Source organism: Misgurnus anguillicaudatus, chromosome 16, assembly GCF_027580225.2.
Source record: "Misgurnus anguillicaudatus chromosome 16, ASM2758022v2, whole genome shotgun sequence".
NCBI lineage: Eukaryota > Metazoa > Chordata > Actinopteri > Cypriniformes > Cobitidae > Misgurnus > Misgurnus anguillicaudatus.
In genome coordinates, this window is record NC_073352.2 from 15,086,204 (window position 1) to 15,147,151 (window position 60,948).

Genomic DNA, 60,948 nt, shown 5'->3' on the forward strand with positions numbered 1-60,948 from the left:
GTCATTTATTTGTCATTGGTGTTACCTGTAATTTAAACAACATTAATGTTGATACTAAATATTTTTTCTCATTACAGCTTGTGTATTTAGATAAAGGTTGAGTAGAGGAATGATAACAGCAAAAAAATTGATTATTAATATTTGTTTAATTAAATTCTTCATCTTTACCCAGCATTGTATGAAATTATTTTATTCTCAGTTTGACTTTTTTCTTTAAAACCAACAAAAACAAAAATATTCAACCAAATAGGCTTTGATGCAAAGACTGAAATATCAACAATGTCTTACATCCCATATCAACAACAAAATATTACTAGAAAGTACAAGAAAATACATTCATAACATCAAAACTTGGTTTAACACCAATGACACAATGTAACACCAATGACAAAATTAGAATATAATAATAGATAATGAATATGATAAATCTTATAAACTTTCATAAAATTTTCCATCTTGTTTTGTTTTTATGCTTTTATGTTGATTAATTAAATGAATAGTGCTTAGGAAGTACTCATTAGAGAAGTAACACTAATGACGGTAACACCAATGATGGTAACACCAATGACAATTTACTGAAAAAATCTAATATTTTAACAAAATGGCTGCCATTAGCCATGTGCTATTTCATCAGAGATGTAACAATAACATACTTATTCAGTATAATGTATTTTTATGTAAAGATCTTAACACTCCCAGCTATAAAAAAAGAGTAACACTAATGACATCTAAAAAATCTTATCTCAAAATTCTTAGATATATCATGATATTTTAGACAAATTAGGTAAGACATCTCACATACCTTTTGCCTTCCTCCACTGCACTTCTTTCACTGACCTCTTGACCCATGAAAAACTGATGCATTGTTTCAAAATAAAAGTGCTTTGGGTAGGGTAATACCAATGACATAAATTTGGGGAACAAATATTTATTTGATATTATTCATAGTAATAGTGTATTTTTACCATTTCAGTGTTTTAGTAAATTCATACAGGGTTAAAGGTAAATGAACATTTGATTTGTTTTACAAAAAACATGGTTTTAAATAATAAGTACACAGTTCAACTTCCATGTATGGTCAAAGGGACAGGGCAATTTTCAGGACCAGACATTTTAAAAAAGTTAAAAAATAAATAAATAAACTCTCTTATAATTTTAAGATCAGTCTATATTTATTATATATATATATTATTATGGGATTATTGGGTCAAATTAAATGATTAAGGGGTCTGCAAAAGCAAGGGACAAGCATTTCCACCTTTTTTGTAGAATGACCCATTTACTTGCATTGTATGAAATAAATGACAAGTGTCAACATTCCTCAAAATTTCTGCTTTTATGTTATACAATGAACAAAAGTCATACGGGTTTCAAACAAAATGACCATGAAAATGATGACAAACTTTTGCTCATATAGGATTTGGGTTTTTGTGTCACATGTTGAACTAAGAATGCCCTATGTCACAATAGGGAATTAATGATTATTGGAGAAGTCATGGACCCTACGCCTGACAAAGGGAACACTGTAAAATCCCTACCATGAGTCTGTGACAGGCATTTCTTCCCTTAAAGGGGTAAACAGGAAGGCAAACTGATTATTTGGTGCAGTCCAGAGAGAAGTACTGGACCAGATGAGGTCTGTAAAATCCAGGCTAAAGTCTAAACTAATTTTGAGATTATGAGCATCAACATTGATTTTAATCATTGATTTCACATTGATTTTAGACCTTACTCAGTCAGTGTCAAGGTTGTTTTTAAAGGTGCAGTGTGTAATGTTTAGAAGGATCTCTTAACAGAAATGCAAAATAATATTCAAAACTATTTGATCAGGGGTGTATAAAGACTTTTTATAATGAACCGTTATGTTTTTATTATCTGAGAATGAGACGTTATTATCTACATACACCGAGGGTCCCCTTACGTGGAAGTCGCCATTTTGTGCCGGCATGTTTCTACGGAAGCCCTTAACGGACAAACGTTTTTTACTCAGTTGTCTCCGACAATGACATGTTTTTTCCGGTTGCAGCTACCGTAGCTGCGTTTCAAAAGCGAGGGGTGAGCAGTGGACTGAGCCGTTGGTTGCAAAAGTGGTAAATGATTATTTAATGTCTGTAATTTTTAATTATGCATTACTTACAAATCTTTTGAAGACGTGTGGATGTGTGAGCTATATCTTTGAGCAATATATTAAATGCGTGAGCTACAAATCTGCAACATGATATGTTTAGTGTGTGTGTGTGTGTTACTGCATATCTGTCCAAGGTAAGTTCAATTGTCTTCTTTACACTATGCCTTCTATTTTGCTGTAGACATGGGCCAAAAATCCTGGGAATTACAAAAATAACTGGTTGACTTGTTTACACCTGCTCCAAATTTCTTAGCCAAAGGATTTGTAATGAACAGGACATGACTAGTGTATAATCCTCTCTTTTAAAGTGTAAATGGTTAATCCACTGTTGGCAGTGTATTTAAGAAATTTAGGAACACAGATATAATACATTATTAATACATGTATTGGCAGATTTGTTTGTTCAGGCGTATCCCTGTTATGTAAACTTCTTGGTTATAAATGAAGTTGATTGTCTTCGGATATAATACATAACACATTACATGACCTTGTCATTGCGTCAATGGCACAGACCTCTACCTCAGGTTATGTTGACTTTTTTCCACTTCGCCCTAAAGCAGAGCCACAATGCCCTTAAATAGTATCAAATCTGGACACCCATGACTGCTGAGGTTCCTAAAACAGGAAGAGGAAATGATTTGTGTGGCCAAAAATAGTTTGGACTTTTTCATTATTTAGTGGATGTCTGCTATACACTTGGAGAAAATGATAAGAGACACTACATCCAGGCAACCAGATAGAAATGTTAAATATAATCTTTTAAAAACAGATATTTATTATAAAAACATTAACCTAGAGTAAAGCTCTGACATGACCTCCCTGTTAATGCCCATGTTGAAAGACTAATGAAAACAACTGACCCATGTACTCCTTTCATATTTTGAAAGCATTTATACAGACAATAGCACGGTTCACCTGAGCAGAGAGATAACTCCACGCTAAGGTCGCTGTTGTTGGGCAGAACGAACGTCATGAGGGGGAAAACATCCGGGTTGTGTTTTGGAAACACTCACTTTTAACAATACCCACCCTTGAGGTAATGTTGAGGAGTTTCCTTAGACTGCAGGCAGGCTAGAAATCTCAGCAGACCTAAAGTGTAAAGCACTTTGTTTTGAAGAAGCTTTGCAGATTTCAGTGCAAAAGTTTAGTAGTCTTTATTGACCAGTTCAATGTCCAGTGAGCAAACTAAAGGCAACTGTGGCATGGAATGAAAAACTAGGTGTTAGCAAAAAGCAATCTTGGGGAAAACCAAGCTTAACCGGTGACCCCGTTCGGGAACATTAATTTGATTAATAGAATAACACTAATAGATATTAATTTTACATTACAAACTGTTCACATGAGTAAGTGTCTAAAGTGTGCTCACTAAACCGTTACAATAATGTTATGAAAATGTATGTGTCTAAAGGTCCCCAGCAAGCCAAAGGTGATTGTGGCAAGGAATCAAAGCTGAGTAATGTCGAAACTAGCTAACCAAATTCATGACAAATTACATATTTGTTTAGTATGATATATTTCAGAATTATGCAACACTGAGGCATTATAATAAGTGAGGTAAGTTCAGCTCTAAGCCACTGTTTTACTGTTGTGGTGCATGAATGCGATTGTTACAGAAATTTATCTTGAAGCCTTTGCATATTCCAAGAAAAATTTGCTTGTGTGATTTGAATCGATTAATTGTTCCTGGATTCTCTTACTTCAGGCATCAGAATTCTCTGAAAATAGGGTTCAGATGATTCATGCGAAAGAGCTAACATGCAATATTATGAAATGTTGAATCTTTAGGCGTGGTTTATGGCCAACAACCACACCAGAACATTTGCTCCAGTAGAACCATAGAGATCTTCAGCTGTCAAAACAATATAGCTATTAAAACTTATACACATTTTTTTTTGTATGACAGTGGTCAATTCCTGTAGTTTCTGTAGCTCAGCTTGGTAGAATACAAGATCCATAGGAAACGATAAAATGTAATGCACGGTTAAAGGGGTTGCACCGGACGAGAAGCATTGCACTGTGTGTAGGACAACTTGCAGGTATTGCACACCAGACGCGCACATTCTATAGCGCAAGTTCAGTCAGACAGAGTCACTACAGATAGCTTACCGAGCAGCTCGTTCTCGCTGTATTCTGATGTCATAAACCGATTGGTCTGCACAGCAACGCATGTGGCATACACTTTAAAAATGACTGGGTTATTTTTATCCCATAATGGGTACATAATTTGTAGACATGCTGGGTTAAAAATTACCCAATGTTGGATTTTGATATGCAACCATGGGGTATAATAACCCAGCAATTGGGTTAAAACAACCCAGCATTGGGTCAATTTTAACCCAGCAGTGTGTTCTGTGCAATATTTACCCATTATGGGTAAAAAATAACCCAGCCATTTTAGAGCGTAGACTTTTTTGAAAATCCTTTCATCATTTACTCACTTTCATGTTGTTACAAACCTGTATATATATTTCTTATATATATTTCTTTGTTCTCATGAACACAAAAGATAATTTGGGAAATGTTTGTAACCAAACCAATCAGAGGGCCAATTGACTTCCATAGTAGAAAAAAAATAATACTATAAAAGTGAATTGGGTCGGTTTGTATACAAACATTTCCCAAAATATCTTCTCTTGTGTTCATTAGAACAAAGAAATGTATACAGGTTAGTAACAAAATGAGAGAATTACGAGAAAATTTTCACTTTTGGGTGAGTTATCCCTCTAAGGTTAACAAATGAATAAAGCTACATCGTGGTTGTGTATACATTCATTGAAAATAATGTGTTCAATTTTTAGATACATGGCCCGACGCGACGATTCTTGCCCGATGTGCGACTTTCTTGAGTCGCTTTAGATAAATGTGTCTATGCATATAAAAGAAAATATACAGCATTATTCGTTGTTATCCTTATTCGTCATTATCCTTATTAAACCTGGATTTACCTTCAGCAGTAGATGCCTAGTGGGCTGGGTGTGAATGGCATATTTATAGCAAGTGACGTAGTGAGATCACTCCCTGGGGATCAGAGTGCTGATTGGCTGACAGTCACACTTGGCTCAGACAGACATTCTGGTATTTACCCATGCTGCTGCATGTGAGTGTGTGCAAAACACTGTTCTGTAAAAACAATATGCATGATTTCTTTTATGGTGGCTGAAAGAACATATACTGTGACCTTCAGGAATTCTATTTTTAAAATAAGATGCTTTTCATTATTATTAAAGAGCAATTACCGTCCGATTCATGATTTTACATTTCCTTTATATGTAACTGTATGCTCGTAGATGTTAACGATATGCAAAAGGTACAAACCTCAAGGTAAACAATGACACGAGTGACGTGGACAAGACCGACATTATCATAATTTCTCCTGCTTTGACTCTTAGCCTGTAAGTTAACTCCTGTTAGCGTTGCATTGTGAGCGAATCTTTCAAACATGGTAAGGAGCATCACATTTCCAGTTGACGTCAGAGATATTCAGGCCAAACAGAACATTACGGTTAGCTGCCGAATCAGTGACACGGCACTTTTCAGATCAATGAGTTTTGTAGAAAATCAATGCGTTTGAGTACTGTATGTAAGGAATAATTGACGACGGGCCATTGAATTATAAGAAAATAATGCACACCAAGGTGGTAATGCGCACACACACACCTCAGGTGTGCATTATTTTCAAATAATTCAAAGGACCGGAGTCAATTATTCCTCTTATACCACAGTTACCACAAACATTGCTCTGGTGCCTATTTTTAAGACATTTGACAAGTTAGGTGTGTGGTTTACAGAAAAATAATCAACACCCATAGAACATTTCTCAGCCAATCAGAATGCAGCATTCAACAGACCTGTGGTATAAGTGGAAAATAATGTGTTTTTAACCATAAACCACGCAAACACATTGTATTATACAAAATACACAAAATAACGTTGTTTTTACAAATGAAATTGGTGCACTTCAAAGGGATAGTTCACCCAAAAATGTCATAAAAATAATGTCATAAATGACTCACCCTCATGTCATTCCAAACTCAGGTTCTCAGTTCATCTTCAGAACACAGTTTAAGATGTTTTATATTTAGTATGAGAGCTACTTTCCATGTTCAGAAAAGTAATAAAAACATCATCAAAATAGTCCATGTGACATCAGTGGGTCAGTTAGAATGTGTTGAAGCATCGAAAATACATTTTTGTCCAAAAATAACAAAAATTATGACTTTATTCAGCATTGTCTTCACTTCCTCGTGTTGTGTCTTCGCATGCGCGAGACTAAAGTCACATGACTACAGTGACGTGGATGATGTACGACGTGGCTGACGTGTTATGTGGTGCGCCCCAGCTGTTTTTTTTGTGCGCTTTGGTTACAGTCTGAAGGAGATGCACGCTGTAAGTTTGAAAAAAAAACTTTGCAAACATGTCTGAGGATAACACGTCATCTGCGTCACTGCAGTCACGTGACTTTAGTCTTGCGCATGCGCTTCACAACAGACGCGGAAGAGAAGACAATGCTGAATAAAATCTTAATGTTTGTTATTTTATACTACGATAAAGAGGATTGCTTCACTGGTGTTATGTTTTGTTGTATACTTTAGCTACTTTAGACTAGTTCACTCTGTCAAACAAATGGAAAAGAACAAGAGAAAATAGAAAACAATCTCATGGAAATTTGTACGTATTTGTACAATCTGTTTCGCCCCTGTAACGTTGAAGTTAGGGGTGGGGTTTCATTATTGGTATTTTTTCTAATATCATACATTTTTGTACATTTCACTTTGTACAAATTCATATGAATTAGCCAACTCGTTAAATATTTACAAATTACATCATTTGCTTGTTAACACTAAATAATTGTACTAGGGAATTTCGTACATGTTTGAGTAGTCATTGAGCAATGCAGTAGTTACGAAACATCTAATTTATATGGAAGACAAATTAAAAACAGTTTCTTAATAAGCTGCCACTTTGGTATTCCATCTTTTGTCTCACCTGCGCTATTTGCATGCATAACAAGAATAATTGCACACATTACACAACCACACAATAACTTTGTGGCTTCTGAGTTAGTATGGCCTGTTTTTCTACTCTTTGCATGCCTACTTGAACTGTTCCACCCATGCGAAGTTGTTTGTAATTAATACCAAATTCTTTTGATAGAGCTCCAGAGGTTAAAGGATTCGCTTCAATTGTTTTTTTAACACCACAGCGGGTGAGACATTTGACCATCAGCTGACCAACGTTCTTGCACGTATTCGGCATGATCTGAGGATAAAGTTGAAGACTACAGAGGTTCAGATTACTATCTGCACTGCATTGAATTCTGACACTGTATCATTGTTCGCAAGGTCATTATGCTGGATGCAATGATGTTGACATGTTTGTCAGGTACGTGCATTTCATATATGAGCACGCTACATTTATACAGTAGCATAAAGCCAAAGTACTGAGGTAAGGGATATAAGTTATGTAATTCAGACACCTCAGAGCTACCAGGACATATGTTATGCCCAGACTACAAGCCAGGCTATTCAATGGTAGGACTGTGAATATAGGTGTTCCCCTTAAATCCTCTACCTTATGTTGATGGTTTTGTTCTGCCCTGCTTGAGATGTCTGGACGTGTCACATTCATAACGTGGATGGCACCACAAGGCATACAAATCTCACACAGACAGCACTTCATACTCTTCCGGACTCCTGAGGAATGATGAACAGAGTCCCTGTTAAATTCCCTAAAATGTGGCTAGAAGGAATTCCAATGGTAAAAAATAAAAGCACCTTTGCATTTACTCCCAGACTTTCTTGGAAGACTTTGAAGAGGGCTTCATAAAAACACTCTGATTAAATTAGAGGATCTTTATTGCTGCTTTTATACCCGTCATCATTTATAACTCATCAAGCTGGGAGGCTTATAAACATTATTGCTTTGTATGTTTTTGCAATTCACCCATGTAAGGGGAATTGCCTAACGTTTGGTGGCACAACTGACCTGTTGCAGCAGCTTTAGTTCAGGGTGGAGGCGGCACCCAGATTTGTTTGTGAAGTAACATCCTTTTATGGTGGTGTGAAACTAATGTTACTTTCTAAATCCTCTTTCTATAGGTGGAGTGTGGTAAACATTTCAGATTCCCACACCCCTTGAAGTCTTGTGTAAAAACAAGTAGAGAGTTTTTTCAATTATGAATCTTTCGTAATAAAGTTGTTTCCAAAACTATTTGGACTTTTGAGCCACACTGTGTCAGTGTCTTAACGTTATCACACTAAATATCATTTGTTTTAAGGAAAGATAACACAAAACACATCAAGCAAAAGTTGTTTTCAGGATATTATGAATATATTAAGACAAAACATATTCAGACAGTTTTGGATTTTAATAATTTAATACATTTGAAATGGTAATGAGCTGAACTTGACATGTGGTTGCGACACCTGTTTGAGTTTATACACAAACCCAGTTAGTAAAACTAAAAGCAAAACTGAATATGAATCTGAAATAAAGCTTTATGTTCTGTTATCTAATGCTAATGGTGTGATACCAGTGATCAAATAGTATTTAAAGGGACAGTTCACCCAAAAATTAAAATGCCGCCATCATTTGCTCACCCTCGTGTTGTTCCTGTATAAGTTTCTTTATTCTGTTAAACACAAAAGAAGATATTTTGATAAATGATTGTGAGCACACACTTGACGGCACCCATTGACTTTAATAGTATTGTTTTCCTACTATGGAAGTCAATAGGTACCATCAACTGTGTGTTTACCATCATTTATCAAAATATCTTATTTTTTGTTCAGCAAAATGATTTTTAATTTTAGGGTAAATTGTTAATTTAAGGTGTTTAAAAATGTCCATGAATGGACTGAATGACCAAAATAGATACATAGAAACCAAACAAAATCTGAGTGGCCATGAAAAGATTTAAAATATAGGTAAATAAAATACAGTAAAGTATCACTTTCAGATTTAACACATAAGGTTGTTTCAGGGATTACACAAACATACAAAATATGAGATCTTTAAGAAGGAACTGAAATTATGATTTGTACCCGGGAATATTTTATGTGATATGACTTATTGTTCTGTGTTCAATCCTAAAGTCTGGTTTAAAATACAAGACCTTAAATACTGGATATTTTCAATTCTTATACGTAGTCTCTTGCATTTCTATTTGGTTAAAAAAATTGATATTTTTTAAAGCAGCTTTTATCGACTTCATCCATACCTTGATATGGCATTTGACATGAGTCACTGTGAATTTAATTTGTTTTTCTTAATTTAAAAATATTTATTTTGGAGCTGATCACCAGACTGCCACTACATTCCAATAAATGTGAAAAACACTGGGCTTATTATGACTTAGGCCAGAAGCTCTAGGTCTATTTATACTGTCAACTTTCTTCCCAAGAATCAAAGAATAAAGTCTTTCCCGAAGTGACAAGTAAACATCTTTCTCATTCGATTCTGTCACTACAGGAAGCACCTGGAAGAAAAAGTGCCGGCTGTTTGTTTGTATAAAGTGCAAATGAGTTATAAATGTCTATGCTGTGAACGCTGTAATAATTTTCCACAACATGGCATTAGATCTGAAGTTTTGGAGATAATGACACTCCATTAAAAAATGGCACGGTATACCGTAAGCCTATATTTACACGAGAGGACAAACGTCTAGTGTAAACAACAGTTCTCGGTGCACTTTAACTATGTGCTTGCATGCAAAGCCTGTCCTCACCACCAGGCCTTGACACAGAAAGCCACCCACCACACCAAACTGAAACAGATGTTTAAGTTGCATAATAGCAACAGCTGTTTTGGTAAGAATAAGTAAAGAATTGTGAATTCAATATGAGCGTTTTACTCAGTCTGTGGTTATTTACTCCAATATAAAAATCACTAAGAAACTTCGTGAATGATTATTGTTGTTATAGAAGTAGTATTATAGTATTAACAGTTGTCTTGGCTTGATGGTCTGTTGCAGCAGTAAATCAGATTTTTTTATCCATGGCAAAACATTAGGAAGATTTTAAGAATTTCTGCGACATTAGAGTAAGGTTTATAACGTTTGAACCTCAATCTGAATTGTAATTGAAACCTCAGATCAGAGCATTTGGACTGTAATATTACCCATTTGCAACAGTCCAGTGGACATAATCCACAAGAAAACTAAACCTTTGAATCTATTTACGATATCAATCAACAAAACACCTGGAGAAAGCATAGGTGCGCAATATAATGTCCAACAACACTGTTGAATCCAAAATAGTATAAAAATGTAATTGCACACACTATCAATCCTTGCTAAATATTTATTGACACATGCAATGATTCGGTTCACTGATGAATGCCTGAAGGTCAGTGGACCGAAACATTGCATGTGTCAATAAATATTTAGCAAGAATTGATAGAGTGTAGGATTTTTTATACGAACAACTGAGGAATAGTGAGATCCTATGGTCTCACATTTGAGTATCGTATTATATCGAGCGTGACAGTGTTTCGAGATTTCTAAGATGACAGAGGTGAAAGAGTTTCACACGCCAACTTTGTTTTCTTACTATGGTTGGCCCCAAAGCCATTATGAACTGCATATATGCTTATCTACGATACATAACCCACACGGTTTGTTAACACCTCTTTTCTCAAATGTAGAGTTTAAAAGCATTTTGACAGTTCAATGGAAAGTTTAAGCTTTGCATAATTAATAGTCACCAATGAACAGCGCATAATAGATAATCATCTTTATGTGAATAAATGCAATTATACCATTATTCATATAGACATTTTGTTAAATTGCATGTTGGGGAGGATTACTAGGTGACAATATCCATGCTCAGACATTAGCAGTAAGTGCAAAGGACAATTTTAAATGTTTAAACTGCAATGGCCTTATCTTATACATGCCTAAATCTGGTATTAAAGATTTCACTCAGTCTTGTATACAGTATGAGGCCAAAAAAAAGATCTGCTCTGATCACTAACCATTTATAATGCACTGAAATTATCTAAAAACTGATAGACTAAAGAAATGGCTAAAACAATATAGATAAAATTCAGGGGTCTTACACGTTGTCACACTTGTCTTAACAGTTGAAATAAAGTGATCTGAAGGCAGTTGTTAGTGTAAACATAAGGTTTATTGCAATGTGCATTTTGCATCCACAAATTGTTAAAAAAAATACCATGGATACAATCAAGCAACAATACCCATGTTTCAAAAAGACTGTTGTCAAAAAAACTTCTCCCTGTGAAGTTACACATGGTCCTGTTGGCTTGTGAATATTAGGCAAGTCTTTGGTAGTTAGAAAACACAAAGTTCATTTGAAAACACGTGGACCTCTACTTTCTCGGTTGGCATAGAGGTCAACAAAACTAGATGTCTGACATATTTTCTCGGCAGCATTATCCACTCCATTTCAGAACATCTAACATTACATCAGATGCGAATTTACATAACTATGCAAATGTATACAGATTCTCATTCCCACAAAAAATCATTTTACACACAGCCCATATAAACAAGTTGATTTTGTTCCGTTTCAAAACACAAACACAAACAATAATCCCTGTAAGCAGCAGGCCCCAACTGCAGAGATACAAGCAATGCTTCATAATGCATCATATGGCAGGAGTCACCACTGTGGAAGAGAGGACCAGACCGGGGTCCATCTCAATGAACGTCCACAGCTAAGGATCATTGACATGGAGGGAATTACCGTAGCACACTCCGACAAACCAGGGATATCGCTCGAAACCCTTGTAGCTTGCGTCGGAATTGAGATCACCAGGCAGGGCTCTTGTGAGACTGTGGGGGCATCTCTCAAAGATCTACAGTACAGTTCCTTGGCTTGAGGATGCATTTCTGTGGAGGTCCATAGCTTAGATCTCAGGGCCAGCTCCATCAGGCACATCCCTCTCCTTCTCTTCATGAGAAGAGACCAAGGGAAAGCAAGGCTGCAGCCCCAAACGGAGGGCATGTCAGTCCCGTTGTACAGTAACCTCGGACGTCTACATCACTCTCTCTTGTCCGCATCAGTCCGAAGAGATTGTCGGATATTACAAAACAGACTAGGCCACCGGTACGTCTCAATGCTTTCATTTATCAGGTTTCATCTGTACAGACAGCTTCTTCTGGAAGTTGCACATCTGGAGGTCCGTTTCAGGTGAGAGCTGTGGCTCTGCCCGCCCCTTGGCAGAGCCACTTACACAGCAGAGCCTGTGCAGGTGTACTGGTGGCCCACATCCTCCGGGGACCCGAGCTCCTGAGGCTCCATTGGGAGGCTGGAGTCCGACGGCAGGCGCGATTGAAACTTCTGCAGCTGCTCGGGGCTCGCCAAGTTCTTCAGCAGGCTGTTTTCGCGCTCGAGCTGGTTGTTTTTCTCCGCCAGCTCCTTGATCTGCTCTTTTAGGATCTCCACTTCCTCCCTGACTGCATACATTAAGTGATTCTTTACAAGATCCTGTAAGGGAAGAGGGAATTTAGTTTCTTTGCACATATTCACTGGGACTGGTAAATAATCAACAGATCTGTTTGAAAACGATTGGTTTATAACAGCAATGTGATTTTTAAGAACATAGAACGAAAACATGCTGTTTATCAAACAAATAAAAGGTCACACGATTTTGCGGTTGACCTTTGAGTTTTACTGCAAGTGGGCAAACAAAGCATATGCAATGAAGGTAGGAGCAGCTTTACAGTGAGCTCTGGTTACAACCTACACAGAAACTAGATACTTTCCATTGCATTGCTACAAACATCAGCTTAATCTTCTAAGTATACGGTGTAGTAAACCATATTTTGTGTTGAGATAATGGCTGAAACAGTGTTGTTATCGGTCTTACCATTGCTTGCTCGATCTTGTTGTCAATGGCCACAACGCTTGCGCCAGAGGCACTGAAAGAGACAAAGAGAAATACACTTAAACAACTGTTTAAGACTTTCCAGTAGCAATATAAACGATTATGCTTTACTGCGTGATAGCTGAATATAAAAATATTACATGCGTTCGTACAACATTTATTTAGCCAATAGTGCATTGTGTATGATGCAATGACTGTGCGATTTACATTCCTTTGTTTACAAAATCGCATTTTCAATTTCCCCTTTAAAACCAACGGTATGTGTGCCTACCTGTTGTCTAGTTTGACCGATACTACATCCCCTCCTAAAAAGGACGAGAAGAACGAGATGGAGAAATTGTGCAGCTGGTAAACAGCGAGCTCCATTGGCGTTTTAAACATCTCCGTGCTCATGTTAAGGACAAGACCCGTCTGAATAATACTTCTCGCCACGGTTGCGACTTGTTTTAACACGATATTAAAATCCTGGTTGGTGTGTTTTCGTTTCTTTGCGTCGCTCTGTTGCGGTGTGCACAGAGAGGCCGGGCGTTATGAGTGAACTTGAAGCGGTTTCAGAGAAACACTGTCGGCTAGTGATGCTATTTCTGCCGCAGAGGGCTTTTTATACCGCCTTGATGGCGTCACATGACGCGTGAATATATTATGCAAATGAGGCTCGTGGCACGGATCGTAGCTCTGCCCTCTCTCTGAACTCGCTGAAAGGAACACTCAGCGTGCAGAAACAGCGAGCCGCAGGACAAACCCCTCAAACACAACAACACAAACAAGATGTGATGGGAACGAGCGACACCGTATGTTGTTGTATCATTACTTTTTGATAATGTATACTTTTGCTATGCCCCTACTTATGACATGCCATGCAACGGATAACTCGCCAACTTAAATGACAGGTAGATAAAGAAAAAGTTCATAAAAGCTTTGCAAGTCAGTTATTGAGTAACTTATTCTAGTAAAATGACAACATTTGTTCCCTTAGGTCTTTTATAAGTAATAGTCAAAAACATCATTTTTGAGAACTGGGTGGGAATTGTTTTTAACACGACAGCATTTAAGATTTTCACACAGATTTTTAAGTCTAACTTTAGCCTTTAGCGCATCTAGTGGTCAAACTGTGTATAACAAACACAAACATCAGGTCACAGTCTAAAGGTTGGGGTCAAAGTCACTTCAAAACCTTGATATTAGTCTAAAGCTGGTGTTTGCAAATTTGGCTGACTTAGGCAGGAATGAATATAATCACAATACGGTGTTTGTTTCACTTTCTGGCTGTTTTTAAACAGAAAAGCATGCTGCATGCACTGTAGTGTGATATTAGATGCACACATAATAACAGACTACACTTTTATTTTTACATAACATGTACTATGTGGAATAAAAATGGAGTATGAATTAATCTATATTTGTCTATAAATCGTCTAGAGATTTCTGCAGAAAAACAATATTTGTTTACACTAGTGTTGTTTTTGGCCGCCTGTTTTAATTTGAGTTTAAGTCTAGTCTTTGTGTCAAGCTGTCATTTTAGTTTTTATTAGTTTTAGTGACGTTCATACTCTTTTTAGTCTAGTCTAGTTTTAGTCAACGTAGGGGTGGTTTTTCAGACAGAGATTAGACTAGTCCTAAATAAATTTAAGAGCTGTCCAAACTGAAAACATCTTGCACTGACATATTTTAAAATTAGGGCTGGCCATAGATTAATCTAGATTAATCTCATACAAAATAAAAGTAATTTTTTGTATAATATATATGAGTTTGTGCTGTGTGTAAATATTATGTATATTTAAACACACATACATACATAAATATACATTTAAGAAATGTTTTATTTATATATCGTTTTTCTATTTATATATACTATAGAATATATTAAAATATTCATAAATATATATATACACATGTACATGTTTCTTAAGTACATGCATGAATGTGTGTGTGTGTGTGTGTGTATTTATATATACATAATAATTACACATAGCACAAGCTCATATGTTATGCAAAAAATTACTTTTATTTTGTATGAGATTTATCTAGATTAATCTATTCCCAGCACTACTTAAAATACATCAGTGCCCTTTGTTTTGCCTGAAAATGCACAGAAGTAATTTTTTCAGTAAGGCATGTTTGTTAAAACTAGTTATATTTCCTAATTAATCTAAGGCCTAGTACTGGTTTAAGCCAATCCCTGTCCGAGAAACCACCTCTAAAAGTCTGGGCATTTTAGTCTTATTTTAGTGAGAATTATCCATGACCATTTTTGTCTAGTTTTAGTTGACAAAAATTTATGACATTTACTTTTTAGACTCAGGAATACATCCATCCCAAACATGAAAGATGCTCTGATTTGAATTTAGAAGATGTTTATTTTACTAACCTCTAAGTAAGTGACTTGACTGTTCGTAAAAGAGTCTACATAAAAGTCTACATAATCAAAACAGAAGTCGTCTAAGCAGAAACACACACATGGCCATCAATTGTGACGTGTTCAAACGGATGGCATATGACATCAAAGCATCGCGAGATCAGACTGCTCCACATGCTTTCTAATCGCTCTCGTGGTACTTTTATGTTTTTTGCTGATCGATCTGCGCAGTGCCATTGACCACAACTGATCATCTGCAGTCAGGTGGCGGGGGCGCAGAAATGCGGGATGGCTAAGGCCTAGTACACATGGACACGGGTTTTTATAACCATGACATTTTTTACACAGTTCGGCCATTCGTCCACAAAAAAAAAAACGCAGTATCAGGGCACTTAAACCGAAAATTTTTGAAAACCCCTGCCAAGGTGAGGATTTTAAGAAACGCCGGTTGCAGTGTTGTCTTGTAGATAGTAAAACCGTGGTTTTTGCCTTGCGACGTCACTTTTGTTAGGCTTCTGATTGGCCAAGGTGGCTTTACGATTTGGGTTATATCGCTGCCTGCTGGTGTGGCATGCTCTTGACAGCGCATGATAGCGTGTTTTCCTATTTCATGACACAGACATTTATATTAAAAAGAGCATGTGTGGACGGGATTTTTTTGGAGGAAAAACTCCGGCTTTAAAAATACCCATGTCCGTGTGGACTAGGCCTAAAGGAGACCAAATAACGTTATAACATTTTGTCTTGTCTCGTTTTGGTCAACAAATATGAAGAGACATGTTAGCATAGTTTTTATTTTGTAAAGCACTTTTAGTTTCGTTTTTATTCGTCAACAATATTGCATTATACATTTAATTATAGTCACCTACTCCCGTTTTCGTAACGTCATAAAGGGTTATTAATGATGATATTTAGTCATACTTTTCATTGACGAAAGCAACACTAGTTTACACTAAGCAGGACTGTTTACATTCTGCTGCCTCAGGTTTGCAGTTTTCAGAGTGAAGCAGGACATTTACTAAATCCCACCGGGACACTTTGAAAGGATGACTTGAAGCTGATCCCTCTAATGAGGCTTCACTGAACAGAAATTACTGACCGCAGTGCTGTCACTTCATATTTCACGCAGAGTTTGTAATGCTGCCCTGATAAGATTTCATAGGGGCGCTCCAGTTAGATTCACAGCTTTCTCTTTTGTCAGATTCTGGGCTCCTGGTGAGCTGTAGTACTGTTTGAAGCCATAATTATAGTTTACAGTTTGAAGGAAAAGACGTGTAGGGTGCATGTTTTCGAGAAATCTTTAGGTGATAATTCTCAATACAAACTGTGTGTGTCAATCTTCCTGTCTTATAGACGTAGCGTGAGGTGTAAAGTGGTAATTTTCATGGCTTGAACATGATAAACATGCAACGTTATAAAACATCAAGCAAAACAGGACGATCAGCGTCTATCACAAGCAGGGAGTCACATACCTCACATTCTATGAAAATAAAAAATGACGAATTATTTTGCATATTTGAAACCTGGAAAAATTATCTGCGCTGTCGTGATGCAGTGAGATGAGAAAACAAATGCCTCATTCAGGAGACACTCCTAACAAAGCCCTGCACATCACAGTAAACACAGATGTGCCATGGTACAGTATGTCTCCATCTGTCACCATATAGCATGGGTGGAGATGTCTCAGTCTCGCTCGGATAAACAAGTGCTTTTTACTATTACTGTTCAGATTAAAAATTTTAAGACTTGTCTCAATGTTAAATACAGAAACACTCAGCACTAAGCTGCAAAAATTGTTTAGCCCCTTATGTACCAAAACCTAATTTACTAAAGACGTGCATAAAGTAAAAAAATATTCTCATGACTACATAAATGCCACACCTGAACCACACTCTTCTTCATAAATTGCATATTTGAGGCATGCCAAAAAATTACTATGAAAGTATGTGCGGCATCCTATATATTCAATTAGTCATGTTTACTTTTATTAGGTAAAAAATGTATGCTAGTTCACTCAGGAGAAAAGCTAGAGATTTGAAAATGGAAACTTTCACCATACAGTTTAAAATATGTAAATAATCTATATTCTCGAGCAAAGAAAAAAGACTCGCATGACTGTTTTTTAGCTTAATCCGCAACAGTTGATGAGTGCCATCATGCGCTACGCTGAACTTAGTGTAATGATTTTTATTCCTTGTAAAACAAGACCTGCAGTATTCATTCGTTTGTCTGCTCAAGTTGTTAGACAAGACTATGAACTGTCTTCACTCTCACTACACACCTTCAGGATTAATCCATCTGTCAGTAGTGCTGATGATGCACACACACAACTCCATCATTCTCAAACTTACCGCCTGTCCCTCCTTTTAAATAGATTAGGTGAGTAGAGAGGTGATAAGCTCATGGCCGTTGAAATCTATGAGACAATCGCTTAATTGCGGACGCGCCCAAAGATTGTGGGGTTTATCTAGCTTTACTTTTCAAGCAGTGTGGATGGTCATCCAGTGCCACATCTCAGTTGGATGGGAGGGAGATGCATAAACAGGAGTGGTTTGTTTTTTCTCTGCATTTTCTTTGTCTGTCAGTAACATACGCAGATTCCTTGTAGACCAATTGCATTTTGTATCCATGTGTACCGACACTTTATTATGAATTATACATAAGTTAGTTTGTTTCTTTATTAAGTTAGTTAGCTTGTCTAAATAACTGTGCTGCACAGAAAAACTTGAATCTGTGTTGCAATCTGGGATTTCCAAGCATATTGTATGTATCTCAGATGACTGCAAAAATAGCAAAACTCTAGAATTTCCCATAACTCTTCATGAAAAACATTCTTTACAGTATAATTAGGTTTTTGTTTGAAGAGAAACGGCATCAGACTTCATGTCTATAACGTGACACACAGCTTAGTTTTGTGTGCATAGAGTGTCAGCCATAGTACCAGGACATGTCCATACAGAGATTAAAAAAACATTACTTTAGCCCAGTAAATAGATGTAATTGTCAAGTTGGGCTGTGTCACGAAAGCATGGTTTTAGTTGGATATTTCTTACAGTAGTAATTAGGAAAATGAGTCTATAGGTGAGGCTATAGGAAAATGCTTATGTTTTGTTGCCAAGACAAAACAACATGCACTGTAAAAAAATTTTTTTAAGTATAATTAACTTGGATTTACAAGTCATTTAACTTTGATTCTTTATCTTGACTAGTGATGAGTTGCTGTAACTTATAAAATAAAGTAAAAATAACTTAAGCTAATTCAACTATTATATCAGCGCAATGCGTGACGCAAGTGTCTTTGGCTAGTTTCAACCCGGCGCAATGATCATTTTCACATTTAGTGTCATGTTGTTTAAATAGCAATTGCATTTGCGCCCAATTTTGCGGCCATGGGCGTTCTGGTATAAAAACGAGGTGTGTTCAGGTGCATTGTTGGCGCGTTGCTATTTTAAGGCAACTAAAATAGACTACACCATTGACCAACTAAAACCTAGTCTAAAGTCAATGGCGCAATACTGTTTTTGTTATTTAAAGCAACACTAAAGACTTATTGCTCTTTGCTCCCCCTACAGGTTAGAAGCGTAATTGTTCATTACCACTGTCGTAAATACTGCAGCATAGCTGGCTCTGATTGGATTGTAGGTCTGCCGTAAAGCAAGTTTTTGTAGTTTTCACTCGAACTACAGGACCACTACCCGACGGTTGGAAAGTTCTTTAGTGCGGTTTTGGCCGATAGAGGGCTGCAAATTCGAATGTGAAAGTGCCATTCACCCTGTTTTGAGTGGATGAACCACTGAAACTTTTTTGGAAACGTTATTTTAAGGTAAAAAAAAACTCTTTGGTGTTGCTTTAATGGGCGCGTTAGTAATATGCACCTATAAACGGGATGACAACGCGGGTTTGCTTATCACACACATGGATGCGCAGCAGCACAAAAACGCTTTTAAATATGAAAAATTAAAGGATTAAAATGTAAAAAATTATTGTTGAGTAGGGCTACACGATAAATCACATGCGGTTCCTTGATTAGTACCAAATCGCCATCAGCTGTTTTCAGATGGCGTGACATTACTGCACAGAGCCGTAGTTCCCTGACAAGCTGGGCCATATCGCATACATATCGCAGGCGATACGTCCGCGATAATTAATGCGAAATTGCCCCGATTGTCAGTGAACTACGGCTCTGTGTACGTTAAAGCTGCTCCATCTGAAAACAGCTGATGCCGATTTACTACTAATCAAGGAACCGGCATTACTGACGAGATGCGCGTGACAAACACATGCAATTTATCGTGCAGCCCTATTGTTGGGTCTCTTGGACATAAATGAGGACCGATTATGAGACGTTAGAAGGTGTAAAGAGCTGCTTTACCTGTAGCCTGGTAAATAAATAAATGCTTTGCTTTAAACAAATGCAAATATTTTTAAATGCTTTTTAAATGCTACCCCATAGATTTATTGTATATGATGACTCTGTACCTGTGGATATGGTGAGATGAGAAACATTTTAAGTAATGCTTTTAAAAAAAAAAAACATGGCACTGTCCAAGTGCTGAAACGGATCTCCGCACGTTTGTAAATTCTTTATCTCTTGTTTGTATTTTTACAAACTTTTACTTGCATATTTGCAAATTATTTTATGAGATTACAATGATTATGTAGGATACCAATACATTTAAAGCAATTAAAAGCCTGCTATTTTTACTTCTATAACTGAAAGAAAACGTCTTTTAAAGGTTTTAATCCAAAAAATAACAATTTTAATAAAAATGAAAACAACAAAAAAATTTTAACATTATATTCTTAAACTGGTGGTCTTCTTCCTCCGCTTAGTTTTTCAGTTTACAAATTCCGCTTTCTAAATCGGGATTACGCATGGCGCAACTGGCTTTTAAAAGTAATGAGACTCTCATTGGTTTATTGCACATTACGCCCAAACACACCCATAACTCATTATGGGAATAGGAACAAACCTTTTAAGCAGTGCGCTTGGCACATAAACCATTTTTCCCGTCATTAAATTAGCAAATTAAAATAGGGTCCTATAAGTTACAGCAACTCATCACTAGTCATTATTAGACATTTATAGTTTAAACGACTTGTAAATCCAAGTTAATTATACTTATTTTTTTACAGTGAGGTTTCTGTTAGTCTGTTGGTATCTTTAAATTTAAATAAATTGTTTCGTTACAAAAGTAAAACTTTCATTTTTAACATGTTTGATGTATGTGAATATGCAGATTTGATCTTACTCTTGTTTTTGCCATAGCTATGTCATGCCTGGATGGCTTCCCATGCATTAAACTTACATTAAATGCTTGACCTACTTTAAAATCATTAGGTTGAATGCCCCGTCCTAAGAAACAATGCATCTATAGCTTGACCTAGCCTTGCTTTCGGTTCGGTGTGTGCATGGTCTTCGCTTGTGGTTGCACGCTTGCATTAGCATGCAGTAAAGCAAGATAAATGAGGCACAAAAGGTTTTCATATTACTCCTGCACACACTCAACTAAATTCACAGTGTCTGCAGTTTCGTGCAATGGCCCACTGAGCAATTATGATCGGTCAGCTTATCAATGGCACTATTATCACAGTACACGTTGGAGCAGCTTATGTGGCACTGTGTAAATACTGTAGTTATAAAAAGAACTTTAATCATACAGTATGTTTTAGCAGGTGTTTTTAGCTTTACGACCCAGGTGTGTTACAGTTCAAACCTTATTTTTTGCTTTGACATCTGTCCAGACAAGACTCACCTTTATGCCACTGTAAACCCGAGTGCATGTGGGTTATATAAACATATTTGTGGATACCCGGTTTCTAGAGAGCTTCCACTGTGAGCACATAAATGTAGCATAGGTTAACACAGTGAGCTATCCACTTGAGGCTGTCTTGGACATTTAATGCCTCAATTCCTGCTAAACATTCTGCCGCCTATCCTGTACCAGTGACGTTTTTATGACGATATGAGCCTGATAATCATATACTGTATAGTACAAGGGTTTGCTGACTGAGAAGTAACCCTAAACAGTTTAGCATTCAGACAGAATTTTAGTCAGTAATACATAATTGCAACTGGTTTTATGAAAATTATTTGTCTGTTCCAGTTGGACATGCCAACAATGACTTAAGTTTGGGGTGGGCCTATCTATCTCTTCCATGGGAAATAGGGTAGCACAGATGAGTTAAATAGTCACAAACAGCAAAGGTTTAGCAACATACTAATTAGATTATGCACAAATATTTTAACATACACTGTCAGAAAGAAAGGGTCCTAAGCTGTCACTGGGGCTGTACATTTATAAATTCCTAATATGTATAATTTTATATGTACCTATATGTCCTTTATGTTTTATAAAGCTTGTATTCTTTTCTTCCTAGCATTTAAGCCCGACCTGCAAAATGTGTAATTGTGGTGTGCAAATGCATTCAACACTAATTTTGTGGGTGGGTTTAACGCTATCTGATTTGCATAATTACCTCAATGAATCATCGGCTAAAACAACGCAGACAGCGCACGTAAATAAACAGTACAGACAGAAAGCAATTTGTAGTAAAATTCCCCAGTAATGTTCAAGGAAATGTTGTCCTTCATGTGCCAGGATCTACGTAAGCTAAATCAAAGTCCAATAAAGGTTATTTTGCATAATTTACTCATTATCATCCCTACCATGATTAATGTACTGCCGTCATCATGACCTCAGAACATTTGTCCCTAATTTGAATTGAATAAAACTTTAATTTCCAGACATTCATAGTATTTTTTCACACATTAGTGAAGTAAGCTATGTCTCCATCTATAATACTGATAATTTTAATTTCGCACAGAATGCACAATATTTCCCATTACCACTGAAAGAAGGTTATAAATTGATCTGTAATGTATTTGGTACAAAGTATATCCCTGCACACTATGTATGTAAAGCAGCCCCTGCTGTGCAGACATGAGAGCAGATCATTCCAGATGTGGCTATGCTGATACATGCACTCTTAATTAATAAGTCATTGTTATCTGATGAAAAGTGTTGCTCACAGGTTCATTGAATCAATGTCTCATTTGACTCTGTCCTCCCATGGGCTCCATAAAGAGGAAGAGCTGTTTCCCTGAGAATGTGGACCTTGCGTGTCAAGGCAGGCTTACATAATCATCTGTGGGCAGCATTTCCTATAGAGTGTGGTTATGAAAAATGTATTTTGAGGACTACAGTAATCTACTATGATTGAACAGTCAGGTCATTGTGTCATCAAATATTAGGCTATTGGAAAATAGGTGCTAACTTTTTTTTTACTTAAATTACAGTATGGTAGTTCCATGTTTCCTAGCATATTTATATTATAAAGGCGGAGTGCATGATTTCTAAAAAACGTTTTGGAAAAGTGAGTTGGGCCAACTACCAAAACATACTTGTAGCCAATCCGCAGTAAGGGGCGTGTCTACTAAACCACATCGCTGCCTGGGTTGCGTATGTGTGGGGCGGGTCTATCAAAAGAAGGTCCAGATTCTATTGGGGTAGGGGCGTGTTTGTTTAGGTGATTTCAAAAGTCAACATTGGCTTTCAGAGATCATGGTTCCTGCCTTTAAATTCCACTTGTTGTTTAATTGGTAAAACGTTTTTGTTGCAAATTTAGAAAAGGATTCTCTTCTGTGTCCTGATTACACTACAATTACATCTGGCAGATGCTTTTATCTAAAGCAAGGTTTCCCAGAACTTTGAGAACACTTGGGTTGGCAAACCCCCTGTGGTTCACCAGGGCATTGCATGGGGGTTCTTGAGTTGATAAGAAACAATTAATTCATTATTATTCGATCGTAAAATGTAAATAAATTATTTTAAAATTGGACACTAACATTATATATTATATTATATATAATATTTGCTTAATCTGCATGTCATGTGACCATTACATAACACTACAAAAGAAGACAGACAGTTGGTATACAATAAAGTTGTATTCGTTAACATTAGTAAATGCATTAGCTTACATGAACTTTTAAACATACATTGAGTTTGCACAGAACTGGAAAAATGCTTTTTCATATTATGCACCCTGGGCATGGACTAATTCAGTGGTTTTCAAACTGGGGGCCGGGGCCCCCAGGGGGGGCCGTGAGATGGTGCCAGGGGGGCCCCAGTTTTATGGCATTTTATGAAATACATTAATTTATCATGAATTCTGTTTAATTAAACCTAAAAAAAAATAAGGCTACTAACCAAAAGCACTACTTTTTTGTATAATTTAATGTTTTTTTTTTTTTAAATGTTGAGTTTTAGTTTTTTGTCACAAATTTTCTTTGGGGGGCGTGAAGGAATGCACCATACACAAGGGGGGCCGCACGCTGAAAAAGTTTGGGAACCACTGGACTAATTTGTAAAGAAATCTAAAACTAGATACATTTGTGTCCATTAATGAATTTAAAGGCATTATAAAGAGAACGGTATTGGAAGCTTGTGATTGTTTTTGTTGAAAAGATGTGTTTATATATTGTTAATGTGTACCTGTTGTATTTTAAAATTGTCTTACTCTTTGGCTGTTACCTTGGCCAGGTCTCTCTTGTAAAAGATATTTTAAATCTCAATGAGACTTCCTGGTTAAATAACGATAAAATACAAAATATAAATACTGTTTCTCTGCATTTATTATTTTTTGTTAATGTTAGTTCATGCCAATTCAGTTATTCATGTTAGTTCATGGTGCATTAAAGGCGGAGTCCACGATGTTTGAAAAACGCTTTGGAAAAGGAAACCGGCCGACTACCAAAACACACTTAAAGCCACTCAACTCAAATCAAATGCCGGGTTGCGTATGTGTGGGGCGGGTCTATCAACAGAAGGTCCAGATTCTATTGGGGTAGGGGCGTGTTTGTTTGGATGATTTCAAATATCAACATTGGCTTTCAAACATCATGGACTCCGCCTTTAACTAATGTTAACATTTACAACGTTTAATTTTAAAAATGTATTAGTAAATGCTGAAATTAACATGAACTAAGATAAATAAATGCTGAAGAAGTATTGTTCATTGTTAGTTCATGTTAATGCATTAATTAATGTTTACAAATACACCCGTAAAGTGTTACAGATACGTACCTCTTTCCTTGCCATCGACAAGTTAATTCAATTAAGAGAAAACGCTTCCCTGTCAATGAAGAGTTTTTACGGCAATCCTTATTTCAGCTATTATCCAATAGGTGGTGTTCCAACCCAACTTATAGACGGTTTCATCGGACGCACGTGATACACGTCTGGATCCGAACTTTACTTCCGGTTTTGTTTTTTTTAATGGTCTGACTAGTTGCTAAACTGATCTCTTGAACAAATGCCTCGTCGAAAATAACAAATGTTTTGGTTTCCTAGGTAATCTATGTGTTGTTGTTTTTTTGCTTCTTATATAAATAAACTACGTTTAAAGCAGTGGCGGCTGGTAACTTCGTTTTTTAAGCTGACGATGCGAAGTTCGTCACAACATGTATGTAGCTTGTCATGTGTGTGGTTCGTCATTTCAAAATATGTGTTCTGCGCTGTGCATCACGTGTCATGCCAAAATAAGTGCCTGCTGCCTTGAACTTGAAAGGAGACGCTCGCGTGTGTCAGATATTCGCACAATCTCGTGCGTAATCAGAGTTTAAGGTTAAGTGAGTGTCTTGCGTGTATTTAGGGAACGCGAGCATCTTTTTTATCATAAACGGTTTTGACGCGTCTCCAGCAGGCACTTATTTTGACAAAACACGTGATGCACACAGGATCTCTCCACACCCATGACACATATTTTGGAAAAGGGAACCACACGTGTGACAATCCGAACATTTATTATGAATTAGCGCATCCTCGGAAGTGCAGTCACGAGCCGCCACTGGTTTAAAGTACTTTGTTGTTATTTATTATTAGCGAAGTTTACCGGAATTTACGTGCGGACCGCGACAGCTGCTTGTTTATGTTGTTACTGCTGAAACCGTGTATAAAACACTAAAGGATCCACGGATCCAAAAACACTAAAATTTACCCTGTGTATGTTTTGATCATCACTCTGAATCTGATCTCTAACAAAAGTCCCTAAAAAAAATAATATTATCTCAGCTTTTTGTTCAAAATTTTGTATTTTTGAAGAAACCTAACCATATTTGAGAAGAGATCAAAAGGAAACAAATAAAGATTGGATGAAAGGTTTTTTTTAAGCAAAGGGTCTGTTCTTTCATTTTATATATTGTATGTTTAACTGAAACATTTTTTGAAAAAAAAAAATATTAATGCTGGCTGGCAAATTAAAAAAAAAATGCTGGCAGGGACCAATTAAAAAAGAAAATGTCCAGATTAAGGTCCAATAACAATTAATAATTACATGACTAAAGTCCTACCCATAAAAACTTTATGTAATAAACAGACGAAAAATATATATTTTTTTTAGTTGCAAAATTATTGAAACATTACTTACAAAATCTGACAAAATCTTGAAAACCTCTGATCTAAAGCAACTTGCAAGTGCATTGAAGCTATACATTTTTATCATTAAGTTCCCTGGGCTCAAACCTTTGACCTTTGCACTGCTTACACAACACTTTGGGAACACTGATTACCCTGTCAGGGTTAGTTTTATTGAACATCAAGTGGCAGTGAACTGAGTCTATTTTTTGTCACTTTTGGGCCTAGGGGGTCTGTCGTGCGTCACAGAGATGTTCATTGGGCACCAGATTCTGGCTTCAAAGTGGCAGCAGTATGCGTATAGCCCCAGTGTTTTGGCTTTGGTAGATAAGTGGACATGCCAGGAGAAGGGTGGAGCATCAGCCCCGTGATGTCAGAGTTTGTTCAGTGCATCCGCTCGAATGCAGTTCAGCTGGCATCAACACAATGTGCTTTTCGAGCTTGGCAGCGAGCTTTCCGAGCTTGAAACCCATTCATGAGTACATTTTATCTTAATTGAATAAAAATATGAGTGTGTGGAGTGGGACTAATTTATTTTACAAAGTACGATTGCTGCAAAAGAGCTGCTTTGTTTTCTGTAAGGGCCAATGAGCCTTGAAAGCGAAAGTAAATCTATTTACAGTAATGCATATTAATCAGGTTTTTATGATTCATTTATGCTTTACGGTCAGTGTGATAGTCGTAATGAAAGAGCACCATAAATCATTTTTCCACTTGCAGTTCAATGCATGGGATTTATAAATTCAGGTTCTTTCTTTTTGGGAAATTGTTGTCGTTACATTTACTGTCTTGCACTGTGTAATGTGCACTAAAAGAATTTGTCCTTTAAATGATATGCCATTGTCATCGGATGGTTAAAGACAACATAGACGCACTACCTTTGACACAATTGAACCGTAAACCTTTAAGCAAACAATGATGGCTTAATAGCTCAAAGGAACAGAGGCAAAGTTCAATAAGTACACTGTTATCTCTATGCATGTTGACATTACAGCACACACGCACGCATTCAGAGATACACACAAACAGTAAAGACAGATCTGCACATTTTGTGTGGCTCTCACTGCATATATGCAGTACAGTAAAGAGGCACATGAGAGAGACGATTGGGCTCAATGTGCTGTTTGAAGGCTGAATAGAGCTGACAGGGAAGATTTACAGCACCTGGGCTGCTCTTGCTTTCATTCAATGGTTATTTTTCTACAGGCGCTTCCCCAAACCCGTTTCTCCATCTTTCTCATGAATAGATCCAGCAAAGGAATTTCCCAGAAATGTGCTGACCCCATTCACCCCGAGACGCAACTGAAATATAACCGTGTTTATTTGCAGTTATGAAATCAAGCAATTGAAAATGTTATCTTCGGCTTTGTACGCTCTTAATCTCCTCGACACAATAAGATTAAATCGTTTAAAGGAATGAACTGAAAGATGATACATGTGCAGGTAGCTAAAGCGGTGACGTAAAAGCTCTGATCAGAATCAGCCAGCCGGAGAAAAATGCGTAGGTCAGCTGCACACAGCAGAGATGTCAGTGTCTGATGTATGGGATTTTTACACGTAGGCAGCGTTCGAGCCAACTTACTGTCATCATATCTCCAAAACAATCTAGAAGCTTAGTGAGACTTGAGAAAGTTGTCCAAAATATGATGATATGCTGGCGTGCAGCCATCGCTGCAGAAACACGCTATGTTCAGAGAAGTCAGGGGAGGTAAGTATATGTTACTGTGTGATATAAGGCTTTTCCTTACTCACATGTGCTGTATGTTGACCCGAGATGATCCCAGATAATCTTACATAAGCAATGAAAGGAACCTCACGGCAAAATATTGTGTATTGTGCAATAGTCTACCCTGCGTACAGTATTTAAAATATAGGGGACTGAAATACGCAATCGATGCCGATTTGTCATTCAGGATTTTGTGCACAGTTTAAAAACAAAATGTGTCGACAGTGAAGATCCTCTTACAGTCTAATGCAAACAGAAGTGACACAAGCGAGTGTGCTGCAATTGAACATAAAAATGTTATCATCACTTTCTGTGTCTCTCTTTGTCACTTTCCATGATTATTGCATAACAACATATTTTTCAAATAATAAACCTTAAAAAGTTATTTATAAAGTTTATTATTATGGATTGTTCGTAATAGGGTGTATTTAACTCACAATATATGCATGCCTAAATAGTTTTTATATCTAAATTACAGCATTTACTTAAATTAAAGTCCTGTTTTCTGAATGTCATCAGATATCACTATACTGTATATAATATATCAAAGCGTCCCATGTTTATGGAAACAGATAATTCTGTATGACCCTTATTGTATGACCTTTTGCGATACCGCTTTTCCTTTATTTCCAGATATGCAGGCACATATCCGTGCTTTTACATAACAGCGAGCAGCAGCGCAAGTCTGCCACACCCAGCGTAAAGCAGAAATGGTTTCAAAACATCAGCTGAAGAAACCTTCTGTTTTAGGATATTTTAAGGCATTACCAAATAATGTTCACATGAGATTTTCTCATAGCGTAGGGTGACTTGGCAACCGCTTTGCTCCACTACAGGGTTAAAACACAGCAGGAGACCTCGAGGACTAGAATTAAAGCTATAAATTAACTCAGCCGGGACGTCCTATGGGATAACCAAGCTTAATATGTCATTTCAGAAACGTGCATGTTTACTTGCCCTAGGAAGCATTTATTTTTTATTGAGTTGCACAATTGAAGCTTAATTAAATGTCGGGCTCTTTTCAGCAATTGTCTACATACTAAGCTCATGTCGTCTGCAGTGCATGCTCTGTTTTGCCTGCGCCCCTCCCTGCATGCTTTGCATGTCTGTAGGTGTTTGCCTGTTGTCTGACTCTGCGCTATTTCTGGCATGAGCAAATGTGTTATGTTTGGTGTGACATTGACAATGTTGTGGTCAAACATGGTGAGTCACTTGTACCTTGAAAGATTTTGTTTACTTTACACCCAGTTATGAGGGTTGTTATTGACTTTGCAAGTAGTTGTATTGCAAGATTGAGCACTTTTTACTGTCCTACGCCACCTTTGAAAACGTTAATCTCGTTTTGGGGCGTGCATGGGGGAGCTGCGGTTCACATCAAACGACCCTTTGACATAAACACGGTAACCAGGAGGCTCTCAGAAATCCTGCCTAACTAAACAGAACACAGGATGAAACTCTACATGACCCGTATACATGAGGACAACAAGGAAGCTAAGACTGGCCCTAATATTAGACCATATGTGATAGGCACAAGCATGGAAGTTGTGGTTATGGTCCAAGACAAAAACTTTCCAGGTCCTCTGAGAAGAATAAAACAAATGATCACAATTTTCTTACATTTTTTACATACATTCTGTATTTTTTTCACATTTTAACACTAATTTTAACTAATTTTGAACATAACAGAAGATGTTAGGCAGAATGTTCGACTCTCAGTCCCTATTCACTTTTATTGTATTGAAAAAGCTCAAAAACAACTTTCTTGAAAATTCTCCTTCTACGAAAGAAAAATCAAATCATGTTTGAAACCACACAACCCAGCAAGCAACAGTTGTCATTTCCTGTCTAGGTTAACTATAGACCTGATATAGTCCGGTTATGAGCCAAAATAAACTTTAACTTGGTTGTTTTTGTGATGAGATGTATGATATTCCATCATGTAAGCAACGTCAACAGTAATTACAAGGTGTTTGGTTTTATTTATTTATTTATTTTTGGCCTATAGATGTCTTCAAAATTTTCACCAACAGCCCAAATTTCACATTTTTTAGCCTAAAAATGCAGCATCAAGTTAAAACAACTTGGTTTTGCAAGTTAATTCAACCTACTATTTTAAGTTTTGACCTGTAAATAAAATAGTTGAAATAACCTATAAATGTTTGACTTAATTTTTTAAGTTGAAGTAGCATAACAATATATGTTTTTTTTTTTTTACAAAAATGCTGCATATTTTTTACAGTGCTTTTTTGAAATGCAAAATTGCTGGCTGGGAAGAGTGAGTAAATGATGACTGAATTGTAATTTTTGGTGCACTGTCCCTTTAACATTACCAGCATCCACAAAAAATCCTGGATAGCGGGCAATGCAAAAATACTTCTGTTCCGAGTCGTGCCATTAGATAATTTGTCAAGATTTCGACAGACATGTGATAAACCCGCATGTAATGTTTATCCGGGGGATGTCCTGATGTGTCTTTCAGATCTAAATGGCTGTGAGAGAGGCATAGAGTACACTGAAACAGGGAAATAAAAAATGAGGAAGAAAAAGAGGTGGGGTGGGAGGGCTTTCACAGCTGTTGTTCTGCAATGTTTCCTCTGGTAGTGGATTTGGCTGTACTCCCAGTTCTTTAGGTAAACGACTCAAAGTACAATTACCTTCAACGCCTTTTTGGTGAAATAAACAAGGGGGCAGTATGCAAAACAAGATTGTGTTTCCCCAAATTATTTTGTATAATTAAATAAATAGTTTGGCATATTTTGTAAACATGCAGGAATAAATTCCACCTGTATCCTCTTATAAAGCTGAGTGTAAATGCTGACGTATGGAAAATCGTTAGCCTCTTATATCTGGATCAGCTTATAGGGAACACTTTAATTCTTTAATCTGTTCTCTACACTGACCCTTTGCTAGCTGCACTTGGCCAGGACATGGACGGGAAGGAACTTATTCTAGAATACTAATTGAGGGGAACAAAAGCCCCCGACCCATGGTTCTCCAGGTGACCATGGCAACACTTAAAAACCTGGAAGATAACGTCTTCTTGAATTTCAATGTGCTTGAATGTTGGTAACAGACATTTGCTCAGTATTTCTAGGAAAGCAAGTGTTGTGACTGAATTGAAATTCATAAATAGACATTGATCACTAGCCTTTATAACAAAATTAGAGCTGTCAAAAGATTAATCGCGATTAATCGCATTCAAATTAAAAGCCTGTTTATGCAATATATGTGTTGTTCACTGTGTGTAATTATTTTGTATAAATACACACACACACATGCATGTATGTATTTAAGAAACAGTTACATGCATATTTTTTTTATTTAGATTTTATTATTTTTATATTATATATACATAAAAATTATACATAAATAAAATGTTTCCTAAATAAATAAATGTACATGTGTATTTATATATACATAATAAATACACACAACACACACACACAAAAATATATTACGCAAACACAAACTTTTATTTTTGAATGCGATTAATCGCGATCAATCTATTCACAGCTCTAAACAAAATTATAATTATTATTATTAGTAGTAGTAGTAATATTAGTACATCACTATTACTATAATTATTGTTTTTTTTTCTTCTATAATTATTGTTTTGTGCCTTGCAAAGGATAAATAATCTGAAAAAAATTAGGTCTTTAAATGAAAAGAAAAAAACTTGTATCTACATAATTCAATTATGTACACCAGTTCAACATGATTGAATCAAGTTTCCTTTAGATGAAATTAATGTTAATTAATGTTAATTTCATTTGTAGAAAACTTAATACAATCATGTGCAACCGGTGTCCACAAGTTTTTTTTTTTCAGTGGGCTTGCATTAAAGAATAAATGGTATATTGTTGCACTTAAATTTATATTAACGTTATATTATAAAATACATTTGAATTTATTTATTTCAACTTTATTTTTATAATTTATAGCAACTTCTCACTAATCAAGAAAGTTAAAATTAATTGTAAATTCATTTCGATTGAACTTAAAAATGTAAGTGCAACGAGGAATTTTAAAATGTAGGCCTTTCTCTTAATCTCAGATCTGTTTAAAAAATAATAGATTATGTTCCTGTAATTTGCTTTCAGACATTTAGAGTTATAGTGGCCAGTAAGAAACTACAAGGACACCTCAGCAACTGCACAGCAGCACCCTGGGCACCATGACTGCCTTATGAGAGCCAATCATGCAAATCATTTACATGGTAAGGATTTCTATTTTAATTAATTATATAAGTATAATTGTTATTATTATATCAATTGAACGATCATATTATTTGAGTTGAGAACCTCTCGTGCTGTTTTGAGAATGTCAAGGTTTAGTAAGGTGCGAGTTATTTAAAAACAAAATTCCTAATGCTAATTGTCCGGTTTACATTACACTGTACCTCAATCAATCCACTTCAAAATGTATACAAAGCAAATGTAGCGGTAATATTCCAGCAGCATGTCAAGACATTTTTCTCTACAAGTCTATTCTTTTACTGTCAGGTGTGGTATCTGGTAAAAAAAAGTCTGTCTTGTTAATATGCAAATGTTTCACACAAGTGCATGTGCATGTCAGAAACATTCATGAGTATGTCTGGCCACAATAATTCATCGTTTCTTTTGTGTGGATGACTCAGTAAATTCTGTTTAGTGGACTGGTAAAGGGTGTCATGACGAACTGACAAAATTTTTTGAGTGTAACTTCCATTGGACCTCCCTTAATGTACCACTGCAAAGTATATGGTCATGTTACATTATTTATGTGCCAGCCATTTTTATTCATAGGAACAGTAAGTTATACATACATACATAGTCATGCTATGTGTTAGTATCCATGACCTTAGTGTTATAAGGCTACGCATTACTAGCTGATCTACAGGAACTGGAAACCACAACAGGAACTTCTCAAACCGAATGCTACAGTATACTGTATAAGATCCAGCCATATGCTTTATGGAGTTTCCTCATGGAGAAACTGTCATTTTTTTAACCCCTAGAATGCCAGAGGTCTGGTGGGTTGTGAAGACTAGAAAATTCTTAGCTTATATCTGACATGCAAGCTGCCAAGATATCTGGCAAGTGACACATCATGAATTTTGAGCCCTGGGAGATTTCAAATATGGGTCAGCGTTCAATAGATGAAGTCCAATAAGAACCCAATTGCCCCTTTGGACAGAGCTGAGAGCGACGTGTTTCACATTCCAGTCCTCTGTGTCTTTGATTTCTTGGCAGGGATTTAAAGTTACATGAGTCTGTCCCAAAGTTCACTGTAATGTTTACTTATTATTCTTTGTGCATTTGCTTGCATACTTACTGCAGGCCAGCGCCTAACGTTGACATCGCAGTGGAAAGAATGCTACTGCAAATTTGCTAAATGGGTCTACAAATGTAAAAACACAGTATGGCAGGGGCACAAGTTAAACCCTACAGAAACCTTTAACATGATGGATGTTGTAAACAGGGTCATCAAAGTGGGAGATGCACACAACGATATGCAGCCATCCGGAGATCTCCCATAAAAGATTTTGAAATGAGTATTTATTACGGCTTATTCTCGGAGACTTAAGCAATCTCATCTGATTTATGAGAAACCAAAGACTAAACTCGGTTGTCATTTCAGAGTGAGTGTTGGAGCCAATATGAATTAAAAGAAAGAGCAAAGCTACTGGCATAGACATGTTGCAGATGGATGTTGGCAAGGGAGCTTCACAAAGTGTTTCCAGAATGCCCCGAATGTTTCCAATAAACCAGAGGAAGTTTACCTAAGAACCACCTTCGGTTATTCGTGCAAGTCTGGTCTCCAAGTCAATTCCACTAAAGAGGCAAGTCCTGTGAATCAAAGTGTTTTCGGGGCTTTGTTTCTCTTCTTCTCTGGGATTAATGACGACACCACGTAGTAAATCTTGCAAAACGAAGCTTTGTTTAGTGCTTTTTACCTGTTAACTGAGTCAACATCTTTTCCCATAAATGCTCTGGTAAATCCTGACCTTTATAATAGGTTACATATATCATTGTGCTTGGAAAAATGAACCTGATGTCCTGGAAAAAAATGCTTTTGTGTTGTTGCAACAAAAACACTCTATGTATGTTATCAATATAATCAAAGTTAATGCGGGTGGCATCCATACCATTTTCAAAATATCCCTGATATGGCATGAGAACATCAAGATAAACCTATCATTATAAGATTAATGCCACTATTTATATACAACATGAATACTGTGTACAGTAGTGCCCAAAAGATGTGTCCTGGGGAAATGCGACAATATTTGCTTTTAATGCCCCTCAGGTTATGAAACCATCAAATGTGAGATGTGTGGTACAAAATGGATAAGACACAAAAGAATTTGTGCAAATTCTTTGGAAAACATAAACCATAGCTTATAAGGGAATCTTGTATTTATTTGAAAAAAAGCTAAATAAATAGGACTGTCAAAAGATTAATCGCGATTAATCGCATCCAAAATAAACGTTTGTGTTTACATAAAATATGTGTGTGTACTGTGTGAATATTATGAAGAGTTTGGTTCCAAAACGCAATAAATCCATTTTGACAAATTTCGGTAAAAACGTGTTTTCTATACCAAGAAAGTGACAAGATGAAAACCAAGGCCGCAGTGAGGTTTCAGGCTGGCTCCGTGAGACAGCCGCGGATACCTGAGGCGGAGGATCGTTGCATTGGGACAGCGGCGGGTTCCCAGGTGATTTCGCGAGAGGGCCGCAAACGCTTGGCGGAGGATTGTTTATACCCAGATTACGACGACGTTCCAGCTAACTCAGTGAGGAGGCTGTGCAGTGAATTAGTGAAAAATTCACGGTTGGAAAGGTGCTGCAAATAATCTGTACACTTTTACAACATGCCTAGGAATACGAATAATAGCAGCGAGGACAACATCTCCCTGGCACAGGTACGAGGGCTGCTTGATCAAGAGAAAGCGCATTATAAAGAATTAATGTTGCAACAAGAACACAGTTACAAAACTTTTACACAAATGATTATGACTTCTATGAATCAGAGAGTAGATGAACTAATGAAGGAGGTTCAAGATTTGAAGATAAGTCTCCAGTTCACTCAGAAGGAGGTTGATGAATTAAAAGTTAACTGTAGAGAATGCTCAACTGAATGTAAATCTAATACAAATGACATACATAAATTGGCTGAATCTCTTTTGATATTAGATTCTAAAGCCAATTATTTGGAAGGTCAGTGTAAGCAGAATAATATAGCGGTGGAAGGAATTCCTGAGTCCCAGAATGAGAAATGGTGTGAATCGGAAGAGAAAGTAAAACAAATGATTCAAGAGAAACTACAGCTTGATCAAACTAAAATTACCTTGGAGAAAGCACATAGAATAGGAAGGATGAAAAATGGGAATTCTAATAGACCTAGACCCATTGTGGTTAAATTTCTTAAGTATAAAGATAAAGAGGCAGTGCTGGAGAGGGCAAAACACCTAAAAGGCACAAATATATACTTGAATGAAGATTTCCCGGAAAATGTGCGTTTAAGAAGGAAAGAGCTTATGCCAGAATTGAGAGCTGCAAGAGAGAGGGGAGAGATAGCTTATCTTCGTTATGATAAGTTAATCACACATCCTTCAGCCAAAGTTAAACATCCTTAAACTTGATTGTAGAAATTAGATGAAGTTAAGATTTATTTTTTTTTATTTTATTTTTTTTACAATTATATAAATCATGTCAGTATCAATCAAGTTACCAAGGAAAGGATTAAAATTGGCTCATATTAATATTTGCAGTCTTAGGAATAAACTTGTTGAAATATCTGATGTCTTAACTACAAATAAAATTCATGTTTTAGCAGTAACAGAAACACATCTTGATCAAACATTTTCAGATGATGTAGTACATATAAATGGTTATAATATTTACAGGAAAGATAGAAATAAATATGGTGGAGGGGTGGCCATATACATTCAAAGTCATATTCCTGTAAAGATAAGACAAGATTTAATGCCTACAGATGTAGAGGTTTTGTGGCTACAAGTACAGTTACCATTTGTTAAAGCATTATTTGTTGGATGTTGCTATAGACCACCATGTGCAAATAGTTGTTACTTAAGTGAATTGTGTGATATGATTGATGATGTATGTGATACTGGAAATGAAATATTTTTAATGGGCGATTTAAATATTAATTGGATGTCTCAGGTTTGTCCCTTAAAGACTACAGTGATGAATACGATTAATGCATGTAATTTAACACAAGTTATTGATCAACCAACAAGAGTCTATGTAAATAGTCTTGGTCAGAGAACATCTACTTGTATAGATCATATTTATACCAATGCTATGGAAATGTGCTCTAAGGGTGTATCTGTTCCTATTGGATGTAGTGATCATAATATAATAGCGATTACTAGAAAAACAACGGTACCTAAAGGAAGACCAAAAGTAATCTATAAGAGATCATATAAGAAATTTTGTCAGGAACTATTTTGTAGAGATGTAAATAATATATGTTGGGCTGATGTTTATAACGAAGATCATCCTGATGATGCACTAGCAGCTTTTGAAAGATTATTTTATTCATTGGTGGATAAACATGCTCCTATGAAAAAACATACAGTGAAGAATACCAGGGCACTATGGATTGATGATGAATTGAAGAATATTATGGTAGAAAGAGATGTGGCAAAGGGTACAGCAAACAGGACGAAGAATAAGCAGGATTGGGAAGTTTATTGCAAATTACGTAATCAAGTAACTAAAATTAACAGGAAAAAGAAAAGGACATTTTATAAAGTAAAAATATGTGAAAATAAATATGATGGAAAAAAATTGTGGAATATTCTTAATGAAATAATGGGTAGGAGATCAGGTCAAATTCCTTTTTTTATTGAGACTGGTGATTCATTTTTAACTAAATCAGATGAAATTGCAGATTATTTTAATGAATTTTTTATAGATAAAGTACATAAACTTAGAAAAGAAATGTTAACTGATAATATTCCATCAAGTGAAAGGCAAATTGAAAAAATAACAAGTGATAAGCCAGCCCTATATGCTTTGAAATGAATAAAATAAATGTACAACAAGTGGAACAAAAATTAGCATTGATAAATATAGATAAACCATCAGGAATGGATAACATAGATGGTCGTCTTCTAAAATTAGCAGCTAGCTGTTTGGCGGAACCAGTTTGCCACATTTTTAATATAAGTATTAATAAAGGAATTTTTCCTTCAGCTTGGAAAGAAGCGAAGGTTATTCCTTTACAGAAAAATGCAGCACTGAGTTTTAGTGGGGCTAATAGTCGACCAATAAGTTTACTGCCAGTTCTTAGTAAAGTGTTTGAAACAATGGTCTGTGAACAGATTCAATTATTTTTTAAGGAGAATAATTTATTCTCTGATTTTCAACATGCATATAGAGTAGGACATTCAACAGGAACAGCATTAACACAGATCACAGATGATTGTTTAGTATCGATTGATGATAATAATTTAATAGGAACAGTATTGTTGGATTTTAGCTCTGCATTTGATGTATTGGATCATAACTTACTGTTAGAAAAATTGAAATATTATAAATTTACTTCTCAAACTGTGCATTGGTTTAAAAGTTATCTGACTAATAGGAGGCAATGTGTATTTTATAATGGAAGTTATTCGGAAGTGAAAGAGTTACAATGTGGTGTTCCTCAAGGAAGCTGTTTAGGACCATTATTATTTTCTATTTTTACCAATGATCTCCCTTTTGTTTTAAAGCATGCAAAGGCAGTTATGTATGCAGATGATACAACATTATATTTATCAGCTACATCAATTGATAAATTAGCGGAAGATTTAAATGAGGAGTTACAATTAGTGGTAAAGTGGGTAAGGAATAATAAGATGGTTTTAAATTTGACAAAAACTAAAAGTATTGTGTTTGGGTCGACTTCTAAACTTAAACATAAACCAAAATTAAATTTGTCTGTAAAGCGTGTGCCTATAGAACAGGTAGATGAAGTTAGACTTCTTGGAGTGACTCTGGACAGTAGGCTTAAGTGGTCGAAACACATAGAAAATATGGTAATAGCTATGGGAAGAGGCCTATCAGTAATTAAGAGATGTGCAAACTTTTTACCTCAGTATTGCATTTCTCTAGTTGTGCAAACAATGGTTCTTACTCATTTAGACTACTGCCCAGTGGTATGGTCAAGTGCGTCAAGCAAAGATTTAGGAAAATTACAGTTAGTACAGAATAGAGCTGCACGATTAATTTTGAACTGTAAAAGAAGGGTTAATATCATGAGAATGCACAAAGATTTAGGTTGGTTAATGGTGAAGGATAGGGTAATTTTTTCTTTGCTATGTTTTATAAGAAACATTTCAGTATCGAGAGACCCAAACGTATTGTACTCTAAACTCTTGTATAGTAATGTTAGTCATAATTTTAACACCAGGCATGCATTAAAGGGATATTTCCTGCTTCCTGTTTCAAAAACTAATGCCAAGCACCGGACTAATGTATAGAGGAATGAAAATATGGAACGAATTGCCATCGGATATTACATGTGTTTTATCAAGTAAAATGAGGTTTAAAAAAACTTTAAAGAATTATTTAATGGTACAGTATTCAATAAATTGCTGATTGTGATGTTTTGGATGAATATAAGGTTTGTATATTTAATTGTATTGTTTTTTATTTTAGTTTTTTTGTTTTGTTTTTTTATTTTTGTCATGTATTAATGTAATGTAATGTAATTTTGTTTTTACTTGTTGGACCCCAGGAAGAATAGCCACTACCTTGGTAATGGCTAATGGGGATCCAAATAAATAAATAAAAAAAAAAAAAAAAAAAAAAAAAAATGAAAACCACTATTTTCTGTTACAAACTTTCACATAGCATCTTTAGGTTATAAAAACATAAAAAATTCAAATGATAACTTGATTTTCAAAGATTTATTATAAAAACTTGTTCTTTTTTCCACAAAATGCAATAAATCCATGAGTTTTTTATTTCAAAGTGCTATAAATCTATTAAATCAATGTATAAATGTGCATTCATCTTTACCATTTTATATTTATTTAGTTGACTAGTGGTATACAATGATTAAAAAATAAACATTAATGGCATTAACCAAAACACTTACTATGTTATATTAAGAACACATTGCTGCGGTTATACTTGACGTCGTCTCTTTACATTTTCACAGCGATCAGCTGTAAAATGTTTTGGTCCTGCTCGATTTTCGTTGACTTTGAGTAAAATAATGTAAAGTTTTCATAAGATCCTCTGGGGTCAATGTGTTAGCATGAGAAGCTTGATGCTGTCTGGAGAACAAGCAACCAAGTGCCTCTCGTGGAAATTATTAAATGTTGATGGCTTACGTTTCTTTCCCGTCACAGAAAACCATCACAGGTTTAGCAATGCAATTAAAGTATTATTTTGTTTTGTTTGTTGATCACGAAGTACAAAGTAGATGAGGAAAACTAGGACTCTGTGTACTCAGCGCGCCGCCATTGTTTGTTTACTTTACACTGCGTGACGGGTGGGCTGTAATATCAGGAATGGATTTATTGCGTTCTGTAAAAAAGGAGGAGTGGCGTTTGTCGCAATTTGGGAAAAAAGGGAGAAAAGATGACAGAATATCACGGCGGGTATTGGATTTTTTGCGTAAAATTAAGAATTTACTTTTAACTACTGACATGATATAATACTGATTTTGGCAGTAACTTATTTTTTTCAAAAATGGCGTTTATCGCGTTTTGGAACCAAACTCTTCATATACAGTATATATGCCTTCAATTTTTATTTATCTATTAATATAATAATATTTGTTGATCCTCTTTTGTGGTAATATTTAGCAATTAATGTGGCTTTGTAAACGTTGCACAATTGTTGTGTGTATTTTCCCCAAGACTCCTTAAATTATTTTTAAATTCTTTAAGTTTACTTCAAGCACACAATTACAACATTCATAATATATTTTTTAAAACATTTAAGTCAAATATTTAAATAAAAGTGAAAATAACAATTGTTCAAAGTTGCACATCACTTTTGGCCACTATTGTATATTCAGTATGCAATACACAAGCAGTATCTATCTTTACAGCATTGTACTGTAATATACACTGGTAAAGTATTGCAACATGGTGCACCACAAAACAATCTCAAAACTTTGAAATCCCAAAACATGGTCTTGCTCTGTTCTGTTGCGTGAGGTTGTTGTTTTAGGAAACCAGGTTCCTATAATTAACCCTGCAAGGCCAACAAACCAATCAGAAGAGTTGTTTACTGTGGAAACATTGTTTTGGACAGAAAATTCTTCATTGCGTAGCTGCACATATTTTACAGCGTTCTGCCGTGCACATGCACAACAACATGAGCGCAGGAGTTCCTTAACTCTAATAGTGAAGTCTATGAGGTTCTGTTTGGGTGCTATGCAACAACAATGTGAAGAAGCTTCATGCTGAGCTACAAACCAAAGTAGATGAGCTCTAATAGCAGGCTGATTCATAGTATAGTTGTTTAGGAGGACACCAAGTTCCAGACCAGCCAAACCCACAATGAGCAATGGCTTGTCAGGGTTTATTTTATAGACTTGGAAAAATACAGCCATGGAAAACTCATGGAAATCTTATGGAAAAACACAGGTCTGATTTGTCAACAGCAGGACATCGGAGTCGATATAGAGAGGTTAAAATGTGCTGTTTGTGTAGCTATAGTGTTTATATTAGCAAAAAATATTATCAGCACAACAAAAAATGGATTTTATATATATATATATATATATATATATATATATATATATATATATATATATATATATATATATATAGTTGTAGCTTGTTGGTGAATCATGTTGATACTGGTGTACTAGCTACAGGTATGGCTTAGTAAAAGTGCACACTGCACAGATTGGTGAGTCAGGCCATGCAGACTACTTCTAACTGCTGATATAACAAGGATGAATCCTAAGGAGGGCAGACGGCTGTTGACAGGTTCTCTAATGATCTCAATGGACGTCATTGCCAGGGTGTGAACAAACTGTATAAGCCAATAAGCCCCGAACACCTCATTTTAGAGCTAACCGCTCTATCATCCTGTAAATAACTTACATATGCCATCCTCATCATTTCAAATGAAGCTTCTTCACTGATGCAGTCACGCTTGACTTTAAGCATGCAGAATTTCTGTGCAACTCCCTACATGCAGTATATGGGCAGCAACATCATCGTGTTTTTTGTTTGTTTATATATCATGGATTGCTTCTGTTAATATTATACAAAATGGGATTGTGTGATACCATTATTTTCTGTCTCTTTTCCACCTGAAAAGGTTACACTGTAAAAAAAAAAGATTTGTTGGATCAGCTTAGAAGTTACCTGGTTGACTTAAAATGTAAAGGTCACGTTCTTAATGACCCCATTTTTAAACCCTAGTTAGTGTGTAATGTTGCTATAGTGCTAGAAATGTGCCAAAATGTTAACTTTTTTCACTAGAGCTGGCACTTGGTCTGCCACATGTGCCCTCTGACATTTATCTTCAGATCCCGTCTGACCTTGGCATTATAAACAATTAAAACAACCACAAGTGGAATTAATTCATGTGACACCCTCTCATATGTAAGGAATAATTGACGACGGGTCATTGAATTATTAGAAAAATAATGCACACCCGAGGTGGTGATGCTATCAATACGCAAAGCGGTCGATGTCTTGAGGTGTGGTAACCGTAGTATAAGCGGAATAATTGATTCCGGGCCATTGAATTATTGAAAAATAATGCACACCCCGTAAAGCATTTTTCAATAATTCAACGGCCCGGAGTCAATTTTTCCGCTTATACTATGGCTACCACACCTCAAGACATCGATCACATGATATATTTAAAGGGATTCAACTTTTTCGCTATTGTGACTATTTGTTCCGCGTCTCATCCAACGGCTCGTTTGCTTGTTCCAAAACGTCATTTTAAAGCTGGCAATGGAGGCTTGAGCTGTTAATAGCATTCTAATGCAGTTATTAATGAAGTTATTAGAAAGAGAGCGACAGAGACACAGAGAGAAGAAAGAGAGAGGGCGACAGAGAGAGAGAGAGAGAGAGAGAGAGAGCGAGAGGGATTTTGTGAACGAGGCTACCTCTGTGCGTCTCTAAACAGCGCTGTTATTGCCTCAGAAAATCGTCTGTCATGTTGTTTTTGTTAGTCCGTTATTACAGTTAACTATGCGAAGTGATATGGAATTGCGATGCAGTCAAGAGAGCTGCCTAGAACTATGTTCGCCGTGCGTTTCCCAGAAAATAGTTGCACACCTCAGAACGTTCATCAGCCAATCAGATTCAAGCATTCAATGGACACGTAGTATATTTACATGCAATATAACCCCCTAAAATATCAACTATACACCAAATGATCTTATACACTTAGGGGCGGTTTCCCGGACAGGGATTAGACTAGTCCTAGACTAAAACATTTTTAAGAGCTGTCCAAACTGAAAACAACTTGAACTGACATATCTTAAAATACATCAGGGCCCTTTGTTTTGCCTCAAAATGCACACAGGTAATGTTTTTAGTAAGGCATGTTTGTTAAAACTAGTTATATTTCCTAATTAAACTAAGGCCTAATCCTGGATTAAGCTGATCCCTGTCCGGGAAACCGCCCCATAATGTCATCTTAAAGGTATAATTCATCCATAAATAAAAACTGGCATCATTTACTCACCCTCAAGTTGTTACAAACCTTGTTTTGCTGAACAGAAAGGAAGATATTTTGAGCAATGTTTGTAACCAAACCGTTTTTGAGCAACATTGACTTCCATAGTATTTGTTTCCTACTATGGAAGTCAGTGCTGCTTCTTTTTCCTGCTTAATTACAAATATCTTCCTTTGTGTTTAGTAAAACACAGGAGTGTATACAGGTTTGTATCAACCTGAGGGTGTGTAAATGATGAAATGGTAAACTATCCCTTTAAACAAATGATTCACCCATAAATTGAAATTCTGTCAACTGCGGTCGCCCTTATCTGACAGTCCATTAATTTGAAAAAGTCAAATAAGGAAGACTTGCAAAATTTGTCGGTCACCCATTTCCTTTATATTAAGGAGTGGCCACAGAGAAAAAAATCATACGATTTAGGAGTTTGAGGTAATATTGACAGCTTTTAAATTTGGGTGAATTATTCCTTTAATACAAAAGCAGTTGGCCTGGGGTTCTTTGCAATACATTGTGCAAGATCTGCAAGCATCATTAAACTATTTCACTCCAAGACAGGTACCAACAATGCCCTTTAATGTTACGAAAATGAATCCCTGGGATGACATTGAACTCACTGTTGCCACAGATCATTGGCTTTCTGGATTCGTCAGCCATTGAATGTAACATTTTCATGATTTTCACCAATCCTGAATTTATTTGTGATAATAGAATAAGATCACATGACACGTAACCGTGCCTCACGTTTCACAATGAAGGTGCTGTCTGTGGTAGATTCAATTAAACTGGCCTCGGGGAAATTAGGATACAGATGCAGTCCTGCATGTCTGCAATCAAAAGCTATTATGTCTGTCTTGGCAGCCACTTCAACATGATCAGACTTTGCTTTTACCCTGAAGTAAACAGTACTGAAGCCAAAGAGAGAATACTTAAGTCAACAAACCATGAACCCATAAGGTTATTTTACAAGCTACGAGGAAACATTTATTTCACAATTTATATTTGGGCCTGCCACACTTATAACACATATAATGCATATAATGCACACAGTTTACAGTACTTTGCTAAATGATACCGCTACTTTAAGAGCTGTTTATCTTTCTTCAGTCTTACATTGTCGAGTGAGTCACAATTGTCAATGGTACTCCCACATAACAGCACAATGTCACTCTATTAGCCTGTTTCAACATTTACCCCGCTGTCCCAGGTCATAAACTCTGAAGCACTCCAGTGCTCTCAATAACCATGTTTGTGTTATGGCTATAGCACGACTACTGAAGTTCAGTGAATGCCAGTGTTGGGTGGGCTTGTAGACAGTGCCTGTCAGTACCCTGAACCCTGCCTCTGGGAACAGGAGCACCTTATACCAGACAACAAAGCCAGGGCTGGCCCCGTGCCTCTGGTCCACTGCCAACTGTCCACCGTCCTGCTCATAACAATGCCGCTATTCAGCCAGTCAATTAAACGGATATCATACACCTCTGTGCTTGTTTGTCTAACTATGACAAGTAAATTACTCAACAAGCCTTTGCCATGAAGACAATTGACCTGTTAATCCATTATGAAACTGGATCCATCTGTTGCGTTTTATAACAGCATCCACTGGCTGTATAGTGTTAAGGATGGCGCTCGGTTCAATCGGCAATGCAAATGACTCGTTCTCACAGCGTGAAGTCGGTGGAGCTTTCATTTTCAGACCAGTTGAACAATTCAGTGCACTCGCTACATCAAAAGACTGCATCTTATTCGAATAATTAGCCGAGACATTATCACTCCATTAGGTTTTATATGTATGACAGGGAAAATTGATGGAACACAATTGTATGCCTCTGGGTGGCACGTGTTTACTGCCGTTTGCAGTTCACTACCATTATTAGTATGCCAGCCTAATTTAAAACAGTAGTCCTTACACTCATTTTAAAGGAATAGGTCATCAAAGAAATTAAATTCGTCATCATTTACTTCTTTAAAATATCTTCCTTTGTGTTCAGCGGAACAAATAAATTTAAACAAGTTTGGAACAACTTAAAGGAACACGCTGACTTTTTGGGACATTGGTTTATTCACCGTATCCCCCAGAATTAGATAAGTGCATACATACCCTTTTCATCTCCGTGCGTGTCTGACGCACCCACCGCCAGCTTAGCTTAGCTTAGCACAAAGACTGGAAGTAAATGGCTCCAGCTAGCATGCTCCTAATAAGTGACAAAATAATTCCAACATTTTCCTATTTATATGTTGTGATTTGTATAGTCTCAGCATACAAATAACAAGGTAATTTGAGATAAAGTTATCTTTTAACTCATTCACCGCCAGCCTTTTTGAGAAAAGTTGCCCACCTGCATTTTTGTGATTTTAACAAAATTGCAGGAATTTTTTTTTTCTATAAATATATCAACAAACAAATTATATAAAATTAAAGAACACACCCTCTGCTTTCAAACAAACAATAAACAAACAAACAAACAAACAAAATGGGGAAATTACAAACTTTTCATTATATATTTACTTTTTCTACTTAATTTAACCACTGAAATATGGATATTTCTCTTCAAAAATACAACATTTGAGCAAAAAGCTTTAAAAATTGCGTTTTTGTAAAGGAATTTATTTTAGAGATCAGACTCAGAATGACTATCAAACATAAAGGCAGTTAAAATAAATCATTAAATCTTTTTAACTTCCGTTCTTGATAAATTCAGTTTGGCGGTATTACACTTTCACTTTGAAATTCGTCCAGAAACGCATATTTATTAGCTAAATATGAACTCATAAATGACGAGATAACTCGTCAATGGCGGTGAATGAGTTAAACGTATACATAATGGGAACTGTATACTCAGAAGGCAAAGCACTACTTGAGCGGAGTGATTTTGCCATTACCTCACTTCTTAATATAAGACTTGCTATCTTTTTCTTTTCCTTTTTTCTTGATCTCTATCTGTACATTCTTCCAAAAAAAGAAAACTAACCAACCCTTGGCTATATATACTGTGTTAGACTTGATGAGACTATTTCCAGTGCACTTATGTATTGCTGTTCTTGTGTTGCTATAATTGCTTCTATTGTTTACCTCATTTCTAAGTCGCTTTGGGAAAAAGCGTCTGCTAAATTACTAAATGTAAATGGAGCAGAGAATTTGCGCAATGTTGCGCTACATGCTGTGACTATACAAATTACAACATATAGGAAAATGTTGGCGTTATTTTGTCACTTATTGGGAGCAGTATGCTAGCTGGAGCCATTTACTTTCAGTCTTTGTGCTAAGCTAGGCTAGCGGTGGGTGCGTCAGACAGAGTTACGGGACGTACGGAGATGAAAAGGGTATGTATGGACTTAACTAACTCTGGGGGATAGGGTGAATTAGCCTGGCTCCGCCCTCCTACGTGCTTCCGCTTAATTTCCATTTCGCTTCAGTACTACGTCTGGGACTGCTGTGTAGAGTTTCGTTTTCTCCTACAAAAATCTGCAGGTCCAATCAGTGAACAGAGGGGGGTGGCTAAGAACGATGACGTTGAGGTCGTCCGTCAGTTTGAGTCGTAGTTCAGTAATGGCAGCGGAGAAAGACGTGAGAAAAGCTATTCGGTCCGTTGTTGCAAAGCTGCCGAATATACAGAAGTTAAAGCTGGAGCAAGAACAACATTTGCTAAGTTTGTTGGTCTGATCATTCGGACTTGTTGTTTCCAGCCGGTTTTGGCGCATGATATACGTCACAACCACACGTTAGCGATTGGCTGAGTGACTCTGGGCAGATCCAATAGTTTTAAACTTCAACAGAGGACCCTTCTTAATGGAAGTAACGCTTTGCAATGGAGCGTGGCCAGACTCTCTGTACAAATGAAATTAATTTACGAGAGTCTGGTTGGACCAGGCTAATGGTGAATAAGCTAAAGTCCCAAAAAGTCGGGGTGTTCCCTTTAAGGGTGAGTAAATGATAACAGAATTTTCATTTTCGGTTGACTAACCCTTTAAGTTGTAGGATTAACTATGTGACAACCGTTGTTATATCACAATTAAATATCTGCCATTTTTCACGTTGTCTATGCACGTTACATATCTGTTTGGAAGACATGTTGAATCAGTATTTCAGTTCTTGCTTTTCTTTTGAAACAGAAGTCTTTCCTGATGTTGACACAGCTGAAAGCAGATCTTCAGATTGTGGTGTAATCTGTATGTAACTGTTCGCTTATATAGCTATGACCGTGTCAAATAAATAGACATGTAAGGCCACTGAAACTGGGTGAGATGGGAATAAAAAGATTTAAGCCTTCTTCACCCTTATACTGCAAAAGCCGGGCTTGCTCAAAACAACTTTTTAAGGAAGGCCACTCAGCCAAGACCACTGCAACCTTCACGACCCCGAGTCTTTTATGTAACAGTCTGCTGCGTGTTGCCTTCCGGAAAATATCCAGTGGGCTTTAGGAGGATCTATTAAATTGTTGTTTCATTCTTCAAGAACATTTTTTTGTCCTCTGTTGTAGAACTTGGCTGCACACAGAGGTTAATTGTTAGGAAGGAGTATTTTTTGGCATATCTGTAAAACTCATATTGATCTGGATCGCTTGTGGGTCTCTGCTCCAACAAGTCTTCAAGTTCTTGAGAAAGAACGCACAGAAAAAAGCAGCCCTTGCTCTCAAGCTCTCATGTGGCGAGCATTAGCTTATTATTGCCTTATGCAAACCTCTCTCTCTTTTCACATGTGATGTGCTGGATGCCTTTTATTAGCAATAGTGACTCCCTCTTTCAGGTTGAAAGCTTGAGAAATGTGTGAGCATATGTGTGGTGGTTTTGATACATGTGAGTCTGCACATTTAGATCAAATTTGAGTCATGCATGCTTGAGTTTGAAAATGTGCTGTAATAGATATTCAGTATTCATGCAGGAAAATATTCCAAGTACCTGCCAAAAATTCACACTTGGGAAGGAAGTCTGAGAACGCACTGTTCTGATTTTGGGTTATGTTTGTAAGTCCCGATGGTCGGGCAGTAAGGAGAGATGTCGGGTTTGGGAAGCTTTTTGATTGTTTAAGCGCCAATTCACACAACTTCATTGGGTGGTACAGGTTTGCTTTACGTCACATTTGGGAGGAGTAAATAAACATTTCCATAGATTTTATTTGTACATGGTTGCCATTTAAAGTCATTGCTCATCATGTCAAAATATGTGTTCGGGACATTGTGTGTTGCTCGTCATGTCAAAATATGTGTTCGGGGTGTCGTGTGTTGCTCGTCATGTCAAAATATGTGTTCGGGGTGTCGTGTGTGTTGCTCGTCATGTCAAAATATGTGTTTGGAGTGTTGTGTGTGTTGCTCTTCATGTCAAAATATGTGTTCAAAGTGTCATGTGTGTTGCTTGTCATGTCAAAATATGTGTTTGGAGTGTTGTGTGTGTTGCTCGTCATGTCAAAATATGTGTTCAAAGTGTCGTGTGTGTTGCTCGTCATGTCAAAATATGTGTTTGGAGTGTTGTGTGTGTTGCTCGTCATGTCAAAATATGTGTTCAGAGTGTCATGTGTGTGGCTTGTCATGTCAAAATATGTGTTCAGAGTGTCATGTGTGTTGCTTGTCATGTCAAAATATGTGTTCAGGGTGTCGTGTGTGTTGCTTATCATGTCAAAATAAGTGTTTGTAAAATATGTGTTTGGGGTGTCATGTTTGTTGTTCGTCATGTCAAAGTATGTGTTCGGGGTGTCGTGTGTGTTGCTCATCATGTCAAAATATGTGTTTGTAAAAACTGTGTTCGGGGTGTGATGTTTGTTGTTCGTCATGTCAAAATATGTGTTCGGAGTGTCGTGTGTGTTGCTTGTGATTAGGGCTGGGCAAAAAAATAGATTTTTTGATTAATCGTTTTTTTTTCTGTGATTGATTCAAAATCAATTCTCACAGGCCATGAATCGATTTTATTTCCGCAAACATTGAACGTAAGATTAACGTTAATCTAATTACTAGTCTTCTCCACTAGATGTCACCTTTTTTTGCCTTGCACGATTTTACCAAGGAGCGAGAGGCGTGCCTGTCATTCATTCATTCAGTCAATCTATATTATAATATAATATAATATTCTATATAATCTTTATTCATTGAGTTGAATGGAGAATCGGGTATAAAAATCGAGTTGAGAATCGGAATCGAAAATCGGATCGAGAATCGAAATCAAAACGATTTGATAGCTTGTGAATCGAAATCGAATCCATCTGGAACATCTGAATCGATACCCAACCCTACTTGTCATGTCAAAATATGTCTTCAGGGTGTCCTGTGTTGCTCGTCATGTCAAAATATGTGTTTGGAGTGTCATATGTGTTCCTCATCATGTCAAAATATGTGTTCAGGGTGTCATGTGTTTTTTTTAAGGGACACATATCAACATTTGTAATAAATGTAAGTGAACCCGAATTAGCCACAGGCTAGTTTTCATCGGCAGTTCCCTTGCCAGATGTTATAAGGCATCCTAAAATAAAAACTATTATAATACAATATAATTATTAATACAATAAGCAAAGGATAAAAAGGTTATACTATGTTTAAAATCACAACAAATAAAGTGAACAAGTGATATATACATACATACATGCATATACATATACATAGCCTACATATATACACACACATACACATGCATAAATACACACATACACATGTATACGTACTTGTACATACACATATACATACATATTTAGCAAATGCTATTAGATAATGCACTTAGTGTTAATAGATTTGACCAGCATCAGTGTTGTTAATGTTGATGTTCAATAAACCATTTTTTAACATTAATCTTAAAAGAGTAATAGGATGGCGACTCTCTAATTGATGGTGGAACTGAATGAGAATGCAGCCTGACTAAATGCAGTTTTTTTTTATGGAATTGTACAGTCCCTCCTCACTGCACCTCTTGTAACTCTGTTAGTATTCGTTTTAAGATTAATAAGGCCAAGTAGAGGTGAAGGAGCTAAATTGTGTATAATCTTATAGAATAAGCAAACATTTCTATATTTTATAAGGTTTACCCAACTAAGCAATGTATAATTCTAAAAAATTTGGTCAATGATGATAACATGTGTTGTTCGTCATGTCAAAATATGTGTTTGGAGTGTCATGTGTGCTGCTGGTCATGTCAAAAAATGTGTTCGGGGTGTCGTGTGTGTTGCTTCTCATGTCAAAATATGTGTTCGGAGTGTCATGTGTGCTGCTTCTCATGTCAAAATATGTGTTCTGGGTGTCATGTGTGTTGCTCGTCATGTCAAAATATGTGTTCGGGGTGTCATGTGTGCTGCTTCTCATGTCAAAATATGTGTTCGGGGTGTCATGTGTGTTGCTCATCATGTCAAAATATGGGTTCGGGGTGTCGTGTGTTGCTCGTCATGTCAAAATATGTGTTTGGAGTGTCATCATGTGAACCATGTGCATCATGCATAATGTCAAAATATGTGCCTGCGGCACATGCGTCGGATTTATGACAAAAGAGACGTTCGTGTTTACAAAATACTCGCAAGACACTTACTTAACACAAAACTCTGATCACACATGAGACTAAGGGAGTATCTGGCAAATGTGAGTGTCTCTTTTATCATAAACTCCTTCGAAGCACCTGCAGCAGGCTCGTATTTTGACATCACGCGTGATGCACATAAATTTACATGACGTGCCGAACACATATTTTGAAATGACAAACCACACACATGCCATACTTGTTATGACAAGCATTGCATCATGCGCCCTCGAAAAAAGTCACCGGCTTTCACTGGTTAAACAGTTTTTCAACAGTTCTAAGTTCAAGATTATTTAGGCGGGGCTCACGGACGCACTGGAGCCATCGGACATGGACCGGCCCTTAGCGCAGTTGTGAGCATCCATTAACGTTGTAGCGGTATTTGAAAGTTGAAAGAGTGGCCGTGGTTTCAGAACAGACAGCGGACACGCCCCCAGCGTTTGAGAAAACTTTTTTTTCTTTGGCTTTTTTATTATTTATATTTGTCTGGGTGGTTAATAACACATTTTTCTGTGTTGTTGTAACAAACTGAGAACATATTTAATATCTGATTTACACGGACTTTGAAATGTCCTGAGTATTTGTGATTGGCCTTATTTTTAATGTTGAGCAGTCAAGTTTCTATGTGTCTATACTGTAGGTCCATGCCTCTGCATGCCTTGAAATGTGGGTTGCGTTTTGCCTATTAAGTAAATAGACATTTTATCAATATGTCAGTGAGCTTAGTGGACTGATTGTTGGCAGGACCTCTGCTACTTTGTCTTGAATTCTGTTAGCCAGACACACCTTCCTTATCATTGTTCTATCAAAAACATTGTGTTCCTTTTCCAGACATCAAGGACCTTTGTGAAACACTCAGTATAGGCTGTAAAGAATGCATAAGTGTGAAATATAAAATATAAAGCTAGCATCTCATCGCTTTAATCACTTAAATGTCATTATTTAAAATATGCTAGGATCGCTGGGAAAGTTTGATACTGTACACAAGAAAACTGAATTCCTTTTCCTGTTATGGAATGCAAGAGCTGGCCAGCATACAATCAAACAATGGCTATTTGATGCTATTAGTACAGAGGACTATTGAAACACAGTGTATTTAGTAACTGAGACTATGAAGACCCTTTGGGCCATCGGTCACATGCAAACCGCTCCTGCTGTTTACATCCCAACCTTATGTTTATAATGAAATTTAATTACGTAAAATGTAACCTTTCATTGCCACGTATGAAACTGAGGACACCCTTATAAAGTAGATTACATATTAACTGGCACACTAGCAGATTTAAATTAGAGGTCAGCCAGGAAGATAAATATTGTTATTGTTATCAATAAAACTGTAATGAATAGCAGAACGTCAATATTTACAGTTCATGAGAATCGAAAGGATCAAGGGTCACATATGAAATGCAAAGTGTTATTGTCATGTTTTGGAGTAAATTCTGTAGAATCTCTTTTTAGGCGTGTACAGAATATAGGAGTCACTCCCGAATTTGCTTGCAATGAATCACCTTTGCCTGTTCTGAACAAGACGGAAAACGAATGTGGAGTAACATTGGTATTTACTGCAGTACAAATTCCCTGGAATAACTGATAATAAATTTGCACGATATATAGATCATTCAATTCAGCAGGGACATTTCCCACACTTGCTATTACTGTTAAACTTTTTGCTTCTCATGGCTTCGTACACACTGCAAACTTTCAGGAGTGACAACCGCATTTAAATGCGGGAGTGAATCCCCTAAATGTTTGTTCAATGACTGTACGAAAAAGGCTCACTCTTGAAAATGCGATGATTGACATACGAGGGTAACAATACTGTAGCAACTTTCTGCCATCTTACGTGGTTATCATTCACAGCTTTGACCAAAATAATATTACTGTACAGCATTATGATTTGCAATAAACATCCGTTTTGGCGTTGTGTGTTGTATCCATTTGTGAGGCTGCTTCTTGTTGCCATGTCCACATCTTTTTTGTGCTTACATACCATTGTGCCACTTAATCATTCACTCTAAAAACAAACAGTGCTATATAGCGCCAAAAGTGGTTCTTTGCTCGTAATCATAGAAGAACCGTTTTTAGTGCCATATAGCACCAGTGAAGCACCTGTGTAGAACCATATAGTGCTGTGTAGAACCATGTGTGGTGCTATATGGCCCCTATTTGGTTCTACACCGGTGCAACACAGGTGCTTCACCGGTGCTATATGGCACTAAAAACGGTTCTTCTATGATTACGAGCAAAGAACCACTTTTGGTGCTATATGGGTGATTCTCACGAAACCATTGAAACACCACGGCACTAATGATTTTAGCTTTAAAATGTGTAATATAGTAACATTAAAAAGCATCAGAATTAACACAATACTGTGTTCTACCTTGCGCAATGTGTGATTTCAACATAAGAATTTATAATTGTAAATTTTATCTCATTTTCTGCTGAAATTCTCATTACCGCAGTGTGTCCGGCTGTGTTTGAACATGCGTTATGTTGTAATTTAATCAAATTAACACAAAAATAAATGGATGTTTGCTAGACTACTTTAGATGACAGAAAAAATATTTACTGAATATTCATGTATAATAATAATGAAGAAAAATTAGGAAAATTATGTGTCCATGCCTAATGTTCTCATCCTCCGCAACACTTTTTGAGAACAGTTTAAGCACACATACAGAATTTTAATAAAGTTTGATTTTGAGTGACCAAGCACATGGACCAGTTACTTCAAGATGGCTACCAGGTAAGATCATTTTTTACAGTTAATTTGAAATATTGTCTTGTCAGAATGCTTACACGACATTTTGATTATCATTACCGCAACACATGCTTTTTAAATGTTAATTTAATTAATAGAAGCATAATAGTTTGATTTTAAATGCATGTGCACAATCTCCAAATTATGTTCTTTCAGGTTTGTCATGTCATTTTGAAAATATGTCAGTGTTGATGTTTTCTGACTGTTGCGGTAATGAGATTTTTTAGGACTAATTTTTTTAATTATGTTACAAAAAGTGTTAAATGATAAGTAAAAGTTTTTAAATTAATGTTCCCATTTACTCCAGACTTTGTTTTTCAATGTCTGGTGGGAAAAAAAGTAAATTTAAGGAATTTTTACATTTTCATGCTTGACATTTTTAAAACCAAGTTTTCGTGAGAATCACCCATATAGCATCGTTTGTTTTTAGAGTGTTTACGACCATGGCTCATGAAGCGATCTAGTTTTATTATGCCTAATATTTTGGTAACACATTTTGATTTTTTTCGGATTATTTTTTGATTTTCCTTGTTTGATGTTTTTCCGTCTAAGATCTGGCAACACTAGTAAGCAAACAGTCGTCCCTCTATGATTTTCTGCTTTGTGCATAGCCTACGAGAGACAGTTTCCCATTCTAGGCTTTTTTTTTAAGAGAGAGACCTGTCATGTCCATGATGCATGATTAAATACTTCATCAACAACTAATTTTTCAGTTCTGCACACATTACGCAGAGTTTCTGTAAATGAGGTTGTCACTCCCTTCTTTTTGCGGGAGTCCGTTCGTTTGTAGAATGAGATTGTCACTCCTGTAAATTACTGAACTGTGACTGTACATGACAGAATTAAGCTCTAAAACGTAAAGTGACAACCAAGTGTGTACGAGGCTGTCTCATTACTCATTATTATTCTTTAAATGTACAATAAATGTGCCCAATATGAATTTAACATCCAAGCAAAAATGATTTGCTGACTTGACATGTACAGTCAGTATATGTTTAAATGCTTATCAGCCAGTTTCACTATCTTTGTCAGGGAGTGCAACTTAAAGAGCAAAGTATGACAGGTAAGCATTGAATATTTAACTCGTATATCTGATAATTTGACAAAATCCGAATGGTGGTGTGTTGTGATTACAGTATATGGAATGCAATCTTATCATCTTGTCACAAACATTGATTAGTTAAAGTTTTCTAATCATCCTTTAGCTGAATTCAGTTGACTGCTTTTTTCCATTGGACCTCAACTGTTATTCTTTTAACAATGTCTGATTTATCAAACTATCCTCTTGTCTGCTTACTTTCTAGTTTGAGCGCATGCTTTTGTGGAAAATATATAAAGAATTCCAATGCAAATGTCTATATTGAAATAATGTTATAACCGAATGCTCTCGGCATGAATTATACATTCATCAAATACTTTTGCATCAAATCCAGCTAATCCCGGCCTCCCATTTAGAAATACCGGTGTGTTGGCAGAATCCATTAAACCCAATTCGATCTTTCAGCAAAAGCTGGGGACACACCTAAGGATTTTCTCACAGATTAGAATTGTAATTTGATCATATCAACTGATCATTCCCAGTCTTTTACAGTTGTGCTCATTCTTTGTTTATAGTCATAAGATAAAATCTTTAAGTGTGTTGTGTCCAGTCTTGAGTTGGGTGAACAACGGTACGTGCAAGAGTTTTTTTACTTGTTAAAGGAGACTTACATAATTTTTGAGCCTTTTACCTTTATTCAGAAAAGAGTGACTGAAGACTGAGATTTTTGCATGTACTTCGATGGTTTTGCAGGGAAAGACAGTCACATTTGTTAAATACTATGACTAAAGTGACATTTGTGAAATTAAAAATTTTAAAGAAGCTATGGCATGAAAATCTTTTTCCATGTTTAAGTGCTATGATTGGATCCCCAGTGCTTCTATTAACCTAGAAAATGTGAAAAAGATCAGCCCAGTAACTTAGTTTTGGTAAACCATTCTCTACAAGCATTTGAAAAAAATAGGTCATTAAAATTTGGCTCTCCTTATGATGTCATAAGGAGCTCTTATTATAATAATATCACCCCTTAATCTGCACTATCCAACCACAGCACTGCCATTTAGTGCAGAGAGAAACAGAGAGAAAATAATTCACAGCACAATTGAGTTTCACAATTGAACCAGCTCATAGTGATCAGTGTTTGCATTTCATCAGCTCATTTGCATTTTGAAGGAGACACCCAAAACTGCACATTTTTGCTCGCACCTACAAAGTGGCAATTTTAACATGCTATAATAAATTATCTATATGGTATTTTGAGCTAAAACTTCACATACGTACTCTGGGGACACCAGAGATTTATTTGACATCTTAAAAAGTCTTGTGACATGGCCCCTTTAAAAACTGACTAATATCTTTTTTCAATGCTATTAAAGTGAAATGACTGAACTTAAACATAAGAGACTGATGAAAATGCTCATTTACAAGAAAACATGTCAGGGGGTTTTGCATCTTAGCACTTTATATATTGTATGCTTGATACTAATTAGACACATCTAGGAAATATCTGCTTTGAATGGCTTTTGCTATTCATTTTAATATACCGAATAAAGCCACATCTACATTATGTGTACACTGCATCATATATTAAATGAGGAAATGTTTGCTGTTTTGGAAACTGCTGTGACTTAATACATTTTATTAACATACCCGGGGTTGTATTACTAGGGTAGAAGTTTGTTTGCTGTATAGTTTAGCTATGTGGGGAAAGACTATGCAAGCACGAAATTGAGTGTGTGTTTTGCTCCACCTGAGGAACTTTAGATTACAATAAGATTGGTTTGAAATAAATCCATGTGCACTTTCTGACAAAGCTACAGTCTAGAAATCTTTTAATGTAAGTTGCATTGAATAAGGATAAGAAGCAAGAAGTGTTTCAAGGTGGATTGACACAAGATCTAAGTTTGCACTAAGAAGGCATGTTTTTCATACCAATCGTCACATTCCTGAAACCATACTGAGCCTTTGAGAGCCACCTAGTTCTTAAATGACACAGAAAAGCTGCATTTAAAGCCCTTTTATGTTTTATCGCCATACGACAAGAAAGAAGATAAATGGTAGTTTGAGAGATTGTGTAACATTTCTTGGTGTTGGCTTACGATGTGCGACTAATAAGAGCCAATAAGCAATGAATGAATACATGTGATATTAATACTAGTATAGTCCTTGCACTGCCTTTACTCATCGCCTTACAACAAAAAGTAAAATAATTGGTTGTTTTTAGTGATTGTGTAACATTACAATATGCAGTGAGTAGTGTTTATATGTAATGGATGAATGCATCATATTAATCTGATTAAAATGAGCTTACTCATTAAAACGGCAGTGTTACCAAAACAAAGTGATATAACATGATATGCTCACATTAAAAAAAATGGTCAGGGAGTAAGCAAGCTTTAGATCTTTCAGAATTGCATAACAAGTACAAAATGTTTCTGTCTTCAGACTCCTAACACTTAACTTCATTCATTACTGAAAGACTTTGAAGACTTTATGGCCCAAGCAAGGTGTGTGTGTTTGCTAGAGGAGGTGTTTATGTGTTGATTCACATACCTGTGGAAGAAGAGCAGAATGGACAGCATGGTTTGGTCAATGTTGCTGTTGCAGATGCCTTCATTGAGCAGATAGCAGGGGTCTCGGACCACCGACTCCAGTGAGTCCTGTCTCATGATGTTGTTCAGCTTATCTGCATTTAGGTTCTGAAAGTGAAGCTGGTCTCGCAGCTGTCTGAAGTGGTTGATTGAAGTGGGGCTGCTCAGGCTCGTGTGGCCGGGTCGGCCCGGCTCGGGCTCGCAGCCATTGGCCAGATCCAGACAGCAGCTGCAGCAGTCCAGGCCGATGGGCGATCGGCACTCCTGGTTTGACATCAGGGCGAGGCTGATTACAGGTGTAGCTCCTTACACACACGCACAAAAGAGAAAGAAGGTGCCGGCAGGTTGTCCTCCACCTGCTCTCAGCACACACCACGGTAGAGCGAGAGAAGATCTTGAGAAGATCACCTTGCGTGCATTACAGTTCAAGTGTAGAGTCTGCTGTGTGTTGATTTTTCCTCGAGTGTGCTGCTTTTATGAGCGGGCTTGTCTGTTTGCTCGTATAATGATGCGGGAATGTGTTTGAAAGAAAACCAGAAGCTGCTTCTGTTTTTTTCTTCTCGCTGTCCACTGCCCTGCACTTTTCCTGCCCCTGTGCGTGCATACTGTGCAGACTGGAGAAAGGAGGCGGAGAGAAAAGAAAGGGTTGGATAGGAAGGAGGAGAAATGTCTCTGATTGGTGAACCGCTCTGGTTGCTTCACAAACAGACCCCTCCCGTTTTTATCTTACACTGCCACTCACTACAGTAAGTCGACATAACAATCAGGGTGGAGCAAAGTTAGAATGGGAGTAAAGAACCATAAAAGCTTTTGCTTCTTAACATGTGCACCTCAGTGCTGCCAGGGGCGGAGAGCAAACCCAGAGGACTTCCCTTGTTTATTTCACAGAACCAAATACACGTTTTTTCTTTGTCAGGCTCAAGTTTCCTAAGGCTATTATATTCTGACGTGACTCGTACACTTTGCGTGCTGCTGGTACAAATGTGTGCAATGATCCATGTCCAATGATTCATTTCTAGAATGCATCTATGAATCTTGTTTTTCTTGTTGAAGTTTTTTTTCTTTCTAAGAAGAGCAAATCTTGGCTCAAAAACCAATAACACCATGGAAAAATTGATATGTCTAGTTTAATTTTAACCGTTCGTGGACCCCATTCACTTCCATAGTAGGAAAAATAATACTATTGAAGTAAATGGGGTCCACGAATGGTTTGGTTACAAACATTTTTCAAAATTAAATTTCGTAATTTATAGAGGTTTGTAACAACATGAGGGTGAGTAAATGATGACAGAATTTTCATTTTTGTCTGAACTATCCCTTTAATTTAGGTAGCAATTTGATGTTTTGACTGTGTTTGCAAATCGAAACTTTGTTTAAACAAGATGTTGTTTAACATGATAAAGTAAAAATGCTGACATAGCATCAATGTAAACAGCACACTCTAAAAATCATTCGTCGGTCAATAAATTCTCAGAAACCACAGATAACCTCTAATGGATCACTGATATCTGTGTCTGAACATATGTTACCCTGTTTCTGAAAACTCAGCTAATTTTATGTGATTTATTGTTTTCTACATAAAATCATCTTACATAATGTAAAGAACATTCTCTTAAAATGTAACCTTGATATCTTTAATATTGACTAAATAAGGTCATGTCAAATATTGAAATCAAAAATGAAATGAAAATTTGAAATTTGATGCTCTAAGAAAGGATTTTTTTATTTTTGTGCTATCTAACACATTATGGGGTGGTTTCCCGGACAGAGATTAGCTTAAACCAGGACTAGACTTTGGTTTTATTAGGAAATATAACTAGTTTTAACAAGCATGCCTTACTAAAAACATTACTTGTGTGCATTTTGAGGCACAACAAGGGGCACTGATGTATTTTAAGATATGTCAGTGCAAGTTGTTTTCAGTTTGGACAGCTCTTACGTTTATTTTAGTCTAAGACTAGTCTAATCCCTGTCCGGGAAACTGCCCCTAAGTGTCATTTTGTGTTGATTTTGTGTTCAAATAAATTAAAAGGACAACACAAGATGTGTTAAAATCAACACAAAATGTGTTCCAATAATAACACAGAGATGTGTCTAGTTAGGGACAACACATTTACTAGACACAAAATAAAGCAATAAGCCCCAAGAAGCAGTGGGTTACCAGTGCATTTTATAACAGCTAAGGGGCGTTGTTAGGCACTATCCGAAGCTGTTATAGAGTGCACTGTAACCCCGCTGCTATGCGGGGCTTATTGCTTTTATTAAACTGTTACTTCATATGCATAGCAGGATTTCATAAAATAAAACACAAATAAGTTGTAATTATAATAGTACAAATATTACTCTTCCACCAAAGAAAGTAGTTCCTCAGAATCAAGTGTGGCTGCAACAGAGCGCAGTTCTCAAGCAACACAAACGCAGCAAAATGAAAATATGATTAAAGACTGTGGTGTTTATTTTCATAAATCAACATTCATCAAAAATATGCATTAACATTATATCGTGCAACTGTTGAAGTGATGATCAAATATGCTTGGAAGCATGCTTAACTCTTTCCCCGTCAGCGTTTTTTAAAAAGTTTTAGTTTAATGGCTTCCAGAAAAAAAATAATCTTCTTAAACATAAAATATATCAAATGAAAGAACAGACACTTTTCATTCTAGTTTCATTTGTTCTCTTATCACCTCTCAAGTTTTTAGCTAAAAGCGGAGATAATTCCATTTTTGTGAAGAACTTTTATAAGAGATTAGATTCAGATCCATGATCAAAACTTACACGGTGTTTTTAGTGTTAAATGAATGCGTCAGTGTTTAAGTTGGGTTAGATCGCCATCTAGTGGACAATAGCGGAAATATCAACTTGAGCTTAAAGAACTCCTTAGAAAAGCGTTTTCTCTTTATTGACAAGATTACTCAACAATGTTTATTAAAATTTTTCTGGATGTCACCGTAATTGTGCAATTGTAGAAAAAAAAATATTAAAGACTGTGGTGTTTATTTTCATAAATCAGTACGTAGCAACAGTGGCACAGTGATACTTCTGTAATGCGGTCTGAACCGTGGGGTTACCGGAGTATTTTATCACAACTTAGAACGGGTTTCAACCAATCAGAATGAAGGACCAGAACTGCCCGTTTTATAATAGGGCTTTTCACACTGGAAATTTTTAACCCCGGATTATTCTAAACCCCAGGTTAACAGAATCCTGGGTTATCTGTTTTTAAACTGTTGATACTTAAGGGGTTAATAGATAACCCTGGATATTCATAAGCTGAGGTTTCACACTGTGCATTCTCAAACCCTGGGTTAACATTTTTATTTGCATATTTGCAATGTCAAAAGTCATGATTAGATAAAAAGTGATGTCAAACTGACTGGATTAAAATAACCGTTTGTCTTGTACTTTCGCATTAGTGACAGAACAGGTAGCAAAGTAACCCTTTTGGCTGTTTTAAGTCTCCTGGGATGTCATTTTTACTTTAGGTGTTTTCATGTGATATGAGGTACGTGCACTTCAGTTTCTGATTGGCTGTCCATTGTTAAGCATCAAGTCACAACATTCTAACCCCGCTTCGTTTCACCCTGCATGCGTTTGGCACCACAATGCTGGATTAACTCTGCAAAAGTGGTGCTAACCCATGCGCTTGCCACCGCAATGTGGGGTTAACCCCATGAAAGCAAGGCTAAGCCTGCTTTTGAACAGTTTCAGGGATAACCCTGTTTCTAAATTAAAAGTGTGAAATGATCCTTAACCTAGGATTAAAATCAGGGTTTAGAACAAGGATAGGATTAAGGTGCAGTGTGAAAATCCCTGATGTTATGTTTTAACACAACCTTTTTAAGAATGTACTCTCATTATTAGATTATAAACTTTAGCCTGGATTTATCTGACAGGGTCACATATGTTAAATATACTGTATGATATCATATCAACATTCACTTTATTTTAACTTAACAAATTAAGTTAAACAATTTCAAATTGTTTTACTAAGTTATGTCAACGTATCAGAAGTCAAAACATTGACTTGCAGAATTCAGTTTTTTAGCATTTTTTTGTACAGTGATATGTTTTTTTATCACATTTTATAAAGCATTATCTGATCTTTGTTTTCACAAAGATCACTTTCATTACCTGTGGTTGTTTCAGTGAAAGGTCACAGTCAGCCATCATAACAGTGTAATTTGATAGTCTGATAATTGTGGTGCTTATTATGATGTATATTTCCATCTAGTGCTATATAGTCCATAGTTCATCAGTGTAATGTATTATTCCGGTTTAATAATGTCTTAAATGACTCTCCATATCTTTTCTTTAAACTTAATTTATTGTGTGATGTGACTGAATTACCCCATTATGTGGGTTCAAATAATGTAATTTAGCAGATAATATGTGAATTATGATTGGTTTATTGAATGTGTAATGCACCCGAGACACGTTAGGGCCGTTTAAGGACTTTGCCATGGTGGGGTCATGCAAGTTGAAATTTTGGCCCTCTGCTGGTGAACACATGGTTGTGCAGGAAATAACAGAGCGAGACAATGATTGTTTATATTATTGATTGCACGTTTATTTGTCATTAACAGCTCAAGGCTATATATGCAGTGTATAGTTTTTTAACCTATGTAGACTGATACACACTCTCAGTAAACCAATATAACATACAGTACTGTGCAAAGATCTAGGCCACCACCACCATGCCAGAACTAGATTTGTTGTTTTTGCAATGTTATAGTGGTCATATATAATTGTTTCTCAGTTTCTTTAATAAAACGTATCCAGAAAATACAGGAAATGTGTATATAGTATTAAAAACTGTGTAAATATAAACTGATGTGTCAAGTTTTTAGGGTAAACTCCCTTTTCACTTGAGCAATAGCAGGAAACTGTAGGATCTCTTAAACCTAAATAAAATTTAATTTTAATTTCT

At 36.4% G+C, this 60,948-nt stretch overlaps 1 protein-coding gene across 2 annotated transcripts; it reads right to left on the minus strand.

Moving 5' to 3' along the window:
• Positions 1 to 11,234: 11,234 nt before the first annotated feature.
• On the minus strand, positions 11,235 to 56,621 carry tsc22d3 (TSC22 domain family, member 3). Of its 2 annotated transcripts, none has more exons than XM_055177587.2 (3): positions 55,984 to 56,621; positions 12,962 to 13,013; positions 11,235 to 12,579 (listed from the first exon to the last, which is right to left on the minus strand). In XM_055177587.2, the coding sequence occupies exons 1-3, from the start codon at positions 56,295 to 56,297 to the stop codon at positions 12,322 to 12,324; spliced, it is 624 nt and encodes a 207-aa protein (XP_055033562.1). In that variant the 5' UTR covers positions 56,298 to 56,621; the 3' UTR covers positions 11,235 to 12,321. The 2 variants fall into 2 exon arrangements, with proteins under 2 accessions (XP_055033562.1, XP_055033563.1); XM_055177588.2 differs by lacking the exon at positions 55,984 to 56,621 and adding an exon at positions 13,251 to 13,568.
• Positions 56,622 to 60,948: the final 4,327 nt, after the last annotated feature.

Bases quoted from the DNA above. Each gene is read 5' to 3' on its own strand.
- tsc22d3 (XM_055177587.2), bottom strand. From the start codon at position 56,297: ATGTCAAACCAGGAGTGCCGATCGCCCATCGGCCTGGACTGCTGCAGC. The intron at 13,014-55,983 runs GTATGTGAATCA...TGTCTCTTTCAG, and splicing joins ATTCTGCTCTTCTTCCACAG to TGCCTCTGGCGCAAGCGTTG. The intron at 12,580-12,961 runs GTAAGACCGATA...CTTCCCTTACAG, and splicing joins ACAAGATCGAGCAAGCAATG to GATCTTGTAAAGAATCACTT.